A 70114-nucleotide genomic window follows, 5' to 3' on the forward strand; every position below is an offset into this window, starting at 1 on the left:
GTTCCACTACTCCTGCACCTGTGTGTGTGTTTTTGTGTTTGCCCGGTTTTATCTGTGTTCAACCGTCTCTACATGCGTGTTTGTGACTGAGCTTTCGTTTTTTTTGTTGGAGATTAAGTGCTGTTGTACGAGCCACCATTAACAGCTGGAGTCACAATAACGGCACAATCATATCACAGGATATCTAAAGACCAATTAGACTAAAAGGCTAAAGTGTTTTCCGTGTCACATAAGTGAGCACATTATCATTACGACTATTATTCAACATGTTCCGTAGGTGACAGAAAACTGCACCACGAGGCATGAAAATAATATCACAAATGAAAAGATATTTCCTTTTTAAATGATCCCTGGATACAAGAGCTGTTCAATAATTCAACAGTAGCATTGCCTGCTACCACAAGCCGTTCCTTTAACTGGTCATCTATTTTGGAAATGCTTTTTCTTCTACTTTCAGACACAGTTTAAAATTACCTTGAATTAAAATTAAAAAAAAAAAAACCTTGATTAATCCTCAAGGACGAACACTACATTTTTATTATTTGAATGATTTATACTCCATCCTTAAAACTTATTACTTATTAAATTACCTTATTGATATACGAACGTCACGTCAAAAAATAGCTATAATTTCTGTTACAGACCGAGAAAAACTAACCCATTAACTCCATCAAATTTACCACCATGATTGTTGGGCAATAAAGACAATTTAAGCAGCTTTCATCAGAATCAATATTTTATGCCATTATTCCCATTTTTCCATTGTGCCTCACAACCTTTGGCACCATTTGTTGATGTCCATTTTTCTCTTAAATATTTTTGGCTTTATGTCAAATAACTTTGAATTAGATTGGACTTTTATTCTTAATATTATTGTCAACTACAGTCGTCTCCAAAATCTACAACTTTTCAACTAAAGTCAACTCCAAGAGGTTTATCTACCGAGTCGGATGTCAAATTTAGGACTTATTCAGATTTTCATTATATTTATTATAATCAAACAAGTAACAACAAAAACACAAACGTATATTTAAATTGTTCTCTATCATTTTGAAGATGTTTTTCCCTTCAAAGATTATTCAACTTTTTTAGTTTCGATTAATTTTCCTTTTTCTGTTTTTCTATCAATGCTTTGTAAATACTTGCCGCTTCAACAAACATCTTGAAACATAATGCATAAGACATTTAATATTCATTCTTGCAAGTACTCTCCTTTTTTCTCTCAGATAATTAACTACGGGAAGCTGGAATAACAGAAGATGCACTGCTTTTAACAGCAAGATGCCGAGTAGACAATCTCGCTGGGAAAAGAAAGCACTTAAGAGGCAGGCAGATAATACAAGATGTAATCTTCATTTTGCTCCTTTATAATCCTGACACAGTTGTTGTGTGTTCATTTATGTTGTGAGGCATTCATAATATTGCATCCTTTTCATGTTAAAATCTATTAATGTTCCATCTTCCATTTACCACATCAACTTACTAATGCTTGTTTTATTTGCTTCTGATGTGCGACTCACCTCTGTTGGCCACCATCACTTTCTTAATGGGTCGATAGTTGATCTGTGGTGACGAGTGGGAAGAGCGGGACAGAACACAAGCCCTTCTGACCGCCAGCAGGCCAAGGCCGCCGCGACCCGAAACAAACCTCAACAACCTGTGAAAGAAGAAAGAAGCCGCAACATATTTAAAAAGTGTTTCCTTCACTCATTTACAAAATTAATAAAACTAGATATTAGTCGCCCTATAAGAACTAAACCACAAAGTAATGTGTGTGCTTAAGACCCGCCCTTCAAGGATCCTCAATGTCCATCATCAATCCCAGAAGTCTCCACCTCCAAGGGACTCGATGTTAAACAAGGAGGAGTGAACCCCAGGAAATAATGGATTCCACTCTCGTAGCCTCTCGTTCGCTGAGATTTCAGACGGGGGGTGAACTATATTACGTAATAACTTCAAAACATGGTCATGATGAGTAAGTAAGTAAGAAAGTAATTTGTATATATATAGCGCTTTTCCAGACCAGGGTCACAAGTTTAGAGATTTTTCTAAGCCTAAGTCTGCTCAAATAAAAACGTCTTAAGATGTTTCTTGAAAGAGTCAGTAGACTCCATCAAGCGCAAAGAGAGAGGAAAATCGTTCCAAAGCTTAGGAGCAACAGAGAAGACACAAACGCATGGATTACAAGCTCCAGATCATGTTGGGCTCAGTTTGACAGACTGGCCTAAGTCACCCAAGTACTGACTCAACCCTGGAACTTTATCATCAGTAGCAATCACCAGAGTTTCAGTTTTGTCCACATTTAGCTGCAAAGGGTTTTCACTCAGCCATTATTTGATTGCCAGCAAACAATTGACTAAGCTGTTCAGCCTAAGGTGGGGCTCAGTTGGATCAAAAGAGCAGTAGAGCTGGATGTCATCAGCAAAAATGTGATAAGAAACATCAGGAAATCTCTGAATGATTTCCAGGGTAATCAAGTACAGCCAAAACAATAAAAGGACCCAGAACAGAACCTTGAGGGACTCCACACAACAGATCTGCTGATTCAGACATTATTTGATTGGCAGATACACTGAAACTGCGCCCAGAAAGTTATGATGAGAATCACTGTCACACAGACCCAGAAAGTACCACTTCATCCTTCAGGATCTGGTGATCGACTGTTTCAAAGGCTGAGGATAGATCCAAGAGAACCAGAACAGTGTATTGACCCGAATCAGCCGACATCATGATGTCACTGGACACTTTCAGTAAGGCTGTCTCCATAGAGTGATGTTTATGGAAGCCAGACTGAAACTTCTCATGAATGTCGCTCTGATCCAGGAACAACGATAACTGCTCGGATACCTTTTCCAAGATCTTGGACAAGAAAGGGAGCTTAGAAATAGGCCTGAAATTACTGAGGTCAGTCGGGTCCAAGCCTAGCTTTTTGAGCAAAGGCTCCACAATGGCATGTTTAAATGCATTGGGAAAAATCCTGTGGAAAGGGAGAGGTTTATCATATTGGTAACCCAGGGGCCAATTACATCAAATACTTTGATAAAAAGCCTACACGGAAGGACGTCATCTTGTTCACGAGTGCCGAAATATCACCCAGAATTACAGCACTGAAGGAAGACCAAGAGGAGGAGAGGGGCTCAGAGACAGCAGGGTTTCCACACAGATTTTCTTTTTGATCAATTTAATTTTGTCAATGAAAAATCTCTACAATGCATTGCTGTCAGCTTCACAGAAGACAGGCGTGATTTGAGGAGCAGGAGACACGAGAGAATTAATCGTGTCAAACAACACTTCAGATCAGATCAGAAAATGCATCTTGGAGAGGAAGACTTTAACATTTCAAACATGTGAGTCAGGAGAGTTGGGTTTTCAAATTAGTTGGCATTTAATAAATGTAGATGTTAGAATTGACAGCATTGTAAAGGACGATTCAAGTCAAACTCAATCAACCAAGAGGCCAAAATATTTTAACAATCAAAGTCACAGGCATAACAACATTCATATTAAACAGTAAATCTGATTGTGACATTTTTTCCTCTTAATGGAAGTCTCTGTATTATCGTTAACAGCAATAAACTCTATACCGTATCTTAAGGGCCACACAAAATTAGGTTGCGAGCCAGTTTGGGCCCCCGGGTCTTCAATTTGACACATGTAATACAAGGGTTATTTAGGTTAAAAACATGGAAATAACAGAGACTTCCATGAAACAAGTTTTGATGCTTGTTTTTTTTTTTCAGCATTATCCGATTACAGCGTCACAACCTGGAGCCAGTTTGTCCTGTCAGAAGTGTTTTAACTGATTCCATGGATAGAGGTCTTGTTCTAATTAATGTTCCAGTCGCTCCAGTGAACTCACTCTCGCACTCACACACACACAAACGCACACACCACAGCTCTGACCCAGATGAATGGAACTTGGCCATAATTAATGTAATTAATTAGAGCCATTTATCCTAAAATAGCCTGCCAGAAATGATGCAGGGAGATTAACAAGAGTCCATTAAAACTTGACGCCTTTTATTTTTTGTTCAAATTTTAGAGAAACCACCATATTTCAACTGTCGACTACATAGTCTTAAATAATTGATACCTAATAAGATAATCAATCAATTTATAGAATTGATTCAAATCTTTTGTTGTCTTGAATATTCAAATGTGTTAAGCTATGCAAACATTGGAACCATGCGAGCCACTGGACGCTAATACAATCTAAATTCATAGGTATGAGGGTGTTATCACAGACAAGCTGCACACTGAACACCACTACCCTGGTGAATCTTTAAAATGGAAGCTTCGACCATGACAGTGACGGTCCTCTGCTTCCATCTGGTGGACATCCTGCGGTAAAACCGCGTTTGCAATAGTATGGCAAATTTAATTTGACAAAAGTTATCTGGGTTGCCTTTGTTTTAGGGAGAAAATGTAGAATTTATTTTTGTTGATTAGTTTATTTTCTGATTAAAATTATAGCTATTATTGTATATAGAAACGAGTTCAGCAACTATACCTTATGATAGTAGGTTAGATTATTAATTTGTTTAGAATATTTCATTTAGAAATCTACATGCAAACTACAGTGCTGCATATATGAATATGGATTAAAAAAATATATATATGAAAAAATAAAATAAATGATTTGCAGACAGTCATTTTAGAGGAAGTTCTGTTTTAATATATTTATATTTTGGCATTGCAGGTTTTTTTGAAGGCAGTAGATGATTACAACTTGAAACCATTTTTTTAAAAAGTTCCAAAAATAAAATAAATCCACAAATGCTTTTTGGTTTTCGTTTGTTTTCTTAAAAATGCTTCACATGTCATAGGACCTTTTTATTAAATCTTATGAGTTGGAGTAATGCAGTGGTGGGCAATTCAAATCCTCAGGGGGCAGATTTTAAACTGTCTATAACACGGGTGGGCAAACACAGTCCGCGAGGGCTGCAGTGGGTGCAGGGTTTTCTTCCAACGATCAAGCATGCACAGTTAAACTAATGAGGTTTCATCTAAAACAAGCAACACCAGACTAACCATAGACATATATACATAGACACCGCATCGACTGCAGACAGATGTGTATAAAGCGCCACCATCTTGGCATTAACTACTGCAGGGAAGGAGGTACGTCTCAATCTTAAAATGCAAATATTCGCTGAATTCTGGACCGATTTTCAAACGGTTTGGTCCATATTTGTTTCATCTTTAAAATTCATCATATTCAAAATGTTGTTTTATAATAATATAAATATATATAATAATGAATATCTATCTGGTCTGAGGTTTGAAAAACAAACCACGTGAAAAAAGCTTTAAAAATGAGCAATTTATCACTTTTATAGTGTAAACACAGAATTCCTCTGTAGACGTAATGCACTGTAGGAGCGAGTGACACTGTACCAAGATGGCCGCCCTGTATACACACCGCTCTAGTGGGCGACAGCAGTCAGTGTGGAGTCGATGCGGTGTCTATGTATACATGTCGATGAGACTGACAGATTGGTCAAAAGGTGCCCTCTTGATCGGTTGGAACAAAAACCTGCACCTACTGCGGCCCTTGAGGACTGAGTTTAGCCACCCCTGATCTATACTGTGTATAAAATCAAGTAAAAAAAAAAAAAATGAAAAAAAACAAGCTAAATAGTCTATTATCATTTCATTATTCTCATATAATAGTAATCTTCTTTTACAAATGTTTTTATTTAATTCAATCTTTTTAAGGAGAAATATATACTCAGACAATGAATAAAAAACTAGGCATCTGTGAAGATACTTAATAATCTTACTTATATTTTATAATAGTCTAGAGTATTTTAACAATTTATTATTGTTAATTATTATTAGTATGAAATATACTTAATTACATTACAAAACCTTTTTTTTATTTAAGCTGCATTAATTTTGTTTTGAGGTCAACCATTTTATCATATTATAAAAATACAGTATGTTCCAGACCACTTAATTATACATTTCAAATTAAAAGGTGATGAGTCCACATCGTCGACATTTGCGCTTGTAGTTAGTATAGATTAACTGAGCACTAAAGCCTGTTGGTTTAAAATATTATCCGACTTTGTCAAACCTCACAGCCTCCCATCATGTGCCTGTTCGACTCGTGCCTGAACATTTGGAAATCAAACCATTTTTTAAGGTAGCATGACCTTGAGTCAGGGATCAATAATCATTAGTCAAGCATAAAATGATCTTATCTGATCGTTCTTTAAATCTTAAAAAAAAAGAAATTCACAAAATTATACTTTGGTTTGTTTGTGTTGATTAAGTGGTTCACAAAACGGAATATGCTGGCCACATTTTTTTAAAGCTTATTGAAGTGGTGTTGAATAGTTGCTGGGCAGGTTTTGAGTGAAGTACAAACTCGGATTACACTAGGTCTGAAGTGTAATCAAAAATAGGAAGAAAAAAATACATTCACTTCCAAAATGCTCTTTAAATATTTGAATAAGTCTTTTTGTTCTGGTTCTGGTTACCAATGCTTCAACTTTTGTTTGTGTCTCTTTTCTCTGAAGAATGTTCCCAGTGTTGTAGGAATGTGAACTTTGACCTAGTTTAGAGGAGAGGAGATGATTTCACTTTTATAGACAAAAGTTATCAAACTAGATTAACATTACTAAAGTGGGCAAACCTAAAGACAGAGACAAGTCAGCTCTTGCCAATTTTCCCTCTGGCGTTCTGCTGCCTTTTTTATCACATTACAGACACAATGAAAATAACCAAAACAGGCTGATTGTGCAAAGTTGTGGCTTTATATTAGCATTAGAAGAAATCTATGTCAGACATTACATGTCGACTCCAAAAAGAAGAATATCATGAAAAGTTCAATATTTTTTGTTACTCATTTCTGAATGTGAAACCTATATATTATATAGATTCATTAGACAGAGTGAAAAATTTCAAACATTTATTTCTTTAAATGTTGTGGATTGTGGCCCATAGATAATGAAAACCCAAAATGCATTGTCTCAGAAAACTAGAATATTACATCAGACCAATCAAAAAAAAAGGATACTTTAAACAGTACTGTCAGGCTTCTGAAAAGTATGTTAAGTATATGATCAGCGTGTGGCGCTGCTCAGGTGTAATGGAAGCCCAGGATGCTTTGATAGAACCCTAAATGTGAAATGTTTCACTCTATGTGTAATGAATCTATAAAATATATTGGTTTCACATTCTGAAATGACAGACAAAAAATATTGAACTTTTTCATGATATTCTAATTTCAGATGTACCTGGTAACATGGTGTGGGGATGAGTCGCACACAAAAGATCTGAAGAATGATTAACAACAACTACGTCTTAACAACAACTTAGCCGTTAGATAATGCCAACGCCAAGAAGATTGAGATTCTATTACAAAACTTGTAGTGACTCATTCATAATATTTGACAGATTCATAGCAGTGTCCTCAAATCCGATTACACAACAACATGTAAATAAAGTCTTGCATTTTGTGTTTGTTTTCTATCTCATATTCAATAAAGTGCTGAAGGTCTGCAAGTGGATTAAATATTTCCAAATGAGAAATCAATCATTTTCAGAAAGTCATGTTTTTTTATGTCCTTTTTAAACGAAGAAGATGATTGCACTCAGCACATGGTTATAAAACATGTCATAAAAATAATTTTTTAAAAATTAAGTTTTTGTTTTGTTTTCTTAAAATTATCCTCACATGTCATAACTTGTTTATTCAATGATATGCGTTAGTTTATTTCAGTGTTGGGCAAATAAATTCCTAAGGGGCCCCATTTTTTACAGTGTATAAAATCAAGTAAAAATAAAATAATGAAAATAAAATCAAGCAAAAAAATATTAGTTGACCTCGAGGTAGTCAAAAGGTTCATTTTCCCCCCTTGCTGCACTTTGCCCTGGTCTGGATAACTGGGTCCTCCCAAGATTTGTAATCACACATTAACATCTCTGGGTTCAAAGTTCTCTTTTGCTACACATGCTGTTGACCTTAAAACATAAAAAAGGGACTTCAAATTTAACCCACTTCATTCAATTAAAAATGTGCTAGGAATATTATTATAATAAAAGTTATTTTGATTGAAACAAGAAAATCAATAAATTCATGTCGTTGTAATTTATAAATATTATTATTATTATATTGGAGTCAAAGTTATTTAAAAAATGTTTCATTCTTTTCAATTCTGAAGTTTTAAATACTTTTATGAAGTCACTAAACCTGCGGGGAGATAGTAATCGCTGTGTCCTGTCAAAGAATGAAAAGATCCGAGGTTTGGTTTGAATTTCTTTTTTTTTAATGGGTCGTCAGGTTAAGGGTCGTCGGACATTTCTGCAGACCCTCTTAAACAAAGGTTGATGCTCCAGCAGAGCAGATACATAAACACATGACGTTGAAAGGTGAAAGACCAAACATGTTGCAACCCTTGCATGCTTCGCTGCAGAGCGGCACCAGAGACAACAAATTATGCAATACAAGTTTCAACTTGCAACCATGTCTGGCTAATCAAATTCTTCATTTGTGACTTTTTATTTTGATCTTGATAACTTCCTTGAATGTTTAGTTGAAAATAGAGAACAAACATTATTTTGTGAGGGCATTATCCTTTTCTGTGCCCTCTTTGTGACACTGTTAAGCTACTATGATCGAGTGAAACTTTGATCAGTGAAAAGCTTTACATTCTAGTATAGAGCCTTGAAGCCACAACACCTCATCCATGTTTCATAATAATAATAACACTACACTCGTTTCCTCATATTGTAGATATGAATAAGAGAAATGAGAAATAAGACCAACCATGGCTCATTAGAGATACTATCATTTTGTCATGTGTAGTTTCCCTTAGCAAAAACAATTATACTTGCACTTCATTTTATCAACTATACTCGAGTATTAGGTAGTAAGTATACTAAGGTATATATACTTGAATTGTACTAAAATGCATTTATAATTATTTATACAAATTGCTACATTTTACAGAAGTATACTTTAAATTATACTTACCTATATACTACCAATGTACTAACTAACACCCCAAGTATATAGTTTAGTTTACAAAAGTTTACTTAAAACACAGTAAAAAGCTTTGTAACCCTGGTCTAGAAAAGCGCTTTATAAATATAAATTACATACTTACTACCAATTATTGTAATTAACCAATTCTAGTGTTATATCTATATTTTGTCAAAATACATACATCAAAGGCGAGACAGTTAAGGACTGGGTCATGTTTCCATAGTGTTTGTGCTGATTTGCAGAACTTATTCTGTGAGACTCTGGCTCAGCAATTGCTTTACAAGACTAAACAGTTCAATCTCACCAAACGTCTGTCATAATCCATTGCACAGTTTACTTCTTGATCACCTTGATATAATACAGTTGCCAAAATAAAAAGTAGTATAGTGAACGTGAAATAAGTAAGTAAGTAAATTATATTTGTAGAGCGCTTTTCCAGACCAGGGTCACAAAGCGCTTAAACAATCAAAACAATACTCAATAAAATATATACTTAAAAGGTCAAGATAACACAGAGAACAACACAGGAGTTCCAGAAAATCAAGGAAAAGTCTGCACAAATAAAAATGTCTTGAGATGTTTCTTGAAGGAGTCACATTTCATAAAGTATACATCAGTGTACTATTTAATGTAAAGTATGTCAAAAGTAAACTTCATGTACAGTTCTTCAATTTAAGAATAAATTAAGTCTACTCACATTACACATAAATAAATTATTTTTGCCAAGTGATCTCAAAGTTAACTGAAAGTTTTTTTTTGTCAGTTTTAGTAGCAAAATATAGTCACATTTATTTTTGCTAAGGCATGCCAAAAGTAAACTTCAATTATACTTCTTGCATTTTATTTTTTAATAAGTATACTCATAGTGAATGTATTGAATATACTTGCCAATTAATGTATAAAGTAAACTTCCAGTATACTTCTGGAATTGTAGTATTTAATAAGTATACTCATAGCACTCTTGAATATACTTGCCAATTAATGTATAAAGTAAACGTCTAGTATACTTCTTGAATTGAAGTGGTAAATAAGTTTACTCATAGTACCCTTCAATATACTTCATTTTGCCAATCAATGTCAAAGAAAACTTCTAGTATACTTCTTCAATTTCAGTGTTTTTGCTGAGGGATATCAAAAGTATACTTTAATGTTAGTATTAAATAAGTGAACTTGAATATACTTCTTTTTCCCAAGGGTTGCTACATCAAATGGGTTTTTGAAAGTTTAATGCAACTCTAAATTCTAAATACTCGGGTGGTCCAGTTGTTCCAGTTGACTAAAACCCTGTTCAATGGCTTGAGAAATAGTTCACGTTTGAAGGCTGCACGCGTGTAGCTTTCCTGGAGCTCCACTAGCAAAGCAAAAGTTAACTTTTCTTTATCATAAATGTCATTGTTGCAGGAGCCTGGCGTTAAGAAGTGGCGGCTGACGCTCCACTGACAGCTGGATTAACTGACCACACATGACACCACGTTGACAGCGCTCGGACTCAGGCAGGTCTGGCTCGGGTCAGAAGCACTTGCTGACACGCGCACACACACACACACGCGCATCTGTACTCACATGCTGCCGCTGACTGGAGCAGAAAATGATGCGAATCCTCTGTCAAGTAACTGGACACCAACTGTACACAGTCGACTCTCACGGTGTTTATGTTCCTCTCACTCACAACAAACACAGGGATATCCGGATTTTATACACGCTCACACACTTGCACGCACTCGCCACAAGAAGGAGAGACTCCACACACACGCGCACGCGGACAGACACGGCTCTCAGGAGTTACTTGCTAACTGTGGCTAACTTAGCTAGCAGCTGACAGCGTCTGTCCTGCGCGAGCTAGTTTAAAGATATGCCAGTGCGCATGCGTCCAGCGAGCCTTTTAATCTCTCTCCCCTATGAACATCCCCGACCTGACGCAACCGACCACGCCCCCTGCCAACTGGCAGCCAATCAGAGACGAGGGCTCGGCAGCGAGCGGCAAACGCGCGTGTTTGAAGAGATGAAGATAAATATGGAGAAGGTTCTGAGAAAAAACAAACTACTAAATAAGACAATTACAGAAATATTTTAAATGAAAAAATATGATTATAATATTTTGATGACTTCCTGTCCTAACATAAGGAAGATATTATGGTGTAAAATAAAAAGAAAAAAGGTTGTGTTGATGGACGTTTTTCTTTTGTTAAAGAGAACAAATACAGAGATGAATAAGATCAATGGAGCCTCAAAGAGTCTAATACTTCCTGTTAGGAAAATATACATCTTGTTTGGCTCTCGACATGGATTGCTAAATGATTTGGGCCCCCACAGTTACAGTGTGAAATATTAAATAAAATTAATTGACGTTTCCAATTAGTACCGAAACTAAAGTATTATACACGTTTCATGATTATAATAATTATTATAATAATAATACAATCATATTTTAAAGTGCTTTTTTGGACACACAAACTACCTTTCTAAACCAAAGACTTATAGACGTGAGTACTTATTTTGGTGTACTCATCTATGCACCTGCAAAAGAGGTAAAAGGGCAAATCTCACAAAATCTATAATATTAATTTGTGCAAGGAGTGCACGTGACAGACAACCCTTTGGACACTACCCATGATACACCATTGAACACACAAGCCCAGCCATGACCACATATGAGCATGTGCACTGCTCATGGGCTGTGTCAACAAGTACTTGTGCCCTGGGATTTAGTTGTACTTCCTAAGTGTAAGTGATTCAGAAGTTTACCATTAAACAAAATTATGTTGAGCGACGCATCAAACTATTTCCATACTGACCTACCTGTAGCCATCCTTGCAAAGTAGCTTCACAACACTTCAGTCAACAGATTGGTAGTTGACAAACTAGAAACATCTTTATAGAAGATGGAACTAGAAACATATACATATTAATAATATATTAATAAGCTTTTGTTATAGGTAAACAAAAGCTTATTAATGAGTGTCTATATATAGGCTGAAACCAGAAACCTCTCTCTCTCTCTTTCCTAGGTGAAGGATATGAGAATATATCTGAAACATTATCACCTAAATGTCTGTCCACAGAGGTTTTCAGAAAAGTTTTATTAAGGCAGCAGTATTTGTTTTGATGTATGACGAATCTCAATTCTGGGCAGAAATGATTGGCAGAAATAATACATAATTGTAATAAAGAAAGAGTATTAATAGTTAAATGGTACAAAAATAAATATTTCTCTTTCTACCCCACAGACACACGTCAGAATGTAGAAAGAGTGTATCCACTTATCAGCAGCTGATAAGAGACGCTGTCATATCTGAGTAACGGACATCAGAGACAAACTCTCTGTGTTTCTATTGTCAATGACCTGTATTCTACTTTGGCCTTCATTTTGTGGTAAACATTTTTTTCCTTATTCACAGACAACAGGTGACATCGAGTCACAGCGAATACACTTGTTTAATTTAAAGTCTCCCAAGAACTAATAAAATAAAGCCCTATTGTTGTTGTTTCCCAGAGGGTGCAACCTGATCCTGGTGGATAAAGAACCTTTTCTAAACAACCCTCCCTTTTACTCTCTCTCTTCTACAACCTTCCCTTGCTCCTCATTGGTCCACTCATCCTCCCCCTTTTACTCTCCCTGAAAAGGTTAGCATTCATGAAGCTCCTGGTTTATTTCCCTGCCCTTTCTTTACACCCTAGACCAAAGACTTTAACCTAGATATCTTTCATAAATATAGTGTTACCATTGGATTCAGATGAGATTTCGTAACTGACAGAGTTAGAGCGTCACATGGGAGGAAGAGGCCAAAAAAACAGGGAGGAAGATGAACATTGTTCAAACACATAACACATGAATAAACACGCAGACGACAGCATATGGTGCGGTGGTCAGTGCAACCACCCTGGTGAACAAACCCTCAATCCCACTTCCCTGAGAGAACGAAAAGACAGAAGAAAACTCAGATCTGTTTAGAATTGGTTAAACATTTAACCAAACAAGACTAAATACAATAAATCCGTGAGTTTCTAGGCTGGTTGCCTCACGTCCCAGAATGTGTGATGAAAGTAGCAACAACAAACAAAACAAAAACTAACTGCATAATAAGCAGATCATGTTGCTGCAATTATTAGCCACACATCAAGTAAGACACAGATGCACGATTAATTTTCCACGTTTTTGTTTGTTTTCTTGGTCCTGAATCCCCCCACATTTGTTTGAAGTTTTAACCGACGTCTCTGAGATAACAGGATCATAAACATGAGTTGGTAATCTTCAGCCTAACACCATCAATCTGTGTGATCTGGGATGTTGACACACTGCATGGTGACACAGTGTGACTCTGTGGATCAACACAAGTAACAACGAATAAACTGATGCAGACACACAAGAGTTAAAGGTTACCGCTGTGCGTCATTTGCCCAGGTATTACACGTGTAAATGAGGTTTAACCAGTTGGGATCACAAACATTTGCTTAGAAGAAGTCATCTTAATGTTAAATAAGGAGCTCTGTTTCATTTTTATCAACCTTAAGCCATGTTTGGGAGAAACAGGAATTTAAAATCCATCCAAAAGTCATTCTATTAGGTTCAGGTCCATCTACAATTAGTTTTAAGATGTTACAATTTCCTTTTTTGACATATAACTGTCCCCAACTGCATTGATACGAAGAGATAACTATTCTACACTCAATCTTGTTTGTTTAGAAATATGTTTTTTATCATTTACTGACTTACTTACAGTAAGACTAGTTTACACGTTGACTGTTCTGGTGCAATATTAGAGATCTTCTTTTCAAAAAACAACACAACTCAGCAGTATACTGTATGACTCACTATGACACACACAACCAAAGACATCTCCAATCTACCACCATGACTGAAAGTTAAGTGCATTATAAGGGTTTTGTTATGTTATTTTCAGCACCTGGAAATGAACCGGTCTGCTGGTCTGTACTGCAAGACATAAAAAATAAATTATTTAAATAATTATAATAATAATGAGGTCAGACTTGAGCTTATTCTGTAGGTGAGAAGCATTTGATTAAAAAAGAAAGATCAGATCTACTGTGCTATTTTCACTCTTTTCCACTCTGAAAATCTAAATGTTATGATCTGTTTTCAAGGATTTGTAAATAGAGATGGATGTCTGTAATTTATCGAGATCTACTCCTTTCACCCCAAATAACAAAACTGGGTTAAAAAAATCAAAATCAATTTTTAATGACTTAACATACAAATGTTAACATGTTTTGAAGACAGTCATAGCAACATACACTGGTTACACTAAATACTACTTTCGGTTTTTGTTTTCTCGTTATTATTATATCTTTTTATTTAACAGTTCATGTCACGTGAGAAAGAAACCCTTTTAATAAAGTCAAGTCTTCTGCTATGCAGCACAACTCTCTTCAAAAATGTTCTGTAACTAAAAACATGTGTTGGAAGTCTACAACTACAACTGCCAGCTGACTGGTTCTTCCTCTGCTGCTCCAGCAGCATTCCTTCCTTCTGGGCTGCAGTAAAAAGTAATGGGGTCCAGTCCCTCTGACTTCCAGTCCTGGTGAAGGACCAGATCTCTGTTCTTGGGGTGCAATTGAATGAGTTTTTCATTGGAACTTACATTTTCCAAGTTCAAGAATTGTGCACCAGAAAGTTCTGCAGAGGGGTATGGCATGTAGCCGGAAGGCAGGAATGTGGTCGCGGACCTGCTCAGCGAGGAGTGTCCTAGGAGAAGACCGCTAGCTAGCCGTGGAGGTCGAAGGTCAGACAAGTCCTCCTGCGGCTGACGGTGGATCTTCATGTGAGCGTTACGAGACTTGATCTTGTAGAACATTCTGGTAAAACATGTGCATAAATTTTTTTTTTTTTTTTAAATATTAAACACTAGTTGATGAACAGGAAGTGAGATCACAAAGTTGTACTCACTTCCCACACAGCTTGCAGGGGTAGAAACTGGTCAGTTGGGGACCAGGAGGGACGAGCTCTGGTTCAAAAGTGGTGTTTGCTAACTGACCAGCAAATGGACCCTTGAGAGGAAATAGAAATGGATTCTTTCTTTGATGCTTTCGATTGACACAGGTCTCCAATTGATGAAGTGAAAATGAGCAATCTGCCATTATACTAATAGATACTTTGAATTTGTTTGCCATCAGATAGGAAAACATTTTACAGTATTTAAGGGTTGAACAAAACAAAAAAGAAAAAATAATATAGCCCAAAATCTAATGAAATCAAGCTAAATATGATAAAAGATATGATTTCATTTCAACTTTTTAATCTGATATTAAAACACTTTTCTTCAAATACTCTTCAAATAAATAAAAGTCACTAAAACAAAAACAAATAATATGTAAATATAAAATAATATATATAAAACAATGTAAAAGCTATATAGAATATACATTTAACAACATACTGTTTTCATTTGACTTGTGATATTGTACAAAAGGTTTAAAGGCAAAAGTTATTTTTTCAATAATGAAAATAAGAAGCTGATGGAGCGCCAAAAAACAATAAAAGTAACGATGAAGTTCTCTTACATGTTTGATCATCAGTGATGTTTCTGCTGCTCTGCGACTCTCCTTCTCTAGTTTCTGTCTCTTCTGCTGCGGTTTGACGCTCAGATAGTAGAACTCCACGCACTGAGACACACTTTTACTTTTTATCTGCGTCAAACACATAGAACTCAGTGAAGAGGTCGATTGAGTTAATTATCACAACATCAAACTGTCTCTTACCGACTTCTGAATGAATGAGAAATCTTTCCCATAAATCCTCAGAGACGAACTGAAACATTTTTTCTCCACTTCTGTCCAAACATCACTGCCTGAAGAGAGGAGGAAGAATCATGTATGTCTACTGTATATCATGTTCAAGCTATTGTAGAGTGGCCGGAAAAAGACTAGTCAACAGGAGCATGAACTTAAAATAAAATATATATCAAAATAAATAATGGAAAAAAAGTATGCACCTGAGTAGTGGTAGTCTCCTGATGGTGAAGGTAAAGTGAACATCAACATCTCCAGGGTCATCTTGGGTGAAATTAAAGAACCACAGCATGTAGTATGTCATTAAAGCAGTATGTCATTAAAGCAGTAAGCAGCATTTACAGTGTTCAAACCTTTAAAATGTATATCAAAGTTGAGTCGAGAGCAGCAGTTGAATTTAGAGTTGTATTTGTGTTTGAACACTATATGTTCTTATGTACATTTAAAAACATTAAAGTGCTACTTTTATCTCACAGATTTGAAAAGATACTTCAACAAATACCTATTCCTATAATAACTTCCTATATACAATACAATGATATTATTGATGGGAACTACATTTTAATAAGCATGTTGTTAGTTTGAAGATTTATGGTTGAAAATGAAAAATTAAATAATACAACAGTTAATTGATTATGATACTGCATGATATAGAACAATAATGGATAGTAAAACAAATAAAAGAGCCTTTTAAAATATATATTAAAAGGATAAATTGAGTTTTAGTAACATGACATGCTCGAATAAATAACAAGAACAGCCGTAGTTGCCGTAACTGAGTCAGTACTTGGGTGACTTAGGCCAGTCTGTCAAACTGAGCCTGAGAAACCTGGGTGTTGTTTGACAAAGACATGTCTCTAGTTCAACACTGCAGAAAACTGACCAGAAACAGTTTCCTTCAACTGAGAAAAATCTCTAAACTTGAAATGAAACTAAAACGATGTCAAAACACAATCTTGATTTTATAATCCATGCGTTTGTGTCTTCTCGTTTAGACTATTGTAACAGTTTATTTTTGTGTCTAAACGAGAAGGAGCTGTCTCGCCTACAGGTATTACAAAACTCTGCTGCGAGAATTTTGACCCGCTCTAGTAGAAGAACTCACATTTCTCCAATCCTTAAAACTCTGCCAGTTTCTTTCAGGATCAATTTTAAAATTCTGGTTCTTACTTCCAGATCTATTCATGGTCAGGGGCTCCTCTTTACATCAGTGATCTGATCCAGCCTTACACCCCAGCTCGGGCTCTGAGGTCTGTGGATCAGAATCTATTGATGGTTCCTCGCACACAGTTCAGAGGAGAGAAATCCTTCCTTTGGAACAATCTTCCTCTCCCTCTGTGTTTTATGGAGTCTACTGACTCCTTCAAGAAACATTTTAAGACGTTTTTATTTAGGCAGGTTTTTCCCTGGTTTTCTGGGACTCCTGTGTCTGTCTTATGTATCTTGTACGTCTAAGTATATATTTTAACTGTGTATTGTTTTTGATTGTTAAAGCACTTTGTGACCCTGGTCTAGAAAAGCGCTCTAGAAATAACCATTACTTACTTACTTACTTACAAAAAAGACACTTGAAAAAAAATATTTAAATGTTAAGTCTTGTTCCATAAAATTGTACCTTTGATAAAATTAAAAATTATCTCACATATTTATTGATGTGTTTTGAAGATAAAACAGAATGAAACCAAACAATGACTAAATTAATTACCATACTGCATAATATATATTTATAAGTGATTTTAAGTCGCTATTACAGGGTTTTTACTCAAAAATGACTCAGGAAAAATATAAAATAATATATGTGGTGAAATACACAAACTAAATGAAGAAGCTGTCGCTCACCATGACGTCACCTTTACAGCAGTGCATGCAGTGCAGCGCCAGTTCGGTGTTACTGCCACCTCCTGGTAGACAACTAGAACTGCACATCAACAACAGCTTCTCAGCTACAAACACGCACAGAGAGAAAGAGAGAAATAAAAAGGATAAACTTCTTGTCACGTTTATACCACGTACTTGAGATGAAATAGAATGAAATGTAAACCATGATTTTTTAAAGCGCTGTTCCCCTCCAGGTCCAGGTGGGGTCTCCAGAGTAGATCTTCTCTGGATGGCTCCTTGAGTCGTGACGTCACAGCACTATCCTTCGAGCATGCTGGGAGTTTGGCCTGGAACTCATCACCCACGTTGATGCTGCTAAGACAAGTAGAAGAAGAATGATGTAAAGGATTATACATATGAATATAACATTTCAAAACTCACACAATCCACCTCTCCCCCTCTTCCTCCCCCCTTCCCTCCCACTGGTCCACTCCTGGCTGTGGGCAGATGGAGGAGAAAAGGCCGGGCCCTTGTCGAGCTGGATTTAACATTGGTCTTGGAGTGTAGTGGACTCTAGACGGTCTGTCACAAGAGTGAAGAATGCTGGCAAAGGGAACTCCTGTGACATCAAAAGGTGGCTCCTGTTTGGACATAAAACATTTTTTAAAGTTATTTTGTTTGAAGCTGAACATGAGAATTGAATGTTCTATTACAATTGACATCTATTGAGATTTATCAAAACACATTAATGCAGCCCTTAGACTGTATTCATGCAGCCCTCATATTTAACGTATAACAAAGAAACAGTTTGGGGAAGAGTTTATAAAGGTTAAAAGTAACAATTTCATCTCATTGCCAGTCATTATTGACTACTAGTTTGACCCTACTGAATCTACTTGTTTCAGTTATTTAAAAAAAACGAAAAGCTATTTTCATATGAATATAATATTATCACTATATACATATAAATGCTACTTTAATTGAGCTTACGTTTGTCCATTATCAGGTATTTTCATCCATACTGCACGTTGAGATCTTTTTTTTTTTAAATGTATTTTATTGTACTACTACTGTTTTGTTTTGAAACAGTTTCTTATCATCATCGTTTTTATTTTATTATTTCTCACTTTTTTAATTGTATAATTATTATTATTTTCAATACATGCCTGGTATACTTATTTTTTACTATTCTCTTTAACTTGTTGCTATGCCACTGTGGGACGAATGAGGGAATATCTTATCTTATAAGTTTTTATTGTATATAAAACCACATATTCGTTGTCATTTTGTCCATTTTGCACAACAGCTCCTCACAACAGTCCCAGTATATAAGGTTTTATTAATGTTTTATGTTTTTATTTAACAACGATCAAATTCTGGTGCCTCGTGATGAAGGTTAGACACTCATGGAATGTGTTGCTAAGTCACCTGCGACTGGAGGACATTGTTTCGTTTGTGTCCACGTTTGTGAGTTCTGATGAGTCCAGCTGGGTCGTACTGAGGAGCAGGAAGAGAACACGAGGGATGAACGGACGGTGAGAGGAAGAGCTGATTCTCAGGTGAATGAAGGTCAGACAGAGCTGGAGGGAAAAAAACAGTAAGAACAAGAATCAAACCCCTGCTGAGTGTGTGTGTGTGTGTGTGTGTGTGTGTGTGTGTGTGTGTGTGTGTGTGTGTGTGTGTGTGTGTGTGTGTGTGTGTGTGTGTGTGTGTGTGTGTGTGTGTGTGTGTGTGTGTGTGTGTGTGTGTGCGTGTGTGTGTGTGTGTGTGCGTGTGTGTGTGTGTGCGTGTGTGTGTGTGTGTGTGTGTGTGTGTGTGTGTGTCTGTGTGTGTGTGTGTGTGTGTGTGTGTGTGTGTGTGTGTGTGTGTGTGTGTGTGTGTGTGTGTGTTTGTGACGATTTATAAAATGTATGTCTTAAGACCTAAGACTTTACTTCTACGTTGTATTTATTACCTTATTTTAATATTGTATATCTACATCTATTTACATGTACTTTTTTTTCTTTTTTTTACCCTTGTGTTATCTCTGGGTCAAGGTGACCCGAAGGCCCGAAAAAAAGGGGTTTGTGGTATCCCTTGTGTTGTCTCTGGGTCAAGGTAAACGACCTCCATGGCTTCCAGAAATACAGTTGTAGGAGGTCGTTCACTTTGACCCGGAGATAACAAAAGGGTTAAGTTTATATTTATTTTGTCATCCTTTTTTCTATTTCAAGTTGTAGCCTGTAAATATTTAAATTATTTTGATTCTGAATACAACATTCAACTTCTTCCAACTAATTCTAATTCATTTACTATTAAATCTATGAACTTATTAGGATGACTTGAACATGTTTTCAAGTGTCACTTATTTTCAGAAAATAAATTGGGAAGATATTGTTTAATTGTTTTACAGCAGCGACCAGTGAGGAGCCATGTTTGAACGACTTATTATTGTCCACTGTGCTCAGACATACGACAGCTCTCATAGGAGGAAAACGATTCAGAACATAATTTTAATCACAGGATAATCAATAAGTTTACATTGATTTAAATGTTAAAATTATTCCTAAAACTTCATATATTAGATAACAAGGTAATGGTTAATGCAAACATTATTTTGACATTTATGAATAGATATTTTCTCACTGAATGATCTAAAAATCTCCATAATCATTTGTATAAAAAGCAGGAAAACAACCAAAACAAATGGACTGAAGCTTGTGAGAAACTATTATGAGTACGCAGGTTTCAACTGTATATTTGACTGAGAACATTTTGACATTTGGTTCAGCTTCACGTAATAACCTGAACTATGCGACGGTTACAGTAAGTGAGTCACGTCGTGGAAATAGATGCGAACAGTCAACCATTGTGGTTCTTCCTTCATGTACGTGACATTTGGATGTGAGTGTCGATAAAAATCTGCCCTTTATTTTTATGTTTGGCTCATATTGTTCAATCAATGTAAGTAAGTAAGTAAGTAAGTCATTTTTATTTGTAGAGCGCTTTTCTAGACCAGGGTCACAAAGTGCTTAAACAATCAAAACAATACTCAATAAAGTATATAATGTGTTAGACTGTCTTACAATGGAAGTATATCAGTACCTTTAGAATATATATTGTTCAAGCATTTAATTTCTATATATATTATAATGCTTATTAATAGATTTTTATTAATGTTTATTAACTTTTTTAAATAATTGAAATTTTCAAAATTAAATATTTTCTAAATTATTATTTTTTTATACATAGAATTTTATATTTAATTCCAATTATTTAAAAACTGATTTTCTAATCAAAATCTTTTCTTATTCAAAATAAGTTACTTTTAAACTCTCAGCCAATCCTGCAACATGCAGATGATAATATAACAATGTACAAAAAAAATATTTTAGATTATTATTACTGGAATTCGAATCAAAAAATAAAAATAAATGTATTTATTTTCAAAATATTCGAATTATTAACAAAAAACTAATTCAAACTTTCAATATAAATATTATTGAGTGAATCAAAAATAATTCAATGTTCAAATAAACAACATTTAAGTTAAAAAAAAAAAAAAAAAATTAAATGTGAAGTTTAATAATTCAACATCCTGATGACACTGATATACTTCAATATCTTGCTCAATGTATTCATGTATTTAAGAATATTTGTACACATAAACTGACTTTAACAATTATATCATTCAAGTTATTTTTCATATGTATTTATTTAAATATTTATTAAATAAAGTAAAATAGATGGACAAAATATTAGGGTTATTTTACTAGATATAATACATATGTATTTTAAAAGATGTAAAAATATATATTAAAACTAAAAGGAAAAAAACAAGTTAACATAAGTTAAAGTTAAATCTACTGTCAGAATATTTTTCATGGAATCTTACAATATTTGATAAATGGAAACAATAATAAGACGTTGGTGCAACATCACTAGTTAGTCAGTGTCACATTTATTGTAAATGATAATAAATAAATGTGATAAAGATGATCATGAACTCACAATAACTTGAGTTTCCATACTCCAGAACTGGATCCTTCCGCCCACAGGGTCGGGTGAGTGGCGGCCGATGAGAGGGGAAAAACAAGAATGTGTCTGCAGCCTGCGAGGGGGTCCCCACAGGTGAGCCCAGGTTAGGCGGGGAGAGGGAGGGGGGAGTGAGCGGTGTGGGTGGAGGACTCAGGACGTATGACATGAGGTGAGCCGGTGGAGAGGGGAGGGTGGGAGAGGGGGAGGAGGACGAGTCAAGAACACAGCTGGTTCTAGCTTCAGCCCTGCCGACCCTCCACTGGGGTCTAGAGGGATTGGCCCCTGGATGCAGAGAGAACCCCCCCCTGCGCTGGGACAGGAATGCTTCAGAGAAAGAGTCCAATTTCTGGGTGATGGGTTCCTGCCATGGACCCTCTCTGGACGGCATGAGCCCAAACCAGAGTGCTGGATCGCCCTGACCCGAGCCACAAAAGTGATCCATCCACCCTCTGGATTCCACCGGGCTGTTGAATCCCGGACTTCTCTGCAGACTTTTATTTTGGCGGGTGGCCTCTGTGAAGAATGACGTGTTCGATTGACAGCTAATTTGAGAATAGTTGCTTTCTGCGTCATTGTACGACACATCCCCAGATTTAAAGCCGAGGTCCCAGAACCTCCCGCCTTTATTGCACCAGGAGTCCAGGCAGATGTTTTCCACAGGAACGTCAGGGGTCAGGTACTCTCCCCCCCCACTGAGCACCCCTCTCCTGCTGCCGCTCGAGTCTCTCAAGACTGTCGAGTTTTCCTCGGCTCCACTCCTGAGTTGATCCATGGTCTCCTGCTGAGCAAGAAGGTAGCCCAAGTCCGGACTCTGAGTCGGGAGCAGCAGATATGGGTTGTGAGAAGATAAGGCGTCCTCCATCATGTGCTCAACCAGGAAACCTTCAGAGGAAGCAAACACTCATGAAGTCATACATTGTCTTCTGCAAGATGATCACAACACATCTTTAACTTTGTCTTTATCGTCACATGAGGCCCCCATTAGGTCAAGATAAATTGAATATTTCATATCCAGCTCAACTTTTCTATTTTTTATGTACCTCCAAATGATCAGAATCTATATAAATTAGAAATTATTATTAATAAATGTTTTTTGCAGGGCGCACGGTGGTGCAGTTGTGAGCGCCATTGCCTCACAGCAAGAGGTTGCTGGTTCACTTTCTGGTTGGAGAAAGCCAACTTGTGACCTTCCTGTGACTGTGAGCCCCCAGACCCCAGGATCCCCGTAAGGGATTAAGTGGCACAGGAAATAAATTTAAAAGTATGTTTTGCTTTTATATTTCTTTATTAAATATGTGCTTAATGTAATTATTTACAGTACCTGCTCTGCCTTATGGCGTAATAATGTTTTTTAAGATGGCTCTACAGAACTTGAGGTTTCAGGCAGGGGACACCTCAAAAAGACCACCAGTCCATTACATGGCACATTAAACATCATCAACAAACAAGATGAGGAAATTAAAATGTATATTATACATACATCTGTTTTTCTACACAATATGTGTCACAGTACTTCCATGATCATTGGGTGGTCATAACTGATCACATGATAAAAATAATGTTTATATGACGCAGATAAATAACAAAAATAACATTAAACTTGAAGTAAATGATAATGTCAGTGAAATAGAATAGATAGATAGAATAGATATGAGGAAGACATTTGCTTTTTCTCTCCTTTTCAGTGTCTCGTCTGATCAGCTTTAACCTATTTAATAAAAGTTAATATTCTATAATTGTATGTGTATTATTTATAGAAGTAAGATTTTAGTTAATAAAGGGATGCATTATTTTAAGTGTACAATTTGTTTAAAAAAACAACCTTTATTCAAACAATAATAAAGGACAAGATGAGATTGAAACAAATAAATCAATTAAAATGATTTACTTCAACCTATTTGTCAGAATAAAATAAACAACAAACACAAGCATTAACAATAAACTGAACACGTTAAGTGTTTTTAAGAACCAAAGGTTCATTTCTAAACACCTGTCGAGCTAAAATGAAACCCTATTATCTCGGCAACAGAAATGATACGTTTAAATGCAAATATTTTATGGTCCAAATAAAACTAATATTCCTTCTTTTTTTCTTGAGCTGGAAAAAGCTTCTCTCTTTAATCTCTTTGATAATATGATAAATTATAATTTTCTAGAATTTTTAGTAAATGTTCTAAGAACGTTTACGCTTTTTTAAAAATATTTATATTATATATATATATATATATATATATATATATATATATATATATATATATATATGTATAAAGTTTATTTAATCTCATCTAATATGATGTATAAACTGGAGGTTTTTTCGTTCTCTAAACCAACTTGAGAAGCTACAAGATGTAACTCTAGAGTCATGAACAGAGAGTGGAACTGAATGAAAATGAAAAAGTCGTCAACATTGAAGCGTCTTTTAAAACTATTTCAGTTCCACTTCTCGGTGAACATGAGTCATGTCGGCCTGACTCATTATCCTTGAAACATATCCTGATGTTTAGCCACGAAAACTGACTCAAGAGCAAGATTAGGTTTAAGAACGCAGAAGATTTAGAGAAAGAATGGAGGGAAAAAAAAGGTTGACATACTTTGCTCTGTTGTTTTCTTCTTGACGATTTGTGATTCTCCACATGTCTCCGCAACTTTTATTGACTCACTGTCGAGCTGAACCAGTCTATTCTTTCCTCCTTTCAGATGTTCTCACACACACACACTCGCAGGTGTCAGAGTGTGTGTTGGTTATGGTAACCACATCCTGAGGAAACAACGCTGACGGATCTCCCTCCTGACATCTATCTTTATCTCCGCCACTCTTCTCTTCTTCATCTTCTCTTCTCTGCTAATCCAAACCTCATCCTTTTCTTGTAATGCAGTGATGCGCACATACTTTTCCTCAGGGGCCACATTGGATAAAGTGGCTGTAGTGAGGGGCCGTCAGGCAAAAAATAAAGAAGTAAAACAACAACATAGAAGTTCAAGAATTTGGATTTATTGTATTTATTTTACTTTTATATTTTTTTAATCTCACATAAAAGCACATTTCTTTCCAAAATGTTTATTTTGAAGGAGCCATAAATGATCACAAAAATTACAAAGTCCTCAAAACAAAACCTCTAAAGCCAAATGGAGAATATAGTTTAGAAAAGTTTCAATAAATATCAATTTATTGAGCTATTAGGATTTCCTTTGGTAAATAAATGAATCTCAAGGTCTTGTTCACAGGTGAGTGAAGGATCGAGGTTCAGATTGAAAATTCAAAACCAAAGTTCAGTTGTTCAGGGGTCAACAATTGTATTCCCTGAGGGGCCTCATTATAGCGTTGTGAGAGGCCCTTGAGCGAAAAGAAAGAAGGGACACAGACAATGAGCTTTTCATGTGACGGGAACATTAAGTAGAAGCAGATATTCTTTAAAACTTTTTTAAAGGATTATTTTTAACAAAAAATAATATTAAACGTTGGGGGGAAAAGCTCCGTAAACAAAGCAGAAAGTTTGTTAAAAGTAAGTACAACGTATTGTTTGTTTGGTCTGTGTGTAACCAGAGGAGCAGAAACAAAAAGAAAATATTTTAAATGTAAATGAAGATTTTTAAATAAAAGGAAATCTGACAATGAATTATTTTTCTGACGTCACAAAATATTGTTTATATTTTTAATACTCTTAATTGTGTCTCACCCAAGTGATGCAAGTTATTTGTTTCTATCATACACATCATACTTGACTGCACTCACGCAGCTCTTTGACTGGATTTGAGTAAAACTATAAAACTGATGAAAGTTAACTCTACTAGTTAAACAGTACATAACAAAATATTCTGTCTATAAGTGTTTGTCAAGATAAATCAAAAGAAAGTTGAAAAACATTTTGAGGATCTTCAAATAAAATAAGATTAAATAAAATGTAATTCAGGAACTTTACTCTGGTTTTATAATATAATAAATATGAAATTATATTAAAGCACCTTTTACTTTATAACGTGCATCAGATGGAGAAAAGTAGTTAGTATTTAAATGTTATTTTGCTTATTATTTAAAATGCAAGTCACTTTTTTTTATTATTAATTTCATGATATGAGAATGAAAACCTTCAGAAATGTAACCGAAGAGCTCACAAACCTACAGAAATAAGTGATACAATAGAAAAGTGATGCAAAAACGTGGCCTAAGAACTGTTCAAGAGCCGGGTTTATAACTTGTGTGCTGATGACTTCATTAACAACTCTCGGAGCCAACAGAAGCTGAAGTTTCACATTTTTAAAAACAAAAGTGTGTGGGTGAGACAATAGTTTCAGTCGTTAGTCACCCCGCTGTCACCTTTTTAACCACCGAGAGTGTGTTCCACTGAGAGTCATCACTTTTGAGTGCTGAAGAGGATGATGATGAGTTGCTCAAAGGCCATGGCAATGTGGTCGACCTAAAGGTTATAAAACACTAAGAATTTCTCCTTCTGTAACCATTTTTTTTCCAAATTTAGATTAAGAATAAAGATTTGCTATGAATAGTTTTATAAATGTGTTACATACAAATTTCCCATGTTTCTTGTTCTATTTCAATCCTTGTAGCGACAAGCTGAGAAATACGTACCAAGTGAACTTGGATTAAAAAAAAAAAAACAAGTGTGTGTTAGTGTAGGTTTCATGTCTCATGTGCCAGTGGATGTGTTCTGACACCTGCGACACATTTACCAGAGCCAAATGACACCTAAAAATATCCTGCACGTTTCACTCTTACATCAAGACTCCACGTGTCCTCAGGGTTCCTACAGCCTTTGTAAAGTCAATTCAAGTCCTTTAATAGTATTTTTTTCAATTTAATTTCAGACCAACATTAAAAAACTTTATTAGTTGATCATTAGTTGCATCTTTTTGGGGACAATTTTTTGAAGTTTTTAAACATAAACTAGAATTCAATGCACAAATTACAGCTTGCCTCGTGTACGTTGCCAGACCATAACGTACCTGTGTCCGACTGACAATTCTCATTGAATTTACACTGGTTTCAGTTCTGCTAATGCTTCAGACTATAAAAAAAAAATGCAACTTTTAAAGAAATAAAAAGGTATCAATTTTATATTCATTTAATTATTCATAAGACTAATAAAAGGAATTTGTTAAAGAGATTTTTTTCTGAAAAAACAATAACTTGTGACTCTTTACACATGAAGACACTTCAGTCACATTTACTTTAAAAACAAAACTGTAAACTAGTAAAAACGACAAACTGATTTTTTTTTAAAGTTTTAATCTGGAGGTCCGCGAATATAATGGTGACATTTAACGGGTCTAACTAACTGGTCTAGATTCCTTTGAGGCCATCATTTCATTACCTTCATTTTGTAATTGGTATCGAGTCTTCAAAAATCATTTTGAGAATTTGAAAAGTCTAACAATGAGCACAAGAGAAAAGAGTCAGAGCTCACCCGTTTATTCTTACATGCCAACCTTTTCTTTCAAACAAAGTTAAGAAGCCTACATGGAAAATAGGTTTTAAAAGAAAAAAAAAAAAATCTTAAAAACTTGGAATGTTTACCAAAATCTGAAAAGGTTTAGATAAAAGTGGCAAAACGACTTGTGTGAGCTCTGAACGAGGCCCTCCTTTAGGCGACGTACGGGAACTTGAGAAGGACCGCCTGTTGGGCGTCCAGAGTGAGCTCACTCAGGGTGACTTCCATGTCCTCCTTTAACGTCGGGTCGGTGGACAGGGCCACCATGGCAACCTCTGGTAGAATAACGTTGTCTGTGGACAGACATGTTTTAGTCGACCGTCTGATTTTAAATATTTTTCAATGCAACACAACTCACCTGGAGAAGTGAACTTGAACGTTACTGGTGCGGCGCCCCAGTTGGCAGCAGTGATGTACCTCTCGCTCTGGTCCCACTCACGGAGGAATGCCATAGAAGTAGAGCCGGAGTAGAGCGAGTAATAGTCTCCGTAGAGCAGGGAACGCTCTTTTCCCCGGAAGTCACTCAGAGACTTGAACCACTTCCTGTTGGAAACGTATGCCTCGCGTAGATCCTGCAGACACACACTTTAGTCATTCAGCAACACCCTGGTAAAAAATAATAAGTCATCTTACATCAGCAGTTTTATTGGCAGCTTCCCCATTTTCAGGCGGCTGATCATAGTCCCATGGCATCTTGGGGGAGTCCGCTCCCTATTGAGGTCAAAGGTTATCATTAAGACATTTAAGCAGCAATCCCTTAGTCGCAATATTTTAAGAACATTAAACAGCACCGTTTAAACATTTTTTTATTTTTTTTTTGGGCTTTTAAATCCTATTTAAGTCATTGTTCTAGTATGGCTTATATTACAATCTGTATCAAATAAGATTTTTTTTTTCAATTATAAATTAACTTGCAATTCAGAAGCTTTCCATTTTTGTGTTGCAATTGAACCTCCAGACGCTAGATGGCAGCAGTCATTACGTCCTCTGCTGCTAAAGGAACAAGAAATGCTGCGAGATCTTAACAGTGACCGAGGACAAGAGGATACAGTTGACCCTGGCAGCCTTTTAATCTGATCTTTGGAAATAATTTAGTTTCAAAACAAAGGAAAACTTAATCTAAATTTTGCAACGTCAAGTACTCAAACATTACTACGAGTAATATAGTGTAACTGCAATTGTATTTTATCGTTACACTCCCCAATCAGACTCCAACTGACCTGCTTCTGGAGGCCAATTTCATCTCCGTAAGTAAACACAGGTGTTCCAGGCATGGTGAAGAGCAGCATCTGGTACAGTCGGATGAGACCCTGAGAGACGGACATGTGATTGTAGTTGGCAGCACCGAGACCCCAAGCAAGGCGGTTCTGATTCTGGTGCAGGACATCCAGCGCCTTGATGCGCTCCAAACCTGGAAATAGACACGTCAGCTACATAGACTTGACTGAGAGTATAATCATTGATGATGAAGAACTTACCACTGGTCTCGTTTTCAAGAAGATCTGAAAGAACCAGGTCAGCTCCAGAATTGTTGACCAGCTGAGAAGCGTCCAGAACGGATGCACCCTGCAACACTGCCATCAGCAGCCTGGCACACAACGTCAAGTTTGAATTCATTCTTCTCAATGGACATGCAGATGTTATCTTTTTTAAGTGCAATTACTTCTTGGACTCTTCGGTGTCGTTGCCATGCACACCATTCAGAAGATTCGGCCAATCATCAGCTCTGGTGGCCTCGGCAAGGTTTTGGACTTTGATGCCGTCGACGCCCAGACTCAGCCAGTAGTCTGCAGCTTCCTGAGCAGAAGAACAATAACTGGAATGAGCGGCTGAAAGAGACTGATGAAGATGGAAGTGGTTCAGTTTTATACCTTAACTTTCTCCATCACATTGTGCAGGTCGGCAGGTCTGAACCATGGAGAGGATCCCTTGTAGTTAGGGGTCAAATCCAGAACAACAGAGATGCCTGAGAATAACAGATATTAAATGAGGTTCATTATTACAAAGCATGAAAAAAAGCAAATGGATACATTTATAATATACATTTGTTTTACTCTTGGCTTAATTAGACTTTATTATGGCCATTTGAATAACTATACCATTTTAAAATAAATTAACATTTTATTAAAATAAGAGAATGGTAAATGAGTCATAGGACTCCTCATGACAGACACTGCCTTTTCTCAAACGTCAGGTCGTCATGTGAAGACTGCAGAGTAAACACACACCCTTCTTATGAGCCTTCTTCAGCACTGCCTTCAGGTTCTCTTCCGTGCCCTCGGTGGGGTCGATGCTCTTCAGGTTCAGTGTATTGGGCTGGTCTGTTTGCACAGTGTGAAAAGGTCCGAGCACAAGCCCTTTGACTTTGAGCTGGTTGATGCTGTCCAGCTTGGACTCCACACCTACGGATCAAACGGGGAAGAACAATGAGTAAACGTCTCTGTGGGACTTTTAACAACAAAGAGACATTTTTCTCCTTCCTGTGCGAGACAGAGAGAAAGAGCCTGTTCACATGGAAACAAGCCAGAGTCACATGGTGCGATTGGAATTCCACCCTAAGCAGCGTGAGGCCAGAGGCACAGTTCTGCTGAAAAGCAGTAGGACAAGATGTCCGCTGAAGTCGAGCCAGCGAATGTCTCGCTTTAAAACAAAATGGAGACTTCAGTGCTGATCTCAACTTTGGACTTTTCCCTCTTCAAGTTAAGATAAAGAAGCGCCTGGAGACGTCAGCATTTCCTAACTCAGCAGTTTTTAATCAGCACTTGAGTAAATGTAGGCAATTTACCATCTCAGCGTTCTTTCAACTTGTGGCAAGTTAAATTCAATGAATTGAATAACTTCTAAGAATACTGATTGAATGGATATTTCCAATTAAGATTCAACATCACCTTCGAGTCCGTCAGAGAAGGCGTTCACGTCAGAAATCTGGTACAGTGGTCCCTCGTTCCACCACTTCATCTCAGGCAGAGGTTTGCAGCGAGGAGCCTGCACGATGATGACGATGGCTCCAGCCAGCATCCCGATCCAGCCCAACCAGAAAAGCACCAGAAGTGCCCATCGAGTCCGCACCCACCTGTGAGGGAAAACATCGTTCAAGTACGCTATAACACAGTGCTTCAGCTGAGTAGACATACCCCGTCGTTCCTGCCACCCTCATCAGCTCCTCCTTGGACAAACCAGTGAAGGCCGCCTCATCTTCAGGAACCTTCACTTTGACGCTGCCGTTCTTTTCTCCAGAGGCCGCCTGACCATCGCCGGTCATCGGCTGCTTCTCTGGGTCCAGCTCGTTCAGCTCCACCTCTTTCATGTCGACGGCCGTATCCTTGCTCATCTTTGATTCTATAATGAACGTAAAATTAATACAATTTAGAAGGACATCCAAGGCAGGGTTGTATCGAAATGCCTTTTTTTGTTTAAAGGTGGAATCAAGTGTGATATCATGAAAATAGTGCTCATGACTTTGAGCTTCAGATGAAGTCATATAGTGATATATCAGGGTTAGATCTAATTCAAGGCTTTTAATGCCATTTTAAATCATGTCCAGGATCAACTCCAACCATGAATACAAAGTCCTTTGACAGACAATTGTCATTGAATTTACACTTAACAAGTCTATGTTTTTGTTCAATATTCATATTTTAAGGCTTTATTTAGATTTCTGGGGTTTACGAACACTTTTAAGATTTAAAACTAAGACAATAGCTTCATCATCACCCTTTAACTTCAGATTTAATATATTTTAATGTCAATTAAGGCTTTATCTTTAGATTCATAAAAGCTAATGCATTGAGACTTTAAGGACCCGCCCCGGATTAACCTGCTGATGCAACGTGTAAGATACATGTAAGCTACATGCTAAAGTTACCTTCGAACATAAGTTGCTCTCCAAGTTTGTGTAGAACAGTTTCACGTTACAATTCAAGTTAAAATAAGTCCACATTTTCTGCTTTTAACGTGAACCTTAACGTCGAAAGCACCTTTAGTAAAGTGCGAAAGTTTCTCGCGGCAGAAGAAGTAAAGGTTGAGTTCACTCTTCACTTCAACTCGACAAACTTCAACTGAGTATTTTCTTAACGTCACAAAGCAACAGCGAGGTTTGTTGGTGGATAAAAATAAAAATGGTTACCGTATGTTGTCCCGGAACAATCCCTTGTTCCCTCAGTAGTCTCGGCTAATCTCCCGTCAGTCTGGCTCCGAGAGACTTTATACCAGCGAGGAGGAGTCGAGCTCTCTCCAGCCGCTCTGAAACCTGACACCGCGCCATCTTGTTTTACAGCTTTTATTGTCATGGAGCAGTTGCCAGTATAAACTTAGTTTCCTTATTTATCATCAAACTTAAGCCGTTTAAGACAATATTATGTCAATATTTTTTTTTCTTCCACCAAAAGTATTGAGTTGGATAAATTAGAAAAAATGTTAAAACGAATTGCTTCTATCTGTTTATTTGTTTATTTGTATAGTCTTAAATGTAAAACATTGTCAAATTTGCACCTTAACGTTTCACTTAAATTCATGGGAGTTATTTGTCTAATCACAGGGGTGTCCAAACTATTTGACTAGTGGTATTAATAAATCAAATAAGTAAGTAAGTAAGTCATTTGTATTTATATAGCACTTTTCCAGACCAGGGTCACAAAGCGCTAAAAAAATCAAAACAATACTCAATAAAAAATATATACTTTAAAGGTCAAGATAATAGTGATTGTTCCCTCACTGCAAAATGAAAGTATACCTTTTATAATAAAGAAAGTAGGAAATCATTTTAAGCGTATTGTTGAAAAGATGAATCTGAACTTGGAAATGAGAAAGATGCTATTGTATAAGGAAACACTGAGATGCCATGCAAGAGGTTTAACATTTACATGATGTCATTATAAACGACAATCACTCGACTTGATTAATGACAACTGTTTAAAAGATCTAATCAATCTGAAGTGATCATGTAACATAAAGCCTTAATGACTAATTTACAGAATACAGACTTTTCTGAAGTGACATGTCAGCGTTTGACAGCATTAACTAGTATACTTTCATTCAGTCCGTTTTTTTGGTACCTTGAAAGTGTTGTTTATTTGTTATTATACAAACTGGTATGATGTGTCCAGCACTCAGGTTACAGGCTGTTGATCCTCAAGTCTGTGGAGAACCCTGAGGAAGTACAGGAGGAGGGGGAGCCAGATGAGGGGAGAACAGGGGGAAGGTCTACGAAGTAAACATGTTTATCTGAGCTGTGAAGAGTACTGAGGAAGAACCTTCACTAGTAAAACCCGAGGCGATGTTTCCCAGAAATAGTCTTGAGCGGTTCAGAAACATACATGGTAACTAGAGTCATATTTGTTCTAAAAGGAGATTTTCACACTGGAGTTCAGTGAGAGACTTACAGTTGCACACATCAACTGACACACACAATTTTGGCTGTACATGCTTGTGTCACTTGTGTAGTTACATGTTGTTTTTTAGTGTATCAAAGATAAATTAAGTTAGCAAATATGTAACTGAAACCCTAAATAATAAACCTTGTGGTCTTTGCAGTCTACAGTACAGGAGGTCTGCTGTCACTATTTAAAATGTTTATCAACACGGTTAAAAAACAACCTCCCCTAACTCTAACCACAAAAAAAGTGTATTACTTACGTATTACATTTTTGGAAACGTGTTGTTTTGAAACTTCTGTCTATTTTTGAAACTACGGATTTTTAAATAATTATTTCATTCTGACCTTAACCCTTGCCCAGTATCGCTTGGCTCTCCATGTCCTCTTCCTTCTTTTTAATCCAGTGAGTGGTGCAGGAAATAGTGGGAACAGAACCCGCTTTCCCCACTTTAACCCTAGCCTAATTCTTAATCCTTACCCTAGCCCTGACCTTTACCCTAAACCTTAACAAAAGAAACACATTTTTTATTTTTTTATTTCATTTTTAATTAAATTTATTTTCAGTTTTGCTCTCTTCACCTTAAACAACTCTTGGTGTAAAGTGGTAACAGGGACGTCTCCCTGCCGACTCCTGCAGCATGATTGGTTGTTGGCCCCTTGCCTGCAGCTCTAGGAGTTGTACCGACCCTGCATCAAATGCTGCAGGCTGAAGTTAAGGCACTGCATAGGGTACAGCTCTTCTTGCAAAACCACTGGTGGAGATTTCTATGACATGGCTAGGTGTCATAGGTTGCCCTGAGCAGAAAAGCTGAGTCTACCTGGGGCATCTTCCTCAGATCGGCCCAGCTGATGGGTCTCTTAAGTGTTCCTTCACAAGTGGTCCATCTTCCTTGCCAACCTTGTGATACAGCCTTGACTGAATACAGCTCCTGGTTCGCTTATGACACCTCTTTCACAACAATGGCCTTTCATTCTATCTTTGTTTCATTGGACCATAGGTGTGGAGCCTGCCAATGGCCTTGGCGATCCTTGGCTCTGCCACTTTCAGACCCAGTAAAGATTTGTAAAGTTGCATTCATCGCTTTTTTCTTTTTCTTACCACATTAGGACATCCATCTCTACTGCTCTTTTGATCCAACTGAGCCCCAGAGACTGAACAGCTCAGTCAATTGTTTGCTAGAAATCAAACAATGGCTGATTGAAAACACTTTACAGCTAAATGTGGACAAAACTGAAACTCTGGTTATTGCGCTTGATGATAAGGTTCCAGGGTTGAGTCAGTACTTGGGTGACTTACTGGAACTCCTGTTATGTTATCAGTTTTATCTTGATCTTTAAAATATATACTTTATTGAATATTGTTTTGATTGTTTAAGCGCTTTGTGACCCTGGTCTGGAAAAGCGCTATACAAATAAAAATGACTTACTTACTTACTTACTTACTTACTTAGGTCAGTCTGTCAAACTGATCCTGAGAAAACTGGTCGTTCTATTTGACAAAGACATGTCTCTAGTTCAACACTGCAGAAAACTGACCAGAAACTGTTTCCTTCAACTGAGAAGGACTTAGGAAATGTTGTCACAAGATGATCCAGAGCTTATAATCCATGTGTTTGTGTCTTCGTTTGGACTATTTCTCCGATCCTTAAAACTATTCACTGGCTGCCAGTTTCTTTCAGGATCAATTTTAAAATTCTGGTTCTTACTTTAAGAGCCAATAATGGTCAGGCTCCTCCTTACATCAGTGATCTGATCCAGCCTTACACCCCAGCTCGGGCTCTTCATCTAGCCTTTTCCTGCATATACGCTGTGATGGACTGTATCGGCAGCTGCGGCAAAGTTCCCCCGAACAACCCTGTTTCAGAGAATGCGATAAGCCTAGCAACTTTTGTATGCAGGAGTTGGCCTGTCTGTTGAACGTGTTTGCTGTTGACGAGGGAATCTTGAACATCTTTAGTGGCCACATAAAACTTTGGTACAGTGTAAAGTTGTAGAACCACAATTATTACTTCCTGGGAGCTAACTTTTGTTGATGTTCTCCAGGCCTTCTGAGAGTTCCTTTTGCAATGCCTTGTCTGCTTGTTTGATAATACTTAATGTATTCATTTTTAAAATAACAAGATGAATCAAGAATGGGAAAAGAGAAAGTTGCTATTATGTTAGGAAGCATATAATTATTGATTTTTTATTCTACTTTAATAAACTTTCCTCAATTTAACTGTAAAACAAACCCTAAACCAAAAAGACATTGAATCAAAATCAGAATCTCTTTATTTTCATTGCACATAGTACAACGAAATTTAAATTGCGTCATCCAGAAGGTGCAAATAACGACACAAATATAAAAAAAAAATTAAAGTAGGGTTAAAAAGATGTATGAAAGAAAGAAGAAAGAAAGAAAGAAAAAACCCAAAATACAAAGTAACAAATAAAGATAATATTTACCGATAAATAGAGACGCAGAAAAGATAAGAGGTTTTATTATATTGTCTGGTTATTAAAAGTACAATGTTTTTTTTAAGGTGCTCTGAGATGTGGTTTGATTTACAGGCCAAGTTTTAACAATCCTGGTCGTGGGTTGAGCTTTTCTTCTAAAGGGGGGTTGAAGCTTGGTTTAAGTGTATGGATAGGTGAATAGACTGGTGATCAGACTGGCCTATGTTTTTTTTAATACATTTCACGTTTGTTTTCTTAACATAACCCCCCTGATGAGATCTCTGAATTTGCCTCTATGTCCTTGTTGCAAGAATTGTAACTGTTGGGTTTATTTTACAGAAACAAATCCTTGCTGAAACGGAAAACTTCTTCCAGCTCACTTTGACACTTGAAGCAGGACACAGACGTTCATAGTAACAATGTTGGTGTGACCATGTGACTTGATACCATCCTGCTTCTTTTTCTGTCTTACTTATTTGTGGAATGTTGTTTTTAAAGCGATTCTATGCGATTTGAAGTCGACCACATTTCCCATGAGCACTCGCTAATGTACAAAAGAAGTATGTTAGCTTTATGGAAAGCGACGCCTTAAATCAATAAAAAAGAGAACACGATAAATCACCTGAAACTCTTATTCTTACTACTAACTTACTTATTCTTCCAAAGGTTGTACTGCGCGTTTGCGCCCTCTCCTGGTGTGACACGTCATTACAAAGGTTTACCCCAGAAGTTATAGATTTATGTCCAGATGGAAAAAGAATAGCTATGTTGCAAACAGAGGTAATGAGTAATATAGAGATAAATGTTGCTGTCCCTTCACACCATGTCCTTTTGTCCAAACCATCAAACCATCCGAGTCTGGCCTCTCAAGTCTGTCTGCAAACTTCTCCACAGATGTCTCTGTGAAATACTGTCTCTCCACAGACCTCAAGGCAATACATAAACCTGTGTTAAAGTACATTTTAACCTCTTTGAGTCGAAGGGCTTTTCAACAGGCAAACCAGCTACAGATCAAAGGTTGATGTTTAACTTGATTCCAAGTCACTTGATATTACAACTCAGTGAGGATCTGATAGTAAGTTGTTCTTATCATCGTACAATTGCATAAGTGTCAACGGTTTATTGTTCCCAAAATTAGACAGAAAAGCTTGTTAATGCATTAATCTGCTGTACATTAAATCATACAATACATTAAAAAGTATCTTAAAACGACAACGTTCCTCCTGTTGAAAGTGCAGTGACTCAAACAAGGAACAATTTGCAAATTTGTTACATTTTTATCATTCATTTTGAAACTAGACAAACACTTTTTCCTACACGAAATGCGATTAATTATAACAGATCTGAACAAAGGATCACACGATTAAACATTTCGCTCACAAAAAGTTGTCTAACAACAAAAAATCCACAATACTGTAAAATAATGTATACATGATAAATTCCTAGTTTTCCAAAATTAATATGTAATTATTTGGAATACATTTTAATTTTAAAGAATTGTATTTGAAGCATTTAATGATAGTTTCAATAATCAACACATACAATCATTTGTGGGATAAATGTCAATAATTTCAAATCTCATTTCCCATAATTGTTTATTTTTTTAATTATATTTCCTCCATCCTTTTGATCCAACTGAGCCCCAGAGGCTGAACAGCTCAGTCAATTGTTTGCTAGAGATCAACCAATGGCTGAGTGAAAACACTCTATAGTTAAATGTGGACAAAACTGAAACTCTGGTTATTGCTCCTGATGATAAGGTTCCAGGGTTGAGTCAGTACTTGGATGACTTAGGCCAGTCTGTCAAACTGAGCCTGAGAAACCTGGGTGTTGTATTTGATAAAGACATGTCTCTTGTTCAACACTACAGAAAACTGACCAGAAACTGTTTCCTTCAACTGAGAAAAATCTCTAAACTTAGGAAAATGTTGTCGGAACATGATCTGGAGGTTGTAATTCATGCGTTTGTTTCTTCTCGTCTGGACTATTGTAACAGTTTGTTTTCATGTCTTAACAAGAAGGAGCTGTCTCACCTGCAGTTAATACAAAACTCTGCAGCGAGAATTCTAACCCGCTCAAGTAGAAGAACTCACAATTCTCCGATCCTTAAAACTCTTCACTGGCTTCCAGTTTCTTTCAGGATCAACTTTAAAATTTTGGTTCTTACTTTCTGTGCTATTCATGGTCAGGCTCCTCCTTACATCAGTGATCTGATCCAGCCTTACACCCCAGCTCGGGCTCTGAGGTCTGTGGATCAGAATCTACTGATGGTTCCTCGCACACGGTTCAGGACCAGAGGAGAGAAATCTTTTCAGGCTGTTGCTCCTAAGCTTTGGAACGATCTTCCTCTCTCTTTGTGCTTGATGGAGTCTACTGACTCCTTTAAGAAACATCTTAAGACGTTTCTATTTGTTCAGGCTTTTCCTTGATTTTCTGGAACTCCTGTTGTGTTATCAGTTTTATCTTGATCTTTAAAATATATACTTTATTGAATATTGTTTTGATTGTTTAAGCGCTTTGTGACCCTGGTCTGGAAAAGCGCTATACAAATAAAAATTACTTACTTACTTACTTACTTACTTACTTGCATCCTATCATAGAGGATGCGTGGGTTTTGTTGCGTCATCACGCACGATGACGTTCAACCAGGAAGTGACGAGCGCAGCTGGAATCAAAACAGAAGCTTCTCATTTCTTATCACACTGGGCTCTAAACATGTCCCGCAGAGTGAAGGAGGAATATTGTCGTTTCTACTCCGTCACCGAGACTCGAACACACGAGAAGGGGCATACAGAATATAAAGTCACGGCCCGGGTTCGTAATCTTGTACTTTACTACTATATGTATTACTGATGTTTAATGGAAGTTTTTACGCTTGAACAAATGCGTTGACGTCATGCCCACTTATTTGATATTGTTTTTTTCGTGTCTATTTAGTCACTTAACACGACAAGCAAAGATGACACTAAATGTGTTCATTCATTTAAATCCGTTTAAATTTGTATTCACCGCAAAACCAAGACAAATTGCGCCCCGGGACCACTTGCGGCCGTTTGACTGTATTTATTCGGCCCTCATAAAGTCTTTGTACAACATGTACAAATGTTTCCGACAGTTAAAATCGTGTTAGTTTTTATTATTGTACCTTCTATAAATACAACTTACTATAGTTCTGTGTTCAGGACTTATCCTTTTTTTCCTTTGCCCTTATCTTGTCTCTTGAGATATCTTTTCATACACGTTTTTATTGACATATTGAGGTCTAATTTGATGTTGACCTCATCCTTCATCATCATTGATCCTCAGGGATCAATAAAGTTTTACCTTACCTTACCTTACCTTTCTTTCTTCTTTGTAAGTTTTCCACCATATTCATCGCTTTCTGCCTCTCCGAGTTGATGGACCCTCACAACAGTCACAGTATCATGTGGCCCCTGAAGACATTTAATTGAGTACCCCTGACATAACCCTCCTTAAATTATACTTCATACTTAATTCAAGCAGTATCAAGATACCACGTTACACATTTAAGTTTTGAATAATAAACCAGAGTATATATATATATATATATATATATATATATATTGCCTAATGTATATAATATTAGGATGATACACCACAGACAACATTGTCCAAGTACTTGACTCTGGTGTTCACAGACTGCATGTCTTTTGACAAAGTAGTAACTGCTCTCATTTGTTTTGAAACTAAACTATTTACAAACATTAGCTTTAGATGCTGCTGAAGCTTCTGGAGTCCTGTATCCTCTCGTCCTCAGTCATCTCTGGGATCTCTTTCATTGAGCTGCGAAGGACGAAATGACTGCTGCCATGTTAATTGTAAATAAAACACTTTATTTAAATATAATTTAATTATGATTAAAAAAAATGTGAGGAGAAAAAATGCAAGTGCCGTTGAATACCAATAGAGTATCATGAAAAAAAATATTGCAAATATCGGTCTATCAACATTTTCTTACACCCTTTATATACATACATTTAAATATAAGTTTATTTTAAAAAGTCATGGACAGTGCAAGTTAAGTGTTCTGGCCCATTTCTGTCAGTTCGTGGTCATTCGACATTCAAGCGCCTCAAACACAAATCGAGGGTCCTGATCCGCATCTATGGGGATGGCTTCTGGAAATGCTGATTTCAGCGCAGCGCTGTGTGTCCTGTACATAGTTAATAACTCCTTCACTACTCGAGTGTGCTCCTCTGGTTTGATCTCAAGGTTGATCGGAGGAGCTGACGTTATAGTGGGAATGTTTGACAGTTCTGAGGTGGGAGTGGTTGAGGAAGGTGCCGGTGTGTTGATGTCAAAGGGTGAGTACTGGTCCGGTGTGGCAGAGAGAAGCCTGGTCGGGGCAGAGAAGGCGCGAGTGGGAGGGCACGGCAAGCACGGGCTTGGTGTTGGTGCGGTACCAAAGTGAATCCTCTCTCCTGTCACCGGATCTGTGAGTTTAAGACTAGTTCTCTCCAGGCAGACTTCGTCCATTAGGTCCAGAAAGAAAACCAGGTTTGGTTTGTGCTGAGTGCTCTGCAGCATGGTCAGCTGCTCGCTGTCTCTGGGGAAGCCGTGCAGGACCCAACCTCTGGAGCTGCAGTCCGGTTGGTTCAAACGCTCGTTGATCACCTGAAGAACAAGCTCGTCTGGAACCGGTCTACCTGCCTCCACGTGTGGTCGTATCTCCAGGGCAAAATGTGTGGCGCCAGTCGCCACCAACCTCAGAACCCGACCAGAACTTACGTCCACCATGTTGTATTTCAGAGCCAACATTTGTGCTTGGTGACTTTTCCCGGACCCCGGTGGACCTAGCAAAAGAATTCTGGGAGTTCTGTAGCATCTGTGAGTTTGAACGAAAGCAAGTACTTGCTGGTAGACGTCCAGTGGTGGCTGGTCAGCGTTGATAGCCCTTAAGACATGCTGGAAAGCAGAACTAAGACCAGTAATTTCACAACGGAAGCACTGGATCTCGGACAAGAGCTGCGTCTCAGATGAGTGCGGCGCCCTCTCCAGGCGCTGGGCCACTGTGTCGTCTGGTGGGTACACAAAGGTCTGGTGGTAGACGTCACCCGTGAGCGGATCCAACATCCTTCCTCGGCTTCTCTCCAGCAACACTTCATTGGGAGCGTCCAGGATGATGACGTGGTCGGGCAGGACCCCGGCCTGCTGAAGGCTTCGAGCCTGAAGATACGTCTGAGGGATTCCGGCCAACACCCAACCTTTGCTGACGCAGTCATCCTGATGCAGTCTGTGGTGGAGAATTCCCACCTGTTCCATGAGTGTGAGATTCCGTAGCCCGTGGCTGGGCTCCCGCAGATCGTCCAGTAGCCTCTCTGGTGTCACGTGGACAGCACCCAACTCTGCACTCAGCTTCCGGGCCACGGTGTATTTCCCAACCGCAGGAGGCCCGAGTAGCATCACTCTGGCGGCGTTCACGTGCTTCTTCTTCAGATGAGACACCAGGTAGGAGATGGGATCGTCCGGCTGCACCACCAACAGACTGGTCACCATGTCCTGGACGAGTCCCCGGACGTTGTGTTTGTCGGCGTAAGCTGAGATGTGACGGACGGTCTCTTCCATTTCGCTCGTTGCTTTCGCCCGTCTATGGAGTCAGAGTGATCCTGAGCACCCAGCATCTTACCTGCATGGTGCTGTCTAGTGTACACTTGCTCTACTGGACATGTCTAGTCTTGGCATCCACTGGTTCCTGAGGCCGCCTAAATACACTCTTAAAGACATGACATGATGATGTCACCAAGGAGAGAAGCATCTTTAATCATTCAGAACCATGTTTTTAAAAATATACCGAGGATTTGAGTGACTTTCAACAAAGGACAAAGTTAGTCCAGTGGAGAAACTGTTCTGGACAGAGAGTGTCAATATTGTTTGTTTGCTTGTCCCTCATCAATATAAGTAAATGTGCAAGTTGGTAAACAATCAAGCACTTTGAGTCATACAATTACTTGTTTTTTATATATTATGCATGCAAAATCATAGAATTTTCAAGTGCATCAACCAATTTATACACAGAAATTAAACTTTGTTTCTTCATGTTCAAACTATTTACAACTGTAGTTTTTAAATGTAATACAACAATTTTCATCTACAATTGAACAATGTAATCAATATTGGTTTATGTTTATTATTAATGTCATATGATGTCTTTATCTATGTCTTATGATCTTATGATTTACATCATCAAAAGCTATGTCATATGATCTGATATTGTCCGTCGTTTGTCATGTGATCATTTATTGGTGTGAGCAGTATATTTTAAAATTCATGACCTTTTAAATTCATTTAAATGTCTCTTGAGTATTCTCAAAGTTTCATTGTAAATATCATAATGTTATCCTTGACACTAAAAACATTGATGTTGATCTTGATGAGAAGAGTCATGTTGGTACCAGTGGACACTTAAACATTCAAAATAATGGTAAACAACAATATTAGGAATATAAATTCCCCAGGAAACGTGATAAATAATCATGAATTGTTTGTCAGTTAACAGTTTTATTGATAAAGTTTCATTAACAACTTACCTTTGTTAAAAAGCAAAAATGCAATTTCATAAGATTAAGTCAAAGTCACATTTATATTTATTTTCTCAATGTTTGAAGGCATTTTTCCAAATACATTTCTTGTTATCTTAAATATTGAATGGGTTCAAAGGCTCAGTGAGTCTTTCATAATGCTCCCTTTGTTCACGCCTCAGTCTTGTGACTTGTGAAAGCCTCGTGGTCGGTCAGACACGGACCCCCTGATGTTATCTCGTGTGCAGCGTGACTGAGACCGTCGTGTCTTTGATTTCAGTTTGTGTCCAAGCGTCGCCCCGAGGATGTGAAAGAGGTGGCGGTCTGGAGCAGGTTCTCGGAGCTCAAGAAGCTGCACGGAGAGTTGGCCTTCACTCATAGGAACCTCTTCCGAAAGCAGGAGGAGTTTCCGACTTTTCCTCGCTCGCAGGTCTTCGGTAAGATGATGTGGAACTTCACACGTGTGAGATCAACCCAGTGCCACCAACACATGTATAACTACAGAAAATATGCTTTTCTTATCCAGCAAAGGTTGATCCTTTGTGTGCAAGTGTTGTATCTTCTGTGAGTGTATAGATCAGTGAAGTGTGTGTGTTCAGGCAGGTTTGATGAAGGTGTGATTGAAGAGAGGAGGAAAGCAGCAGAAGTCATGTTGCAGTTCACCACCAGCATTCCTGCTCTCTACAACAGTCCTCAACTCAAGGACTTCTTCATGGTAACACACCCACATGCAGACACACTGCAAAAGTAGTTTTTATATGCAGAAACAAGCAGCTCACACACACAAATATGCTCATAATCTAGGACACATGTTGAATTTCTCTGCGAGATTTCTCTATGGAGATCAATAAAGTAAATTGATTGATTGATTGATTGACAAGTCTATCTGTACCATATGAATATTGAACTTTCACATGGAGTTTAATATTTTAATATCAATAATTTCAAAATAAATCGAAATAATAATAAAAGCTTCTTGATTGTGTTCTTGTACGTCGTCACATGATTTTTACTGTGACCTTGGAACTCAATATCTAAATGTTAGAAAAATATATAATTAATCTTCCAATTGTTTAAAAAAAACCTAATTCAACCTTTCCATACCTTTTTAATAAATATATATATACACTGTATATATATTTATTTTTTATTTCATTAAAAAACAATATATATTTTCTAAATAAGAATGTAGTTGAACCCACAGAATTGACTGCTGAAAGATGGACTCACCTACATTCTGAACATGTCAACCATACTCAGGCCACCACTGTCCTGATCTTCCAGGCTGGTGAGGTGACGCTGCCACTGGAGCCGACCATAGATTCCTCATCTGGTCCACTACCTCCTCCTCTGATCCCTCTGCCCAAGCGGAGGGCCTCGGACTGTGAGCCTGCAGACGAGGAGGAGGGCCGAGAGGCGCCCCTGCTCCCTCAGGACCTGAGCACTGAGCCGCGACCCACAGGAGAACCAGAGGTGGCCGTGGAGGCTTTCAACGAGTTGGCAATATCTCCTGGTGAAGAAGAACAAGAAGAAGAAGCTCTCAGCGACACAGAGCTGGACGAGCCAGGTACCACCGAGAGGGAGGGAATGCCGCCATCTGCTGGTTTTGATGTGACACTCCTGTCTTTATTTTCAGCTCGAGCTGCAAGTCCCGTCAGAACCCTGAGATCCGTCGAGTCTCAGGAAGAGTTTGACTCGCTGTTCGATTCAGTGGCAGAAGAGCAGGAGAGAGCTGCCCCCCCTCTCACAGAGCAAGACCTGGAGGTCTTCGATCCCTGCTATGAACCAGGTGAGACGGACGCTCGAAGAGCTGAACATGTGACTCTACTCCCACCTCCTGGAAGGTGTCCTTAAAATATTCAATGTTTGAATTTAACGTGTTCACATGTTAAAACTAAACTAAAACTGTATTTCGATATTAAAATGTTGCAGAATGAAATTATTTGTGTATTCTACTTCCAATAATTAAAATATACATTTTCTACATTCAATATGTATTTTAATTCATAGCCTTTTAAATTCAATATTCAAATGTTGGTACAATAGTGGACGAGAAAATATCAAATGTACAGAGCTGCTTGATCGAACTTTCCCTTTGCTTAAATTAATAAATGGTTCATTTTGAAAATCCACTTTTTTTTTAATCAAATGTGTTATCTCAAGATCAAGGTGATCCAAATCAAAATGACCCGAAAACAAATGTGTTTTAGTATCCCTGGTGTTATCAACACAAGTGATACTTCAAATTCAATTTTTAAAAAATAATTGAACTTTTAAATATAGAAATGATTGAATTCAATTATTGAAAGAAAAAAAGAATTCAATGCTTAAAAAAAGTTTAAAGATTTGTTAAATTCAACCATCAATAATCCGATAGCACTGGTACTTCCATAGGTTATTGCACAGGCTGCTTTAATTTTTACTTTGTTTTCTGTGAGAGAAAAGAAATGACAACAAGAGAGTTCAAATCTGTGTTTCTACTAAGCACATATAGTTGTTTTCGTTGAAGGATGAAAACAAGCATGGAAACATGATGAACTTGTGTCCAAGAAAATGGTATTTAAATGCAGCAGCCACTCCACTCTGGGCTCAGATAAATGCTTTAATCTGTTGCTGGTTTGAGTCCCGCTGTAACCTTTCATTCTGACATGATGGATGGTCTCACGCTGTGTTTTAGGCAAATCAACTTCCTGCGGCGACCACTCAGAGCTCTTCTATCTGGCCTTATCCAGTCCAGACGCCGAGACGGGTTATTTGATCCACGCTTCCAACGAGCTGACCGTCGCCATGGAGAGAGAGAAGGACGGAGAGTTCAGCGCTGCCATCCGAGGGTACAGGGCGGCAGTCGACCTGCTGATCACAGGAGTCCAGGGTGAGAACACACGTCCATTTTAAAACGTCCTTTTAAAGAAGTATTTGAATGTTTGTTTTTCATTCAACTATCTATAGCTCTAGCTATAACATTACACAAGGAATCCTGACATATAGTTAAATATAAAAAATGTTGAAACTTTTAATTATGTTTTGATGGTTAATTGAATTCAATAATTTCTATATTGGAAGGTTGAATTTATTTGTATTGAATTTTTTTTTTTTTTAATGTTTGCTAAATAATTGTATTTTTCACACGTAGCTGGGTATTCATATAGCAATAAATATATCAATAACTTTCAATCACATGACTGTTAAATCAAGTATCTCTGTAGTCTTTGGATATTGTCTGGTGGCACTATTAGACCAACATTTTATATTGAATTAACAAATTAAAACATGTTTAATTTAAGAAATGTATTTTTTTAATTTGGTAGAAGAATATCAAATCTATGTTTCAGAAAAATAAACTAATACATTGTAAAAATGCTTTTAATTAATGTGTTTAAGTAAAGCATTCAATGTATAAATAACTGAATTCACTTATTGAATATAAATAACGCAAACTAATTCTTTATTTTAGTGTAAAATGTTAATTATTCAATAAAAACAAATCTTTCAATTTACAAATATTTTAATTCATTTTTTAAAAATAAAAACAGATACAATCTTTCAATATACAAATTGTTTAATACAATTTTTAATTAAAGTCAAATTATATAATTCAATTTCAAATACATTACACTTAATTATTCTATAAAAACAAATGATATATTTTACTGTAAAATATATTCAATTTAATGATTCAATGAAAACAAAAGCAATATTTAAATCCAAAATTATTGAATTCAGTTATTAGAAAAACAAAGTTCATTTCAATAAAACATTTGGAATGTTCAATTCTATAATATTTGGATGACACTGAATGACTTCCATACGAGTGTGTCTCTCTGGTGTGTTCACATTTGTCATCTCAATGATCCCCCATCACAAGGCTGTTCTCACGATTTCCCTCCTTTGACCCGTCCAGAGGATCCAGACCCGGTTCGCAAGGAGTCTGTGATGAGGAAAACGGCTCAGTACCTGAGGCACGCAGAGATGCTGGTGGAAGCACACGCCTCGCCTTCACACAAGCCTTTAATTTAGCACACACACAGAACCACACAAGAAACACTCCCTCCTTCCAACATTCACAAGTGTGTGAACACATTATTGTACTGTAGATAATAAAATGTCTAAAATTGACTTTTTACTAATTAAAGCACCTTTTTACTAAATTTAAATGTTTTTGAATGATTTGTATTCATTTTAACTTTTGGGATCAAAGTCAATTTATTTTGGTTGCTCTCATTTTTTTGAAAGACCTTTTTATTGGAAATAAAAAGGTCTAAAAGGTGTAAAAGGTCATTTTACATTAAAACATTGCTTCTGATTGAAGCAATGTTTTAATGTAAAATGATTTTTGATTGAATAATAAAAAAAGGAAAAACTCAATAAATGCATTTGTGAAGAGTGAGTTAAAATGAAACGATAAAATGATGAAGAATAGTATGTTTAAATAATAACAGTGTGAAGGTTTAAATAACGTACATTAAAAGAGCTCATCTGTAAATAGTAATAATGCAACAAAGACTGATATAAGGACAGTAAATATGTCCTAAAGAAACAGGACATCTTGATAAATGTCCAAATGATTGACAGTTGGACTTGCAGCTCATCTATAGTCTTAAACTGTTTCCAAGCCAACATGAATGTATATGTAATGATGTTTTTGATGGTATAACCAAGTGCCTTTAAAGAAAAAAGTTTGAACGATACATTAAAAAACACCCTGACAGTATTTGTGGATAATAGCCATATTTTTATTGATGTGTCCTTCGATTCAAGCATCAATTAGCCTTCAGACTGTATGCGACAAATAGATGCTCTTGAAGTTACATGAACGTCGGTGGTTTTAGTTATGGTACCTTAAACCTTCATGAAAGTCTCTCAGACTGACGGAGACAAAACAACAGTTGCTGGTTTAGAAAAGTGTTGCTGTAGACATTAAGACTTGAAGGTCTTTTAGTAACTATATGCTTTTAAACCCGCCGGCGAGTCACGTGTTGCTCAGGAACAGGAAGATGTTTTGCAGGTTCATTAAAGGCTGCAGAATGAAAGTAATGAAAGCTTTGATTCAACACTGCAGCATCCTCTCTGGAGAGAAGAGAGGGATGGCAGGACGAGTGGAAGGCTGGAGAGCAGACAAAAGGGGGAGCGAGAGATAACAGAGGAGAGAAAGAAAGAAGGGATGAGGAGAGATCATCCCTCCATTGTCAGAGCGACTTCCTCTATTTCCATCCCTCTGTGGTGAAGAGGATGGAGGGATGACGCAGAGCACTTCTCTCTTTTTTTTCAGTCCGCTGGAGTGCTACACCTGTGAATCATAGAGACAAAGGGATGGAGGCAGGAGGCATCACAACATTAGCATGCTGAGAGTGTCAGCACTCATCTCTCCCTCCATCCCTCGTTCTCTTCCTCCTCACTGGTCACTGCAATTACACCATCAAAACACTCCAGCCTGAGAGCGTAATAGCTGTGTGTGTGTGTGTGTGTGTGTGTGTGTGTGTGTGTGTGTGTGTGTGTGTGTGTGTGTGTGTGTGTGTGTGTGTGTGTGTGTGTGTGTGTGTGTGTGTGTGTGTGTGCGTGGATCAAAAGAGAGTTGTGTGTGTGCATAATTTAGTAACATACACGCTGCATTAGATGAGCATGTATGACAGGCATTAGTGTGTGTGTGTGTGTGTGTGTGTGCGTCTGACCCACTCGCACACACTCAGAGGGCCACTTTGCTCCTGTGTGTTTATTGAGCTTGTGTTTAATGGATATGAGACACAAACTAACATGACCTACATGTACACACACAGTCACCTTGCCCTCAGCTACTGTATCTCATCTGCCATATAAAAACACTCTCTCCCTGCTGTCGGCCTGGAATATAAAAATGTCTTTTCACCCTTTCATGATGTCCTCGCCTGGTGATGTGAGCGGAGGAACTTCCTCAAACAAGTATTTCATCAGAATAATGAATCAATTTAGCCTTTCAAATGGTGAAACTTTGAACAAATTTGAGAGTTTGATATTCCAATTCTAATAATTGAAAAATACATTTTATAAATTCAATACTTTTTCATTCGTAGCCTTTTAAATTCACGATGAAAATGTTTGTCTAAAAGTCCCAGCAGTCAAAACCAAAACAGTAACCAGTCACTTGATGGAACTTTTAGCCAGTTATATGAGTGAGACCGTCACGTGACTGTACCCTTATGGTGTTGACTGGTTGAACTATACAACAGCATTTTTATTTTAAATTTAATGGCTGCGAATTAAAACACATTTTATTTTAGATTTATTGTAATTAAGGTATAAAACTTTGCGTAAAAACAAAATCTATAATTTTTAAAATATTAAATTTTATAAAGTAAATGGTTCCACAACAAATTAAATTCATTGTATTAATAAGTGAATGACATTTAAAAAACATCCATAATTGTTTCAACATCAGTGTTTCAACCCTCCTGTCACGTCTCTAACTATCTTCACTGCTCTCATACTGGAGTGTCTGTGGGCTCATGTTGCAGACCTTTTGTTTCAAATGTCCACAAAGAACCTTAAAATATGTGCCTCCTCTCAGGACCCACAACACACTTGCAAACAATAAGAGTATTATCAGACCGATGAAGCACCGTTGACTCTCGCTGAGCTGCTTCCATCTGCAGCCGCGCGGCCCGGCTTTTGTTTCCAGCCTTGTTTCCATAACAACTGCGACCTTTCAGGCTGCATCTAATCATGGAATCACCAGTGGAGGACCGAGGAGATGATGGAGCGACACCAGAGGAGGGAGAGAGAATTACTTTTTTCAACACACGTTCATACTCTTTCGGGGAAATACAACAGTGTATCAGAATACTGAATGATTGAATTCAACATTTTGAATGTTGCAACTTTGAATCTTAGTCATTGAAAAAAAAATGTAGGCATATAATCCTTAAAAAAAAGCCCAATAATTATGAAAAGTTTTTTTTTTTTAAATATTCACTAATAATCGAATATTTACAAAATCTATTCATTTTTTTTACAAATGGAGTTTGATTTTCTTATTTCTTAGTATTTTAGTGAAAACACAATGTCAGCACTTTTCAACTAAAAAGTAGGAATTTTCTATCATAATGATCAGAAATTAACCATTTTGTATGTATTATAATGTTTCTAGTTTCATTCCAGATCGGAACATCACGGTTAAAGAACTCATTCTACCCGTCTGGAACACTTCAGATATTTTATTTAACTATACATTTTTATATTGTCACTTATGTCTCATCTCAATTTATTTTAACACACAAACATAATATAATCCTGTCTTGTATTGACAGCACTCATATTCTGATGAGAGTTAGTGTATTATTATATCTTAATCTTATAGATCCTTCTTATCTCAAATGGACATTTAATATTCATCAAATCTAATTATTGATTGTGTTTAATAAAAATACAAACATATCAGCTTAAAGAGTTAATGCAAAAACAAATAAAATACATAAATACCAATAGAAGATATTTCGAGAGTGTCTGAAGACTTGAAACACGTTTTAAATTAAACAATTTCGTAGCAGATGTTCGTCGGTGCACGTGGTCTGTTCCACCTTAGATTACATATAAATAAAGATTACTTCAATAAATGTGATGTAGACTTTCTATTATCCAGACTGTGATGATAAAATGCTGCACCAGACGTCAGTTAACGGTGAATGATTTGGAGCAGCCGATGTGTGTGTTCGTGTGTGTGTGTGTTTGTGTGTGTGTGTGTGTGAACTGGGGGTCATGCCAACTTGGGAGGGTCGTCAAGTGGACAGCTCTCGGGTTCTCCCGCCCACAGCGCGTCAGTCCAACAGCTCATGATGATGTTGATGATGATGAAGATGATGAGGAGGAGGAGGATGATGGACTGCTGAGGAAGAGTAGAAAGCCCTTTTCTCTCCGCACACACAAGCGGACGTTGCGGAACAAAAGGCTGGTTGTCTGTCGTCGGTGTCCGGTGTCATCTGTATCCGAGGAAGAGCGTCCACGGGCGGCCAGCTGCTGCGGAGGAGAGTCGCTGTCCTGCTGGAGGCTCCTCAGTGAGTTGATTCTTCTCAAACTTCTCCTCAAGTCCTGAGACTCGGTGGGTCCTCCTCGTACAGGGTTTCCTTCTCCTTCTTCTCCGGGCGGCTAATAAGAACGCACGGCGGGCACGCGCACGCGCATAGCTTGATGCGCGTCAAAATGGCCAAAACTGGTTCATGTTGCGTGACAGATGTTGTTCTCTCAGTTATTAATAATTCAGATGCTTTTTCAAAGAGGATTTTTAATGAGCGCACTCGAACGAAAAAGAGAGAAATAATATCGCGTTTGTGTTTTTAAGTGAAAGAAAAAGCATCACAATGTAAAAACATATTTGATAAATGTTTGATTAATGATAATTATTCTTTTTTATGAATGATCTAAAGCTTATTTTCTTGTTTTTGGTGCCATGACCCATTTATTACCATGGATGTCCTGTCCATGTATAAAAAGGCTGTCCCCTCACTTAAGAACAAAACCCTTGAAATATTGTTTCACCTGCTACATGTGGGTCGTGTGAGCGATAATCTTTCGGTGAGATTTCAGTTAAGTCGTGAAAATTATGAATACAGCGATATATCGCAATAATACCTTCGACAATACTTTATCGATATATGATAGACCGAATCATAAAAAAGGCTTACAAATACATGTTTACCATAATGATTTATTGGTTAGTATTTTAATAAAGTATGCTTTAAATTAAACAATTTATTTAAAAAAAAAAACTCTACTCTACGTTACTTCCGGCCACTAGATGGCAGCAGTCGTTACGTCTTCCGCAGCTTCCAATGAAATCTTGCAAGATCAAGGCAATTACTGGGGACTAGAGGATACAGTGGATTCCAGCACCTTTTAGAGCTGATGCTCTGTCCTTTTGTTTAAAAAAAAAATGAAATCAGTTACGACTTTTTCATGAGCCATGTGGTCTGTAAATTAAACACCAGAGTCGACACACTCGACAATACTACAAATATATCCTTGTTCCTACAGTATCAAAATGTATCGTGTCCTTGCACGTGTATCGCATATATTCTAGTCAACACACCTCTTATGTCAGTTATGTTGTCTTCGTAGTTTTTGTTTTCAAAAAAGAATAGATGTCAGTGTTTAAATGATGGATGGATGAGGAGGGCGTGTCACCAGCTCTTTAAGACTAATCTTCATTAATCGCTTTAGTTAAAGCTCCGAACAGCTAATCTGAAATAATCTCATCTAGTCTGCCACCATCTGTGTTCATCCATCCATTTAAGGATCCATCCATCCGTCCTCCAGCGACACATCTACACGAACCAACACTATCTCACTCGCCTAGACATATGTGTGAAAGAGTGAACACCTACACACAAAACGCTACTTCAAACACTCTCCCAGTTATCATCCCTTCATCTGCCTGTGGGTGTCCGTCCATCTGAAGTGGATTAAGGGTTTTTAACAAAGCTGAGTGGAACCTGTTCACACACAGGACTACTGAACGTGTGTGTGCGTGTGCGTGTGTGTGCGTGTGTGTGCGTGTGTGTGTGTGTGCGACAGTAAACACTCTGATCAAACACAACTTAACAATCTGTCTGAACTGATAACAGAGGGAGGATGAGGGGATGAGGGAGTGATGCAGAGGAAGGAAGAGGGGCCAACACAAGGGCCAACAGGTCCAAAAAAAAAGGTTGTTTGATCTCCTGTAACAATGAAAAACTGCCACTTTTTAATGAAGTCCGAAATCCTCTTTTAACTCTTCATCCAACACCTACAGTTGCAATACATTGTCATGTCAAAATAATAATAAGTGTATATGAGATGTTTAAGAAGAGTAGGGGAGTCACAGTGGGGTGTTTGAAGAGGGTCAGAGGTCAGCAGCCAGATGTGGAACAAATCTTTATGCTAACATGACACGTCCTACTCTTATTGATCACCTATTTGAACTCTTTCTGTGCACTTCCTGCTCACATGACTCAGCATTCGACCCTCTTGCAGCAAACCTTGACGCTAATAGAGCAAACTTTGGAAAAAGAGGATTTTTAAAGCACTTTCTCTTTACATTCATCTATTTTTCTATTTATCTTAATATCAGCTTTTACAGAGGGGTTTAATTTCACGATCCGCCAGATAAAATTCACAAACAGGTTTAATGCAGCCCAGAGATAATTTTGTATTGAAATGAGCTGTAATTTTGGTATAAAATAAACTGATGTTCTAGCGGTATCCACTAGATGACGTAAGAACAATTATGTATTGCTAACCCCACTTAAAACGTTGCATAATCAGCCTATTGTGTTCTGTTAAAATGTCTTCTGTTAGTCAAACAATATTATGACCTTTATTAGTCATTCATTCATTCTGTCATGTTCTGTGCCTCTAAATCCCTTATGGGGGTTGAGTAGTGGCTGGAGCCTATCCTAGTTTCATCAGGTCAGAGGCGGGGGACACCCTGGACAGGATGCCAGTATGTCACAGGACACACAAAAGACATAAAACCATTCACACACAAACACTCATAGCTATGGACATTTTCCCCGAGTGCCCAATCAACCTCTGTATGTTTTTGGAGCGTGGGAGGAACTGGAGTGCCCGGAGTAAACACATGCAACACGGAGAAAAGTCAAGAGTTGGCTCCCTCCTTTGGACTACTTTTTAAAAATTAATTCATTTAAAAAAATAAACAATTTGAAGTTTTTAACTTATTATACCACGATTGTGAGTTTCAAATGAGTTTGACACCCTTCGCTAACAAGAGCTAAGATGATAATTACAAACAAGTCAAGATGTTAGATGAACCTTAAACATATACTGTACATCTATTTATAGGAAGAAAGAGTACATTCAAATACTTAAAACATAATTTCATGACATTAAAGAAATGTAATTAGAGAGGTGGTCATTTATTGGTTTTGTTGCTCATCTACTTAGATTTGAACTGATAACCAATCTAGGGTTAAAAAATATATATGTATTAAATAAAATAATGAAATAATGAAATAAATGTATTAAAAAGCCGAATAAGTTGGTCCCTCATCATATCTCTGTTCACCTTCCACATATCAAAGACAATTAAACACCAAGAACAGCAAAGCTTCTTGTCATAGTTTGCTCTGCTACAAACAGTTGATTTATATATAAGGCAAATAAACTTAATCACAACCACCTCACCCACCTGACGTATGTACGTACAAAACGACTCCAATGATGTCTTTCTACACACTGCCCTATTTCCTGACAGCCGATTGGTCGCTACAATACTGCATTAAAATTCTACTTCTATGTTGCTATGTCAAATTTGATCGGCAGTGGTTGGCTGGGCGGCAAAGCATTATGCTAGCTGTTCAGGTCACTCTTACTGAGAGGGTTGTTGAGATGGAGTGTGTCTCATATGCAGTGTTGAGTTTAAAATGTTTAAATTGGGGATGAACGTAACTTACGTAATAATGGAGGGAGCACAGGAACATCTTGAACAGCATTGAGGTCGTCTTGACTTTCAGAGTAAATCACTAATGTTAAAGGTCTATTAGGCTGATATCCCACACCAAGACTCATTACCTGGTCCTGGTGATTTTCAATACATTCCTCTTCATTATTGTGTATTTTTCTCCACATAATTGGCATCTAGCGCTCCTAAAGATGTCAGGTGTGGCTTGTTAACGGATCGGATGGTGCTCTTGTCTGCTCGCAGAGATGGATTCCCCTGCAAATCTTTTTGATGACTCAGCTGCTCCGACCTTCGACCCCCACCATCGCCCCGGCGGTCAACGTCCCACACCGTCCACCTTCAGACCCACTGGCTTTCCTCTCATCCACCACCTGGTCCAGCCTGGAGGGGCCCTCCGGCGAATGGGGGGGCAGCTAAATGAGACCAACCTCAATAACCTGTACCTGGGGGACGATGGGGGGGCACCAGATGGGCTGATGGGGGAGGCCAGTGAGGGGGGGGAGAAGCGGGGAGAGGAGCGCATCATGAGGGCTGAGAAACGATGTCATGATGGCGTGTCAGACGTGGTGAAAGTGAGGAGGATGAAGTTCCAACAGAGACATGAGGAGCTGGAGGAGGGAGGGCGGGATGGAGAGAGAGGGAGAAAGAGAAGAGAGAAAGAGGAGCTCAAGGAGCAGCTGGAAGAAGCGAGGGAACAACTGCAGGCGTTGCAGGAGAAAGTCTGGAGGGCTTTTGGAGAGAAGAACATGGCGAAGGAGGAGAAGAAGAGACGCAGTACCGGAGAAAAGGATGGAGTTTCACCAGGAAGAGAGGATGGGGGTGTCAGGGCCTTCGATGAGGACGAGGAGGAGATTGAAAAGGAGGCATTCTCTCTTTTGTCTCCGTTCGAGAACTTCGAAGGACAAAAAGATGAACAGCAGAAGGAGAAGAGCAGTGAGGGGGGCAGGGAGCTGCAGGTGGAGGGAGTGATAGAAGGCTTGTGGCTGGACTGTGGGGGTCTAGTGAGGAGAGAGTGGGATGAGGAGGAAGGGGAGGATGAAGGAGGGCAGAAGTTTGCCGAGGCCCTGAAGGAGGAGCTAGGGGGCGCTGTGGCGAGAGTCATCGACCGGGTCCTGCGACTGTACACCGAAACCAGCGAGCTTAAGCCGTCCTCGCCCCCTGCTGCCATCTCCTTCCTCCCCCCTTCCTCAGGGGGCGAGGACGGGAGGGAGCGGGAGGTGTGGCGGGGGCTGCTGGTCCGAAGGGGAGAGGAGGACGAGGAGAAACAGAAGTCCGACTGTTTGCCTCTCGCTCATCGTCACAGCGACAAACCGGACGCTTCGACTCAGAAGTCGCCGGAGTTACGAAAGTCTCACCCGCTCCTCGGCCCGCCTCCCCTGCTCATGCCCCCTCGCCCCAAAGACTCCTTCCAACCTTCCTCTGCATCCTCTTCCTCCTCCTTCCCTGCTCCCCCACCACCTCCTCCCCCGCCACCCCCCCTTCCCCTCCCTCTGCTCCACTACTCCATGCAGCAGCTCTTCTCTCGCTCCATCCATCACCCACCTCTCCCCCACCTCCCACCCACCCGCAGCTCCGACAACTTTCTTGAGTTCACGTCTCATCCCTCCTTTCCCCCGCTCTCCCTTCTCGGTCACCTGGACCCCACCCTGGGGTGCCGGGAGAGGGAGAGGGGGATGAGGGGTGACGGAGGGATGAGGGCAGGTATGGATGGAGAACTCTACCTCGCCGGTGGAATATCCTTTTCATTGTCTTGTGAACTGACTGTGATCAAAGCTCTATCTGTGGACTGTCTTCTTTAACTGTTGCCATGGTTACATTCATGAGGGGTTGTCACCTTGTCACCTGAAGAAAGCCAAGCTCATGTTCTTCTACGCCAGATATCCGAGCTCCAACACACTCAAGACCTATTTTCCTGACGTCAAGGTGGGTTTTGATGAAAACTTTAGTGAGGTGTTGGCTTGGTGCTAGCTTCCATCCTCATCGATGCTTCCCCTTGTCTTGAGTTCCATGGTGCTTCCATTGCTGAAAAAGTTTTCTTCCAGGGAGTCTGGAATCCTTTCGTTCTATTTTAAATGTAATTGAATGATACATAACACATACATTTATAGACATGATTTCTACTCTCCCACATGTCGACTAAGGGCTGGGATTGTTTTCAGATTAAACCGTCTTTTTTTAGAGTTATTGGCAAATATATATGTTCTTATGACAATCGCGAATGGTGCTCATTTTCTTGTACTCCTTGGCCAAAAAGACACGTTAAAATACCTCCATACTGCTCATCGGTCATTTTCCTCTTGTACTGAAGTCTCAACAAGAGGAATTGTTTGTAAAAAAAAACACTGAACTTCCTGTAAAGCCATTTAAAACTTTTCACTTTCCCTCTGCACAGATTGATACTTAAGTAGCTTGCGGTCACCTGCCTACCTAACTTCATTTTGCTGAATTAATCGGGCACAATGAAGTCGACTTATATCATTTTTAAAGGAAACCAAAGAAACTCAAGGACTACGACATGATAAATAAATTTCAAATGGACTCGAGGGACTATCAACCATCACCAAATCTGCAACTGTTGACTGGAATAAAGCCTAGAATATTTTACAGTCATGTTAAAAAGTCCCTGCATTTTTAGATTACATTGGATCCTTCGAGTACTTCTAGGACAGAAATCCACATTAAAAAAACTTTAAAAAAAACTCTACACATTGAAAAAAAGAAAAACGCTTTTTTGTTCATTTTCTGATTCAAAATTTAAAACAGAAAGTACTTGGACTCTGGAGAAACTCAGATCAGAACCATTGCACATCTTTGAAAAGACTGCTTGAGGGAAACATCTGTTGAAGTGTTTCAGACATGTGTATCCATCAGGAACAACAAAACTACTTTCTGTCTTCCAGTTTAATCGCTGCGTCACCTCTCAGATGATCAAATGGTTCAGTAACTTCAGAGAGTTCTTCTACATCCAGATGGAGAGATTTGCTCGGCAGGCTGTTCGGGAGGCAGTTGGCAGGTACCAGCCCATACATTGTTATTTTAGAGTGAACACTTTCTCAATGCGCCTGTACCTGTTCGTGTGCAGGGACGGAGCCCCCCGGATGGTGAGGGACAGTCAGCTGCGCGTCAACAGAGATTCAGAACTGTATCGTATCCTGAACATGCACTACAACAAGAGTAACGTCTATCAGGTTTGAATGACCCCTGACCCTCTTAAAAAAAGGAATAATAACAACATATGTTTTGAATGATCTGATACAAATATTAATGGCAAGTCCATGTGAATCAATGTGTGTGTGGGTGTGTGTGCAGGTTCCAGACAGGTTCATGGAAGTGTCTGAAGTGGCCTTGAGGGAGTTCTACTCGGCCATCTGGACAGGGAGAGACAGCGACCCCTGCTGGAAGAAAGGGATCTACAAGATCATCTGCAAACTGGACAGTCCAGTACCTGACACGTTCAGATTACCTGGCTGTCCCGTGGGGTGATGACCGCGTGACCTGAACAAGACCAAATTGCTACATATTAAAAATGCAACTCTGGATTGTATATCTCTGACGCAACATGAGCATCAAAGTGCAAACTATGATAAAAAAACAACAAAAAAAAAAATCATTTTCTTAAACTATAATGAAAACTATCAGTCTGGGTGGTTACTATAGCAACCATGCAGACCATCATAGTATCGCAAATGTTTCATCAGTGACTTATGTTAAAACGTAATGTTCTCTCTTTCATCTGTTTACATTTTCTATTATCAACTTCTTTTTCTAAAATTAAATTGCTGAAATGGTTCCCTTCTTCATTTGTAATGAAATATTTTGTTTTTCAATTGTCGGTAACAGTTTTGTATTTAATTTGTGGCTGTTAATTACACATATTTTTGTAGATAATACCACAAATGTGAAGATTATATATATAAAAAAAAGGAAACTGTAAGATAAATGTCTAGTATTTGTGTGTAAATATATAAATCTGTGTGTCCCATGATAAATATTAAATATACGTACTTTCATAAGCCAACATGCCTGCAGATTGGCTGCTGCTGTGTGTTTGTGTGCATGTATCAGTGTGTGTTTCTGTGTCTTCTATTTAAGGCTTTTGTAAAGATTATTAACTTGAATTTTGATGTTTTATCAGTGAATAAACGTGGAAACTGAGGGTGTGTTTTTAGGTGTGACAGGACATTAAAAAAGACAGTTTAGCACAACATTCACAAGTGAAGTAAATAGAATATGATCCACACACACGCACACAATCATAAATGTCACCAGACTTACAAAGATTTGACACTAAGAGATTAAAATGATCTGATGATGTTCATTAAACCGATCAGATTAGCCAAAGAATGCTTCAGCCTTGAACCAAAATGTGTTAAAAATAGAAAACATTAAGAATTTTGGCAAAACCATGAACACCATCATACTCAGTATATATTCACACATTTCTATACATGATTGATTAGATGGTTTGGTTTGCTATGCATTTCTTAAGATTTTCCATGGTCATTTCTCCTGGTGTGGTTCCCACAGATGCTTGTAAAAGTCTGTCTGATCCAAACTAAATTCTTCAGCACATTAACAAGTGTCTGACTGTTCTAGTGTGGAAGTGTGACAAATAAATTATTTCTGGTGGGGAACATGCAGTTTGTTTTTTGCCAGAGCTCTGTAGTTGCAGTTGACTCTCCAACAGACAGTCTGGATTTTTGCTGCAGGCTAAAAAAGATCTGTTTGATCATTTCCCTTTAGTGTTTTACAGGCACTTTCTTTGGCAGGTGAGTAGGTATGACCTTTAAAATGACCTTGGCTGTCACATATGATGCTCAACAAGGACATTACGATCGTTTTATCGTCTGATTAAAGTTAAAGGAAGTAGAACTAATTTTGTTTTACTTTGAAGGTCTCGCCGGAAGCGATCTAGCAACCCACTCCAGGGAGAAGATGGCGCTCAGTGGACTGCTGCCGCTGGAGCTGTCGCTCTACGCCGCGTGCTTCGTGTGCGGGATCGTGACGTCGGCGTCCATCACCATCGTCCAGGTGAGCCTTGTCATCATCAGCGTCACTGCTCACCTGCTGCCTCCTCTGCTCACCTAAAGTTTTCCACAACTTTTTTTCCACATCCTCCTCCTCTTCATCACTTTCTATCGCATCCTCCTCCTCCTCATCATCATCATCATCATCCTCACTCTCCTCTTTCTCTTCACCCGCACTTTCCTCAACTTTTCTCGAGGGACCCCTAAATAAAATTAGTTTTCTATGACGACAGCGGTGAACGTGACTCTAACAAAAGGGGACTTAGAGATTTCTAACTGCGCGTGCACGCGTGAGTGATCGTGTACACGCGGGGAAATATCCGGTCATGTGTTCAGAGGCTCCTCGTGCAGTCAGGTGTTGTTTTCAGACTCACCCAGAGAATCAACCCAGAGAAGAACTTTTATACTTTCACTCTTTCAGAGGCTTTACATCTTTTAGCGTTTGAACATGAAGTTTGAACTGTCTGTAGACTTGGTATTCTGTGAATCCTTTTCATCTGATACACTTATTATTGTCATAATTATCTTTATTATTATTATGATTATGGTTATTGTTATTATTGGTTAGTGTTGCATCTTTCAGCAAACATGTGACCTCTGTTGAACTGTCCCAGGGTCAGCGTGTGAAGAGGGCTGTCATTCAAATATAGATCCCAGATCATAAGGTTGTGTTAAATCTCCAGAACGGACACGACTATAAATAAACTAAACTTGTTTTTGTTTCCCTTTCCACGATATTTTTATTTTGTTTACTGAAGAAGTTTGTCGACTGTGGGGGGAAAAAGCAATACCATCCAGTGGGTACTAGATACTGTGTAATTAGAACTACTTACTATGTAGTGAGTACTAGATACTATGTAATTAGCACTAGCTACTATGTAGGGAGTACTAGATACTGTGTAATTAGCACTAGCTACTATGTAGGGAGTACTAGATACTGTGTAATTAGCACTAGCTACTATGTAGGGAGTACTAGATACTGTGTAATTAGCACTAGCTACTATGTAGTGAGTACTAGATACTATGTAATTAGCACTAGCTACTATGTAGGGAGTACTAGATACTATATAATGAGCACTAGCTACTATGTAGGGAGTACTAGATACTATATAATGAGCACTAGCTATTATTAGTGAATACTAGCTACTATGTTGTGAGTACAAGATACTATATAGTCAGTACTAGATACTATGTAATAAGTACTTGATACTATGTAATGAGTACTAAAAACAATGTTATAAGTACGAGATACTTCGTAGTGAGTAGATACTATGTAATGGGCACTAGCTACTATGTTGTGAGTACTAGATACTATGTAATGAGCACTAGCTACTATGTAGTGAGTACTACATACTGTGTAATGAGCACTAGATAATATGTGCTGAATAGTTGATACCATTTAATGAGATACTAATATATACTATGTAAGTAAGCAAGTAAGTAATATTTATAGAGCGCTTTTCCAGACCAAGGTCACAAAGCGCCTTAAACAATCAAAACAATACTCAATAAAGTATATACTATATATATACTATATAGTGAGTACTAGATACTATGTAATGAGCACTAGCTACTATGTAGTGAGTACTAGATACTATGTAGTGAGTTCTAGATACTATGTAGTGAGTACTAGATACTATGTACAAAGAACTAGATACTATGAAATAAGTACTAGATAATACTATGTAGTGAGTACTAGAAACTATGTACAAAGAACTAAATACTATGAAACAAGTACTAGATAATACTATGTTGTGAGTACTAGTTACTATGTAGAAAGAACTAGATACTATGTAATAAATACTAGATAATACTATGTAGTGAGTACTAGATACTATGTAGAAAGAACTAGATACTATGTAATGAGTACTAGATAACACTATGTAGTGAGTACTAGATACTATGTAATGAGTACTAGATACTATGTTGAAAGCACTAGATACTATGTAGAAAGAACTAGATACTATGTAGTGATTACTAGATACTATTTAGTGATTACTAGATACTATGTAGTGAGTACTAGATACTATGTAATGAGTACTAGATATTATTAGTGAATACTAGATACTATGTTGTGAGTACAAGATACTATATAGTCAGTACTAGATACTATGTAATAAGTACTTGATACTATGTAATGAGTACTAAAAACAATGTTATAAGTACGAGATACTTCGTAGTGAGTAGATACTATGTAATGGGCACTAGCTACTATGTTGTGAGTACTAGATACTATGTAATGAGCACTAGCTACTATGTAGTGAGTACTACATACTGTGTAATGAGCACTAGATAATATGCACTGAATAGTTGATACCATTTAATGAGATACTAATATATACTATGTAAGTAAGCAAGTAAGTAATATTTATAGAGCGCTTTTCCAGACCAAGGTCACAAAGCGTAACAATCAAAACAATACTCAATAAAGTATATACTTTAAAGATCAAGATAACACTGATAACACAACAGGAGTTCCAGAAAATCAAGGAAAAGCCTGAACAAATAGAAACGTCTTAAGATGTTTCTTGAAGGAGTCAGTAGATCCATCAAACGCAGAGGGAGAGGAAGATCGTTCCAAAGCTTAGGAGCAACAGCCTGGAAGGATTTCTCTCCTCTGGTCCTGAACCGTGTTCAGGAACCATCAGTAGATTCTGATCCACAGACCTCAGAGCCCGAGCTGGGGTGTAAGGCTGGATCAGATCACTGATGTAAGGAGGAGTCCATGAATAGATCTGAAAGTAAGAACCAGAATTTTAAAGTTGATCCTGAAAGAAACTGGAGCCAGTGAAGAGTTTTAAAGTTTGGAGAAATATGAGTTCTTCTACTAGAGCGGCTGTAATAAGTAAAAAGTACTAGACAATACTATGTAATGACTACTAGATACCATGTATTGAGTTGGTGGCTACCTTGAAATAATATTTTATATCACATGCTCACACATGGTGTGTTCAGGTGTCAGCGCAGGTGAGTTGAATGTGAATTGAATATTGAATGTGTGGTTCATCATGTGTTTGCTGGTCTAAATCTTTACCTATGTGTGTTGATTTCAGGGTCATTTCGGGGGTCTGTGTGTCCTCTATGGCCTGGTGAGCTACAACTCTTCCTCCTCCTCCATCCTCCTGCAGTCATCCAGCGCCGGCTCTCTCTGCTACTTCGTGTCGTCCGTCTCCGTGTTGGTGGCTGTGGTGTGTTTCTCCATGTCGCTCTACTGGATCTACAGCATCTGCATCGACGGGGAGGTCACCAGGTGGGCAACATGCTGCTCTGAAGCCACGCCACCTGAACATTTGACTGCTTGTGTCTCCAGAGGGCGTGTGTGGGGGAACATGATGGTGGGGGTCTGCGGGATCGTCCTCTTCTTCCTCCTCATCAGCGGCTGTGTGTTAAAGGTCGGCCGGGACTCCCTGTGTGACTCTGTGCTCAGCAGTGTTCCCAACATAACCAGGTGAATAATCCACCTGGACCGTTAATCTGACGCATTGATGGCTGAATTAAACATTTCTAATGTTATTGGTAAACTTCTAATGTTTTTATTAAAATGCCGGTTATTTTTAAGCATTAGACTATATGTATATATTAAAATAAATAATAATAATAATAACAAATATTTTCAAAATGAATTATTATTTTTTTTACATAGAGTTTGATATTGTTATTACAATTCTTCAAAACTAAAATGTCTAAATTCGATATTTTTTTGAATTAATAGTCTTTTAAATTCAATATAGAATGTTAGTATAATAGTGCCACTAGATGGAGCTACTTGATTGATTGACAACAGAAGCACACAATCAAGTAGCTCGAATTTATATCAAATAGAATATTAAACTCTATGTGTAAAAAAATGCATTCATTTTGAAGGGATAATTCTAAATCTCAATATAAAAAACATTTCATTATAAAACATTAAATTAAAGTTTTACAGATTGAAATGTTACATTTCTAATCAACACAAGTGATTGACAGGTGTGAGGAGGCTCAGAGCAGGAAGTGGGCGAGTCCAATCAACGGAGAGAGATTCTTTGACAGTCTTCACAAAGCCGAGGTAAAATCTTCCATCACTTCTATAATGGAGACCATTATTATTGACGATTTATTTCTTCTACAGACCTCCGTGTGGGTCAACTTCTTCTTCTGGATCATCCTCGGCATTCTGGTCTTCCTGCAAAAGGGCCAAAAACCAGGTTCCAAGGTGATCACTGGAGGACCGGCTGGAGGTCTCTTCGGAGACCCTGGAGTGACGGCGGCGGAGACGGAGCCTTTTTTCAACCACACGGCGCGAACACAGTGATGACATCATCTCCGTTAGACATCATTGCTATGGGGGTCTCGAGAGGCTTCTGAGACAGACTTCACCAGCCACTACAGTCCTTAACATATTCAGTATTAAAAGTTTTCAAATGTTAAATAGGAAATGTTATTTCTGCCGAAGAGTTTGTGCTAACATCTATAATAATAACAATTATAATAATATCTGCCTTTATCTGTCAAACTAATCAAAAACTGGTGAATTACAGGAGATGTTGTTAACGTAACAATAACCAGGCAATAACATTTTGATGACGTTCTGGATATTTGTCTGGATAGTCTTATCGTTAAAACCATCATCAACATCTCTTGTATTTGTAAACTGCTGCTGAAGCTCTCACTCCCAGCTCTTGTTCTTATTCATGGATCATCTGTGTTTATAAGTGCTACTGCCACCTGCTGGTCACTTGGAAGCACTGCTATAAGTGCTACTAAAATACTAAACATATCTATATAGATATATAGATATATAGATATATAGATATATAGATATACAGTGGGGCAAAAAAAGTATTTAGTCAGCCACCGATTGTGCAAGTTCTCCCACTTAAAATGATGACAGAAGTCTGTATTTTCATCATAGGTACACTTCAACTGTGAGAGACAGAATGTAAAAAAAAATCCAGGAATCCACATTGTAGGATTTTTTAAGAATTTATTTGTAAATTATGTTGGAAAATAAGTATTTGGTCACTTCAAACAAGGAAGATCTCTGGCTCTCACAGACCTGTAACTTCTTCTTTAAGAAGCTCTTCTGTCCTCCACTCCTTACCTGTATTAATGGCACCTGTTTGAAGTCGTTATCTGTATAAAAGACACCTGTCCACAGCCTCAAACAGTCAGACTCCAAACTCTACTATGGCCAAGACCAAAGAGCTGTCGAGGGACACCAGGAAAAGAATTGTAGACCTGCACCAGACTGGGAAGAGTGAATCTACAATAGGCAAGCAGCTTTGTGTGAAAAAATCAACTGTGGGAGCAATTATCAGAAAATGGAAGACATACAAGACCACTGATAATCTCCCTCGATCTGGGGCTCCACGCAAGATCTCATCCCGTGGGGTCAAAATGATCATGAGAACGGTGAGCAAAAATCCCAGAACCACACGGGGGGACCTGGTGAATGACCTGCAGAGAGCTGGGACCAAAGTAACAAAGGTTACCATCAGTAACACACTACAACGACAGGGAATCAAATCCTGCAGTGCCAGACGTGTCCCCCTGCTTAAGCCAGTGCATGTCCAGGCCCGTCTGAAGTTTGCCAGAGGGCACATGGATGATACAGCAGAGGATTGGGAGAATGTCATGTGGACAGATGAAACCAAAGTAGAACTTTTTGGTATAAACTCAACTCGTCGTGTTTGGAGGATGAAGAATACTGAGTTGCATCCCATGAACACCATACCTACTGTGAAGCATGGGGGTGGAAACATCATGCTTTGGGGCTGTTTTTCTGCTAAGGGGACAGGACGACTGATCCGTGTTAAGGAAAGAATGAAGGCCAGTCTCCAGACCTCAACCCCATAGAAAATCTGTGGAGGGAGTTGAAAGTCTGTGTTGCTCGGCGACAGCCCCAAAACATCACTGCTCTCGAGAAGATCTGCATGGAGGAATGGGCCAAAATACCAGCTACTGTGTGTGCAAACCTGGTAAAGACCTATAGTAATCGTTTGACCTCTGTTATTGCCAACAAAGGTTATATTACAAAGTATTGAGTTGAATTTTTGTTATTGACCAAATACTTATTTTCCACCATAATTTACAAATAAATTCTTTAAAAATCCTACAATGTGAATTGTTGATTTTTTTTTTTCACATTCTGTCTCTCACATTTGAAGTGTACCTATGATGAAAATTACAGACCTCTGTCATTATTTTAAGTGGGAGAACTTGCACAATTGGTGGCTGACTAAATACTTTTTTGCCCCACTGTAGATAGATTTGGTTCTGAAAATGTATGACTCAGTGATGTCTCATCACTGGAGGTGAAGTGTCACCTTTGATTGTTAAAAATGTTATTGTCTTTTGAATGTTAATGATAATTACATTTATGACAGTTTTTAAATGCTACATTAGTATCTGCTCACAGCCACAGTTATGCATAACCCAGTCTAATAACTGCTGTTTTGTATAATTTTGACAAGGTTCTACCAAGAAAAGATCATTTGTTAGATTTGTTAGCATACACACCATTAATGCAAAGTACATTAATGGTGTGTATGAACACAAAGCTAGTTTGCGCCAAATTAGCATTAGCATGGTAGTTCATTAGCTAATGCTAAATTACTGTTGTATTATACTAAATTAATCATTTTCATACTTCATCATTTACACAACTTTTTTTAAAGTCCCCACAAATTATTTTTTTGTACAAGCTAACGAAACCACAATTTTTATGTGGAGTGCCAAAATTAGGAAGTAATAAAGTGATTGGAAATAGCGACATCAAGGGAAAAAAAAAAAAAAGAAGTAATATACAGTATATTGAAATACGTTTAAATGTTTATAAATACACTCTATTGGGAAATAAAAACATGCATAAATGTGTATAAAAAATATAGAAATTCGCAAAGTGCCAACAAGTCAATTTATATCTGATAACGTATTTCGATATATACTTTAACTTTTATATCCCTCCTTGTCTCTATGACTCCATCTCTAAAACAAGATAAGCAAATAGCCCATTTGATAAAAAATAGTAGGTTATTCGCTTAGAAATACGGAATATAAGATGGATACATGTATTGCCATATTTATATACACATTGATGTGTGTATTTATTTATTATTATTTCAATATATTTCCCCTGAAAAGACCCCAAACAATAGAGTAAAAAACAATTAAAATGAATAAACAAGCACATCAATCTTGTATTCTTTTTTAAGGTTGTGTAAAAATGAAGATACATAATGTGGGTCAAACACTAGGAAGTATGGCTGACCTTCTTAAGGAAGGGAAGAGCTCTCTCTACTGGCTACTCTCTCAAACCACATATGTCGCTCAAAGTGAGACAAAATAAATGACTTTTCTAAAGTCAGGACCTCCATCATGATGACTCAGCTGATCGATGAATTAGAAAAGTCAGACAGGTATAAAGTTATTAGCAACAGGTGAAAATAGCAGCGCTTATCTGATGGTTGCCATGGTGACCTGCTCTCTTCCTAATCCCTGGATTATCAAACTGAGTGGATCTGTGAGGTGACAGGATCTCTGGCCACAGGAGCGAAGACACACAGCGCCGGCCGTCAAACTTCCCGGTGACATCAGACGTACACGGTGAGGGAGCAGCAGTCTGGAGGACACTCAAGAGGATCCAAAGAAAACCAGCAAACTGGTGATTAAGTTAACTCTGGAAACTCCGGTGAGAGCCTGAACTCCTCGGTCAGCGAGTCTTAGAGTAGAAAATAGTTCATGTTGTGTTGTACAGAAGTTATTGTTGTGACAATTAACAAAAACAAGGACTGTTTAAGTGTTGTATTCTATAATTCTTAATATCAACACAGTGCTTTAGAAATGTGCTTTAGGGATAAAAAAAGAAAGACCCTGGTGTGCGTTATTGTGACCTCTGACCCCTGCAGATGTCTGAGGACCAGTTGAACTCTGTGGCGGTGAGTGTGGAGTCGCTGCTCACGGACGCCAAGAGGATGCAGCTCCAGTGTCGTGAGCGCAGCGAGCAGTTGGCCGTGGCTGCCACCCAGCTGAGGGTGGAGTCGTCCGCCCTGCGGGAGCAGAGCGAGGAGGCGCTGCTCAACATGGCCACCATGAGGCGGCAACTGGACGAGCTGCTGGACACGAAGGCGGCCTTCGAAGCCAGAGAGAGACAGACCCGGAAGTTGAGCAAGCAGCTGTGAGGCTCCTCCAGCAGCTGCTTTGTACATCCTGAATATGAAAACAACGTAACTAGAAATATATTAAAATAATACAAACCTTCTATTCATTTTTACTCCTTCAAACCCCTGCCCATTAAATTCTCTAAATGGGCACATTAAATACTGTGAATACTTTTTATGGGGAAAACATCACTTAATATAGAACAAGGTCACATTCTGAATAATGCCAGGAAATTGAAAATAAAGAAAAAAATATGATTTACTGCATTTTACAATACAACAACATCAATCAGTATAAATCGAAAGTTAAAATATGATTGAAAGGCTCCAAAATAAAGACAAAAAGATTTTAAAAAAACATGATACAACAGATCAATGTCGATCAAAACAATGTCTTATCTACTTGGATATTTGCCGTCTGGATCATGAATAACATTTAATTTAATGTGTTTTAATGTATATTATATGTATATATATATGTTTGTTTTATATACCCATTTCATATATTATTTTATTCAATTTATATGTATTGAATTATTTTTATTGCACAGTTAGCAGCATTTAAAATAAAAACCTATGTTGTGATTATAAAAATGACCTAAGGAACTACCAGAGCTTTTCTATAAATGTATAGTTTTGAATGAACCCTCTTATAACTTATTATTTCATGTTGGCTATCTCATTTAAATCATTGTTAATTATTTGTAAAGAACCAATAACTCATCTTTGACGTATTTTATTTAGCATTTGCGATATAGTTCGGTGTCCTCTGGTGGATAACACAAATTGTAAAGTTAGCAAAATGACGTGTACTTCACAACTTTATGTTCACAGCAAGAACCAAACACCAACACACTCCTAAATGGTCACGATAATTCCACATTGATGACTAAGGTTTGTAGCAGGTGCAGTTCTACATCAGTATCTGCAAACAGATGGTTAAGAGGCACATTTATATATAATTAGGTATTAAATAAGAGCTTTTATAAGACTTCTAGGGATACTGCTGTTGTTTTAGCAAGAGATTATCATTTTTCAACTTTGTTCAAATACGTAGAATTCACACAAAGTATGAACACAAAGCTAGGTTACGACACTATTTCACACGTCTTTTTAAAAAGAGATTGACAGTGTTCATGTACAAGCTCACAAAACTGCCAACTTTATGTTAGCCTGGTCAATATCATTTATAAAAGGATCACAGCCTTGAGTCAAAAAAAGATTTATTTATGGACATAACCTCTTTCATAAATAGACAGTTTTAAATAGAAAGTGGTAGCAAAGTCTTCAGTTCGTCATCGTTCTGAAAGATCAAAGTGAAAATAAAAAAGGAGACAGAAATGTAAGTTGGATAAAAAATAACACTGAAACCTACTTTCAACTTTCTTCTTCAGTGGTGTCAAAGCTGCTTTGGCCTGCAAATAAAGTACAACATAAAATGTTCATTGTCAAATTCTTTTGTATTATATTTAGATGCGTTTATTACACTCAACTAGCTCACTATAAAACATACGATCAAGTAGAGGCTTTTGGCAAACACATCTCCATCATCCTCACATTACAGTTGGCTTATCCAGTTCCAGGCGATTTATTTTTTAATTCATAAAGTTATTATCTAGTTGAACATGTGACCAGGAAATGTAAGAAAGAAAAGGAGCACACCTTCTTGATTGCCGTCCAATCCTCCAGGATGTCGATGTCCCTCAACATGTAGACAATAAACGGTCCTGTATGAACAACACAAACTTGTTGCAGTTTAAAGATTATAATCTTTAAACATCAGTTCACACACATACCTGAGACTAGAGCTACTTTTCTTTTTCTTCCAAACACATTTCTTCTTTTAACCTTCTTGCTTCTCGACTCGTCGCTCCACTCTGATCACAAGGAAATGTTCATACATTTAAGGAGCGTGAAATATGAAAGGAAAATAATGTGCACTGGTGCGTACCTGAGGTGAAGTCCAGACTGTGTCTGTCCTCCTCCAGTCTTCGGATCTTCTCCAAAAGCTCTGATCTCATGACATCTGACAGGAGGGAGCGCTCACTCTGTGACAAATATATAAACAGATACCTCAGTGTGCGTTGATAAGCTTCATATTTGTTTTCTCTACCTCTAGGTGTTGTTTCGCTCCTTGAAGCTCACAGTTGTATTTGTGCTGTATCACCTGCAGACATAACTCTCTATACACACCTGAACAGTAATTATTTGTTAACAACAACTCAAGGTAAAAAAATTAGAGTTTTATTAAGACTCACCTGCTACTTGAGTTCTGATCTGCATGTTATTCTGTAGCGCTGCCAGAGGTTCTTTGTACTCTCCTGCTGAGCCACACAGAACCTCATCCAGCTTCACCTTCACCTGATTCAATCGCTCTCTGAACAACCTGCAAGTTCACCAACATTTCACTCCATTGCTCCTAAATTCTTGTACATAGTGTCAACAAATGCACGAGGAAAATTACATTTGTGGGACATGTGGAAGTATATCAGTACCATTAGAATTTTGAATGGTTGATTTTAACATTTAAAGTGTTGAAACCATGTCCCTTATTAATGAAATGTTTTTATTTTATTATATTTAATTTTTAGCTACTTGATCTTATCGTAACTTGGCATGATTGGCTGAAAGTTCGGTTCTCTTTTGGTATCGTCTATCGACTATTATTCCAACATTTTTATACTGAATTTAAAAAGGCTACAAATCTAAAAAAGATTGAATTTAGAAATTAATTATGAAAAATACCAATTTAATCTTTTCCTATACAAATTATTGGATTCAATTTTTATATATACATAATTTAAATTGTTTTTTTGAATAGACTTCCATAGAGACATGAAGAGAAATAATAAAAGCAAGAGAACAAAAGTTGGCGCTCACTTCTCCTTCAGATCCTGGAACTGTTTCTCCAGGTCCACCATCTCTTCCAGACACTCTCCTCTCCTCCTCTCACAGTCTTCATCGTCCATCTCTGAACACAGTAGAAACACATTGTTTCACAACAAATTAACTTGGTTACTCTGAAAAACATCATCCAACATCTACCTGAACTCTCTTCTTCCTCTTCATCACTCTCCTCGGAGTCGCTCTCTCTCTCTTCAGCGCTCTCCTCCATGTTTTCGTCTCCATTGTTGACTCCCTCCAGGATTCCATTGAGCTGGTTGAGTTGCTGGCCATTGGTCTCCATCTCCTCCTCGTCCTCCCGTGCAGGAGGCTGAGCGGGCATAGCTGGCACCATAACAGTTACTATTAAGTAATACCAAACAAAGTGTCTACGATTTAAGAAAGCAAAAAAACTGTAGTTTGCAAAAATAACAGAAACTGTAATTAAAGGAATGTTTACTGTTACACTGTAATACAAGTCAGGATCTTCTTTAATGTTTCAACCAGTCAAAAATAAACATATTAAGACTTACTTTAAAACAAAATTTGTTCTCACTTTACATACATAGAGCAGTGTATAGGATTGTTCGATTGACAAATAATTTAAATCACTTTTAGGTGGAACTTTATATATTTAACACTCCTTAACGTAGAAGCTTAAATAAGTGTTAAAGCTTTTATTTTAGTTTGAGGAAGTCTGTCGTAGCTTCGACGGCTTATGAGTTATAGGCTTCAATGATGTCACGAACCAAAGGATGATGATGTAAATAACCGGCGTTAAACCAACCTTATTATAGCTTAACGTGTATCAACGTGAAAACGGTTTTCTAGCAAAGATATGTTTTCATTTATTCGGGTTTTATAAATTGTATTTCCAGTATAACTGGCGTCAGTTGGAGCAAGTGCCGCGCTAGCTTACCGTCGATCCTCAGCACAGGCAGACTAGTGTTCGTGTGCCACTCATGATAAAACACTCACCTCAACAACTATGAAAAGTCCATAAATTGTCAAAGAAAATAAGTTAGAATTCCATTTTAAAACTACTTCCTCTTGACTTGCCTGCACTTTACGGGACCGTAGCAAAAGCAGAACGAGCCAATCAGGGCACAGCTCTGCGTGCTGCTGGGAGGAGTCAGATGAGGCAGTCCGAACACGCTCGTCCAATCAGAGCGCAGACTTCAACAAACACGGAAATACTCAACCAAAAGCCAGAGATATTTAGTTAAGCGTTTTCATTTAACAAATGCATGTTAAATATTGTATTA

The 70114-nt window shown here is 37.9% G+C and overlaps 7 protein-coding genes and 1 pseudogene across 10 annotated transcripts in view; 3 read left to right on the top strand and 5 right to left on the bottom strand.

Annotated features, from left to right (window-relative positions):
• LOC148082722 (pyruvate carboxylase, mitochondrial-like) overlaps window positions 1-10828 on the bottom strand; it is a 180748-nt gene extending 169920 nt beyond the window's left edge. The window contains exons 1-2 of the mRNA XM_087789984.1: window positions 10559-10828; window positions 1521-1657 (exon numbers count right to left, since the gene is read on the bottom strand). Coding sequence (XP_087646110.1) covers window positions 1521-1657; window positions 10559-10560 — 139 coding nt within the window. The 5' untranslated portion in view covers window positions 10561-10828. The remainder of the gene's footprint in view (window positions 1-1520; window positions 1658-10558) is intronic.
• Window positions 10829-14170: 3342 nt separating this feature from the next.
• LOC148082724 (uncharacterized) lies at window positions 14171-24236 on the bottom strand. Its single transcript, XM_087788277.1, has 11 exons — window positions 24169-24236; window positions 21551-22459; window positions 18989-19140; window positions 18002-18201; window positions 17784-17935; window positions 17582-17685; window positions 15946-16006; window positions 15713-15801; window positions 15515-15640; window positions 14901-15001; window positions 14171-14809 (listed from the first exon to the last, which is right to left on the bottom strand). Exons 2-11 carry the CDS (start codon window positions 22440-22442, stop codon window positions 14428-14430), a joined length of 2259 nt encoding a protein of 752 aa, XP_087644403.1. The 5' UTR covers window positions 22443-22459; window positions 24169-24236; the 3' UTR covers window positions 14171-14427.
• A 2750-nt stretch (window positions 24237-26986) lies between these two features.
• Window positions 26987-31270, bottom strand: slc3a2a (solute carrier family 3 member 2a). Of its 2 annotated transcripts, none has more exons than XM_087789983.1 (11): window positions 31148-31270; window positions 30156-30360; window positions 29910-30094; window positions 29250-29423; window positions 28893-28987; window positions 28685-28818; window positions 28500-28609; window positions 28242-28432; window positions 27655-27732; window positions 27380-27593; window positions 26987-27314 (listed from the first exon to the last, which is right to left on the bottom strand). In XM_087789983.1, exons 2-11 carry the CDS (start codon window positions 30350-30352, stop codon window positions 27175-27177), a joined length of 1518 nt encoding a protein of 505 aa, XP_087646109.1. In that variant the 5' UTR covers window positions 30353-30360; window positions 31148-31270; the 3' UTR covers window positions 26987-27174. The 2 variants fall into 2 exon arrangements, with proteins under 2 accessions (XP_087646109.1, XP_087646108.1); XM_087789982.1 differs by lacking the exon at window positions 31148-31270 and adding an exon at window positions 30887-31038.
• Window positions 31271-37502: 6232 nt separating this feature from the next.
• On the top strand, window positions 37503-45524 carry snx15 (sorting nexin 15). The gene is made up of 7 exons (XM_087789985.1): window positions 37503-37645; window positions 41651-41807; window positions 41970-42085; window positions 42655-42937; window positions 43007-43159; window positions 44048-44242; window positions 45272-45524. The coding sequence occupies exons 1-7, from the start codon at window positions 37547-37549 to the stop codon at window positions 45385-45387; spliced, it is 1119 nt and encodes a 372-aa protein (XP_087646111.1). The 5' UTR covers window positions 37503-37546; the 3' UTR covers window positions 45388-45524.
• Window positions 38665-41608, bottom strand: LOC148082727 (adenylate kinase 8 pseudogene; annotated as a pseudogene).
• A 3538-nt stretch (window positions 45525-49062) lies between the features above and the next one.
• On the top strand, window positions 49063-56953 carry prox3 (prospero homeobox 3). Of its 2 annotated transcripts, none has more exons than XM_087788279.1 (6): window positions 49063-49438; window positions 53042-54531; window positions 54614-54721; window positions 55699-55811; window positions 55881-55986; window positions 56108-56953. In XM_087788279.1, the coding sequence occupies exons 2-6, from the start codon at window positions 53044-53046 to the stop codon at window positions 56279-56281; spliced, it is 1989 nt and encodes a 662-aa protein (XP_087644405.1). In that variant the 5' UTR covers window positions 49063-49438; window positions 53042-53043; the 3' UTR covers window positions 56282-56953. The 2 variants fall into 2 exon arrangements, with proteins under 2 accessions (XP_087644405.1, XP_087644404.1); XM_087788278.1 differs by having other exon boundaries at window positions 49063-49394.
• A 747-nt stretch (window positions 56954-57700) lies between these two features.
• On the top strand, window positions 57701-62945 carry tmem179ba (transmembrane protein 179Ba). Of its 2 annotated transcripts, XM_087789995.1 has the most exons (5): window positions 57701-57829; window positions 60879-61075; window positions 61136-61273; window positions 61795-61873; window positions 61937-62945. In XM_087789995.1, the coding sequence occupies exons 1-5, from the start codon at window positions 57734-57736 to the stop codon at window positions 62117-62119; spliced, it is 693 nt and encodes a 230-aa protein (XP_087646121.1). In that variant the 5' UTR covers window positions 57701-57733; the 3' UTR covers window positions 62120-62945. The 2 variants fall into 2 exon arrangements, with proteins under 2 accessions (XP_087646121.1, XP_087646120.1); XM_087789994.1 differs by having other exon boundaries at window positions 61795-62945.
• A 2744-nt stretch (window positions 62946-65689) lies between these two features.
• Window positions 65690-69906, bottom strand: brms1 (BRMS1 transcriptional repressor and anoikis regulator). Its single transcript, XM_087790229.1, has 10 exons — window positions 69769-69906; window positions 69012-69194; window positions 68847-68937; window positions 68225-68352; window positions 68080-68159; window positions 67918-68014; window positions 67763-67843; window positions 67629-67693; window positions 67342-67381; window positions 65690-66015 (listed from the first exon to the last, which is right to left on the bottom strand). The coding sequence occupies exons 2-10, from the start codon at window positions 69190-69192 to the stop codon at window positions 65690-65692; spliced, it is 1089 nt and encodes a 362-aa protein (XP_087646355.1). The 5' UTR covers window positions 69193-69194; window positions 69769-69906.
• Between the last annotated feature and the right edge of the window lie 208 nt (window positions 69907-70114).

The sequence above is a fragment of the Callionymus lyra genome, chromosome 4 (assembly GCF_982586985.1).
Source record: "Callionymus lyra chromosome 4, fCalLyr1.hap1.1, whole genome shotgun sequence".
Taxonomy (NCBI): domain Eukaryota; kingdom Metazoa; phylum Chordata; class Actinopteri; order Syngnathiformes; family Callionymidae; genus Callionymus; species Callionymus lyra.

Excerpts from the sequence above, each read along its gene's own strand:
- brms1 (XM_087790229.1), bottom strand. The coding sequence starts at position 69,192 with ATGCCCGCTCAGCCTCCTGCACGGGAGGACGAGGAGGAGATGGAGACC. Across the intron at positions 67,844-67,917 it reads CAGTCTGGACTTCACCTCAG|AGTGGAGCGACGAGTCGAGA; the intron begins GTACGCACCAGT and ends CCTTGTGATCAG. Across the intron at positions 66,016-67,341 it reads ACTGAAGAAGAAAGTTGAAA|GATGTACAAAGCAGCTGCTG; the intron begins GTAGGTTTCAGT and ends TTTCATATTCAG.
- snx15 (XM_087789985.1), top strand. The coding sequence starts at position 37,547 with ATGTCCCGCAGAGTGAAGGAGGAATATTGTCGTTTCTACTCCGTCACC. Across the intron at positions 37,646-41,650 it reads AATATAAAGTCACGGCCCGG|TTTGTGTCCAAGCGTCGCCC; the intron begins GTTCGTAATCTT and ends CTTTGATTTCAG. Across the intron at positions 43,160-44,047 it reads CGATCCCTGCTATGAACCAG|GCAAATCAACTTCCTGCGGC; the intron begins GTGAGACGGACG and ends GCTGTGTTTTAG.
- LOC148082724 (XM_087788277.1), bottom strand. The coding sequence starts at position 22,442 with ATGATGGAGGACGCCTTATCTTCTCACAACCCATATCTGCTGCTCCCG. Across the intron at positions 15,002-15,514 it reads CATCACTGATGATCAAACAT|GGTCCATTTGCTGGTCAGTT; the intron begins GTAAGAGAACTT and ends TTTCCTCTCAAG. Across the intron at positions 14,810-14,900 it reads CCCTGCAAGCTGTGTGGGAA|AATGTTCTACAAGATCAAGT; the intron begins GTGAGTACAACT and ends ATGTTTTACCAG.
- prox3 (XM_087788279.1), top strand. The coding sequence starts at position 53,044 with ATGGATTCCCCTGCAAATCTTTTTGATGACTCAGCTGCTCCGACCTTC. Across the intron at positions 55,812-55,880 it reads GTTCGGGAGGCAGTTGGCAG|GGACGGAGCCCCCCGGATGG; the intron begins GTACCAGCCCAT and ends GTTCGTGTGCAG. Across the intron at positions 55,987-56,107 it reads ACAAGAGTAACGTCTATCAG|GTTCCAGACAGGTTCATGGA; the intron begins GTTTGAATGACC and ends GTGTGTGTGCAG.
- tmem179ba (XM_087789994.1), top strand. The coding sequence starts at position 57,734 with ATGGCGCTCAGTGGACTGCTGCCGCTGGAGCTGTCGCTCTACGCCGCG. Across the intron at positions 61,076-61,135 it reads ATCGACGGGGAGGTCACCAG|AGGGCGTGTGTGGGGGAACA; the intron begins GTGGGCAACATG and ends TTGTGTCTCCAG. Across the intron at positions 61,274-61,794 it reads AGTGTTCCCAACATAACCAG|GTGTGAGGAGGCTCAGAGCA; the intron begins GTGAATAATCCA and ends AGTGATTGACAG.
- slc3a2a (XM_087789982.1), bottom strand. Across the intron at positions 30,095-30,155 it reads AGGGTGGCAGGAACGACGGG|GTGGGTGCGGACTCGATGGG; the intron begins GTATGTCTACTC and ends TTTCCCTCACAG. Across the intron at positions 28,819-28,892 it reads ATGTGATGGAGAAAGTTAAG|GAAGCTGCAGACTACTGGCT; the intron begins GTATAAAACTGA and ends TCTTCTGCTCAG.